The following is a 72,089-nucleotide window of genomic DNA, read 5'->3' on the forward strand; positions in this document are numbered from 1 at the left end:
TTCGTTGCCCCTGGATGAATGGAGAATCGGGATTTGTGCGCCTCCTCCATCAGAACCTGGGGCACGCCTCCGAGGTATGGAACCCACACCCTGCGGTGTAATGTCAATAATCCCCTGCTGTCATGGTCGAAGGAGGAAACCTGTCCCACAATCCGCTCACTCTTCCGATGTTCCTCCTTCATAGCCTCCTGCTGAGCCTCCCGGATCCGCTCCAGAAGCGAAGTCACCACCGTCATCCTCAAACAGATATCCCTGGTCGGTGCTGCCTTGCGGCTAAGCGCATCGGCCACGACATTAGCCTTCCCTGGGTGGTAGAGGATCTCACATTCGTAATCCTTTACTACATCAAGCCACCGACGCTGCCTCATATTCAGATTTGGCTGGTCCATGAGGTACCTCAAACTCTTGTGGTCCGTGTAAATCGTACAGCGAACCCCATAGAGGTAATGACGCCAAATCTTGAGGGCGAACACAATGGCCCCCAACTCCAAATCATGCGTCGGGTAGTTCGCCTCGTGAGGCTTCAGCTGCCTCGACGCGTAGGCGATGACATGCCCTCTCTGCATCAATACTGCGCCCAAACCTGAGGTGGACGCATCGCAGTATACAACAAAATCCTCCATGCCCTCTGGCAGGGCTAAGATTGGCGCCTCGCACAATCTCTGTCTCAGTGTCTCGAACGCTGCCTGCTGCTCAGGCCCCCAACGAAAGACCACGGCCTTCCTCGTTAACCTGGTCAGGGGTAATGCTATCTTGGAGAAATCCTGGATGAATCTCCGATAGTAGCCAGCCAATCCCAGGAAACTCCAAATCTCAGATGGGGATTCCGGAACCTCCCATCTCATTACGGCCTCCACCTTGGCTGGATCCACCGAAATCCCGTTCTGGTTGACAAGGTGCCCAAGAAACTGCACCTCGCGCAACCAGAACTCACACTTGGAGAACTTGGCATACAAGTTCTCCCTCCTCAAGGTCTCTAGAACCTCTCGCAAATGCTCCTCATGCTGCTCTCGCGTCTTGGAGTAAACCAGGATATCATCAATAAATACTATCACCGACCGGTCTAATATCGGTCTACACACGCGGTTCATGAGGTCCATGAACGCGGCAGGAGCATTGGTGAGCCCGAAAGGCATCACCACGAACTCATAGTGGCCATAACGTGTCCGAAATGCCGTCTTCTGCACATCCTCCTCTCTGACCCTCACCTGGTGATACCCTGAACGCAAATCTATCTTGGAGAACCAAGATGCTCCCTGAAGCTGGTCAAAGAGGTCGTCAATCCTCGGGAGTGGGTAGCGGTTCTTCACTGTTACCTTATTCAGCTCCCTATAATCGATACACATCCGATGCGACCCGTCCTTCTTCTTCACAAACAGAATCGGGGCTCCCCAGGGTGAACTGCTCGGTCGAATGAAACCCCTGTCTAACAGCTCCTGAAGCTGTGTAGACAACTCCTGCATCTCAGGAGGAGCCAACCGATACAGTGCCTTGGCTATCGGAGCCGCACCAGGGACTAGGTCGATCCTGAACTCCACCTGTCGCTCCGGAGGTATCCCAGGCAGCTCCTCGGGGAATACATCCGCGAACTCTCGTACTACGGGCACATCGCCCACCGTCGCCTTACCCGCCTCCCGGGTGTCCATGACATATGCGACATATCCTGCGCAACCCTGCTGAAGGTAACGCCTTGCCCTCGCTGCCGAACAGAAGGCTGGCCCTCGCTGTGATCTCTCACCCTGAATTACTAACTCTCCCCCACTTGGGGCTCTGACTTGTACTAACTGCTGCGCGCAATCTATCACTGCCCCATTGGGACTCAGCCAATCCATACCAATAATGACCTTGTTTCCTCGCAATGGAATGGGAACTAGGTCAACCAAATACCGCTCTTCGAACAACCTCAATACACAACCTCGGAAGACCTCTGATGCTCGCACCGACCGGTCGTCCGCAATCTCGACCTCTAAAGGGCAATCCAACATGCCCGAGGACTCAGGAAACTTCTTGCTAAGTGCAAGAGAAACAAAGGATCGGGTAGCCCCCGAATCAAACAACACCTGGACTGGAATACCGTTCACATGGAACGATCCTAAACGTATATACACAGAGCACATATCAATATCATAAATCTCATATAAACAGGTCAGAGGGAAAGAATCATACCCGTCACCACATCGGGTGCAGCGCGTGCCTCCTCGGCTGTCAGCTGAAATACCCGGCTCCTCACCACCGGAGCCTCTGCCTTGCCCTGCCGGCCATCCGTAATCCGCAGGGTCGTTGGAGCTGGCGCCCGTACTGGCGCTGTTGCTGTCAACTGAGGGCAATTGGCCCTCTTGTGGCCCCTCTGGTTGCAGTGGAAACACAGCAACTCGGACGTCTGAAATACCGGAGTAGGAGCAGTACAATCCCTGCTAAAGTGCCCCGTCTTGCCGCACTTGTAGCAGCCTGACGATCCTAACATGCATGGTCCCTCATGCGACTTGCCGCATTTCCTGCAGCGGCTACGACTCGGTGGGCCTCTTGGGCCCGGATCTGATCCCTTGGGCTTCTTCCCTAAAGCCCCCGTCATCTGTCCCTCCTCAGCCTTTCTCTTCAGAATGTGCCCCAGATCAATCTCCCTTTCCCTTGCCCTGGCAATCATGGACTCCAGGGTAGGGCAAGCTGAAAAACTGACATGCTCCCGGATGTCGGCTCGGAGCATGTCGTGGTAGCGGGTCCTTCTCATGTCCTCATCACCCGCGTACTGAGGTACCAGTAACGCCCTCTCCCGGAACTTGGCGGTGATCTCCGCCACTGTCTCTGTCGTCTGCCTCATATCCAAGAACTCCCGTGCCAACTGCTGGAGCTCCACCGCAGGCGCGAACTCCGTCCTGAATCGTGTCACAAAGTCCGGCCATGTCATAGCCTCAATGGCCGTGGCTCCCAAAGAGTCACAAACCGACTCCCACCAATCTCTAGCTCTGTCACGTAGACACCCTGCTGCAAATCGTACCTTCGACCCCTCGGGGCAGAAGCTGATCAGCTGTGCAGACTCAAGGTCTGCAATCCATCGTCTGGCAACAATGGGGTCCTTCGCCCCATGGAAATCTGATGCACCACTGCCCCTAAAGTCCTTAAAGGACAGTGTGCGTGGTCCTGACTGGCTAGCCGCCATATCACTCCTGAACGCCCTGAGTCGATCCTCCATCAACTCTACAATACCTTCCTTTATCGACCCGAAGATGATGGGAGTCGACTCAAGGATGCCCCTGGTAATCTCTGACGCGATGAACTCGAGTAGATCCTCATCAACTGGTTCGGACCCTGAACCCGAACTCGATCCTGATCCTGAGCCTCCCGCTCCCTGTCGTGTGGTCACCATACTGCAAAACATAGCATAACCACCATCATACTATATTCCACTAACGAGGCTCACATTCATATCACAAGTCCCCGGTCTCGTCTCGGCCCTTTTTGAATCGAGTACGGATCCTCCGCTTTCAGTAGTATGGGCCCATACTACCTCCCACGTCTATCCGTACTTTCCTCAAGAATTGCCTCAACTCAACCAAGTCCTTTCTACTAATACTGCGGTTCTCGTGCTACTCTCGCCCTAGGCTTGCCCTAGGGAAATATCTGACTCTACCCAAACCAGTCCTCAGCTGCTGAAGGCCTCCTTGTAATGCCAATTAGCCATCACCTGAATACCATCACATGTGACGAGGCTCAGATAATCCTTCGAGTAAGAGACTCGTCCCTATAACGGTTAGACTCAAACGAGAGCTGCGCAATAGGGCCAAATCCAACACTCTTAGATTATTCAACCCTGATCACATGTGACGTGACGTATTCACATAATGGCTAACTCCCATCACTCCGAGCCCTACTAAGCACGAAGCAAGCAGCATTCGGACATAGGAAACTACTCAAGCAATTCTATCCTCATAATGAGAAATTGTACTAGCATATAATGATAAGCTCCTACTATCAGGCATAACCTAAATAGGCTATCCTACTGCTGTCTACTGAATACTAGCATGCAGTTCTCAATAAGCTGAAACACATAAAGCAGGCACATAAGGCATCATTCCTAGATCCTTAGTCCTATTCTAGCATGCTGTTCTACTGAAGCTAAAACTGATAATCATAACATAAACTTGTACGGGTACTTTGGGGAAAACTTACTTGAGCTCGACCGGTCGCGCACATCACACACCTTTTTTTCTTTTTAGAAACCCCTTTTACTTAGTCTTTAGAAAATCATTTCTTATAAAAAAATTTTAATCCCTCGATTTGAGTCCAGACACCCCCGAAGGTGCGTCCGAATCCCTCAAACCAGGGCTCTGATACCAACTTATAACATCCCAAAAATACCAGCTAAAAATTTCATTTTTAAATTAGGTTAATTCATAAGAACATCGTTACAAAACATTCATAATATTAATTTATGTCTGAGAACCGGTAACATCATAGTAAAATATTCAGAGTACATCCCAGAAAATCCATAGTGCGGAAAACATGAGAGTGTGTGATATGCCGCTACCGTGCCGGCTCCTTTCCCCTAGCTGAAGAAGTACCTGAAAACAAAACTATAAAACGTAAGCACGAAGCTTAGTGAGTTCCCCCATCGTACCACATACCATACAATCACATAACATACAGATTCTGTCAGGCATATCTGGGTGCCCGACCTACCCCTTCGGTCCTTTCGACCGGATACTGCCCAGCATATCTGGGTGCTGGCCTCCCCTTCGGTCCTTTCGACCGGATACTGGGGACTATTTCACCCCTCTACTACTCCCACATAACATATATCACATAACCATAATCTGTCTAACATGACTGGGTATGACTACCCCTTTCGGCCCTATCGACCGGAAACCCTGGGGACTATCTCCCCTACTGCTACTAGCATATAACATCATATCATACTAGCACATAACATATCAGGTAGTAGCAACCTAGATGATATCACAAAGACAATCATCCAACATACAACTCCTACTTGTGGGCCGGCATTGTGGCCGTAGACCCACCGCTACTGGAAGGTAACTCACCTCGAGGGTAGCTGCTGAAAACCCGCTCAACCTACGCTTGGCTGCCGCACCGGTAACCCTCCGGCAATAAATCTGTAATCATGGATTAGGTACTCATAAATACCCCTTAGGTCAAATGACTGGTCAAAGTCAACTTCTTGGTCAAAGTCAACTCTCTGATTGACTGGACTCGCCGAGTCCATATAGCGACTCGCCGAGTCCTTCTACGTCTAGCCCGACTCTGACTCATCGGGTCCCTGTTCCCACTCACTGAGTCAGCCTGACTCGCTAAACGGGGACAACTAACAAACCCGCGATTGGACTCGCCGAGTCCAAGGGGGGACTCGCCGAGTCCGACGAACAGATCTCACAATTCGCTCCAATCTTCCATCAGAACATCAACCTTGGAGATTTGGAGATTCTGGGACTATAGCTACACGTTAAATTGCTAATTCCACGTGCGACTACGAAGGGTTGGACCTCCTACACTTAAACCCTTCTTATCCTAGTGACAGTTCATATGACTCGCCGAGTTTGAAGAACACTCGCCGAGTTCAAGGCTATATTCAAGGGACTCGTCGAGTTTGAAGAACGACTCGCCGAGTACCAGGCAATCTTCATAGGACTCGCCGAGTTGTTTATCCAACTCGCCGAGTCTAAGGCCATCTTCATGGAACTCGCCGAGTGCACTTTGGCACTCGCCGAGTACCCTTCGACTCTTCACCCATTCTGGCCAATTCTGAGACATGCAATGGTTCCAAACCATAAATCTAAGCTCCTAGGGCATAAACACATGGAGTTTGGGAGGTTTAAGGGCTTGCAATCCACATATAAGGGACAAAAAGGGAATCTATTATACTAAAGATCAAGAAGGAGCTTTCTTACCTGGTTAGGAGCTTCTCCCAGGGTAGATTTTGGATCTACCACACTTCCTTGCACCCTCCAACTTCCTCCTTCTTCTCTTAAGCTTCAAACTTCCTTCACCAAGCCAAAATCACTCCCAAGGATCAAAATGGGCTAGGGTTTCGCTCTACAGTTCTTCTGGAAGAGAATGGGACGAAATGGGTGTTTTAGAATGGGTAAAATAGGGTGCAATGTCTGAAATAGAGTTTCATTAGACAGGTGGACTCGCCGAGTCCATGCATCGACTCGCCGAGTTCACCGCTCAAATCCCGTGTCCACCCTGCTGCTACTCGGCGAGTCGGGACGCAGACTCGCCGAGTTCGTGGCAAAATTAGGATAAAAACTTAAATGAAATCATACCATGAACCCGATGTTACAGTTATGACTAAAATGATTAAGCAATTGTCGAGGACAATCTAAGGTTTACCAAAGATTGTTTGCTCAGAGACAGTTGGAAGTATAGTGCTAGTTTTGGAAGGACCATATTGACATATTCTGAAAAGAGGCATCTCTTGTTCAGAAGTGATAGTCAAAATGAGAATATGGAGTTGTCTCCATAGGTGGAAGTTATATGTGTAAGATTAGAAAACTTAATGCAAGAAGCATGTTCAAAGCAATGTACTTTGAATATGAGACTTAGTTTCCATGGAGTTGATCTCCATTGGAATACCTTATAATGACTGTTGACAAGTCTTTGTGACTTTGTACATATTCATTACAGGAGGGTCAGTGCATATAAGTTTAAAATCTAAACAGATTTCGATAAATGATAGGAATTTGAAATTCTCACATTTTTCGATAAGGATTTGGAAGTGTGAAATTAGAATCATTGAAATTATGTTCAATTGGTTTATTTCACAAAGTAAGGATCATAGACAAACATAGAGTGCATACTTGGTGTATGGCAAAGCTATTGTTTTGAAAAACATAGTGTACTTGCTTGGAGCATGGGACAACTAGTGTTTTTTAATTCAAGTATAAAGTTGATAAAACCGAAACAATGAATAATGAGTAATTAGTATGGTGATAAATAAAAGTGTCTTATTTATATTCATAGGTTTTGATACCATATTAGATTCAATTATTCTTGTGTTTCACTTTGCATGTTTTGACTTCCAGAATAAACTAGGTCATTCTTCCCGAATGACTAAGTTATTCAAACCATCCACAGTCGGTCATATGTTGGAAGTAGATATGAATCAAGACTGTCATGGGTTGGCTTGTAGAGGTCTAAGATGTTAGACAAAGTTGTGCTACAACACTCATGAGTGCTCATAGTTCTGAGTATTGGATTCAAACCGCGCTCATTTGAATCACTTCATGGATTTTATCACGAGTGATCATGAGATGATAATATCATATATTCTTCAAACCTAGAGATATGAGTTGTTACTATGAGTTGGTTATACATTGATTGCACGAAAACCCATTGGTAACTCGATGTTATAAAATGTGTCGTTGTGTATGATTCAACAAGTAGTAGAACAAGCCATATGAGTCGAAGTTTATCCGTTCCTTTTACCTTTGGGATAAAAGCGATATCTGTGGGCCCCTCGATGATTTAATGATGATACATGTGAGTGCTTGGCCAAGCCAGGACGGATTTAATTTGTTCAATCAGTCAGTCATCATGAATCAGAAATCGGGAAACAACAAATGGACAGAGAGAATGATTGATAATCCATGTCTCAGTCCATATGATATCTAGAATATGATCACTTATCTAATGGACAAGTCATTGACAAAGGTCAGAGATCATCAGCAAGGTCAGAGTTCGACGGAAGCTTTTGAGAGCTACGATTGCCAGTCGGTTCTTGAAGTCATACGCAATAATAGTTTTAGACTTATCCAAGTGGGAGACTATTGGATTAATGTCTAAGTCCATAACTATAATTGGTAATACTTGACCCGACCCGGCATGGTCCATTTGGGTTGCATGACATCATGCATTTGGATAGACTATAATGAGAGAAATAACACTTAAGGTTTGTTAATATATTATAAGTTATAATATATTAATAAGATTATTTAATTAGTATTGATCAACAATTAATCTAGAATTAATTAAGTGATCAAAAGAAGACTAATTAAATATATGGGTTGATTGTGTAAATCACCCATACTTGTATAGTGGGCTAATGCTCCATGGATTATCAAGTTGGGCTAAAACCCATAGGATGCTCCGTGGATGCTCCATGGTGTATTTGAACCCATGGTTCCAAGGAAATGAAAAGCCATGACAATTAGGGTTTACCCTAATTGTGACACTATATAAAGATCATATTCTTGGGGAAAAATCGGCCACTATGTGTGATAGAAAGGGCTAGCCGATTTGATGAAGTGTTCTAATTCTCTCAAGTCATTCCAAGTGTATTTGGTGTTGTGTGAACCATTTGAGGTGTCACACTTGGGGCACTAGGCACTCAAGCTTCATGAAGTCATTCTACATCAAAGAGGTATGTAATTCTAACTTGATATATTCACATGAATCAATGTTATTATGCTAGTTAGGATGAATACCTTGGAAAGTTCATATTTGCATGTATAATAGAGAAAACATAGATCCAAGGTATTTAGGGTTGCATGTACACTTAGGAGTGTTAGAATGCTCAAAACCCGACAAGCTTACCATCCACAGACTGATGGTCAGAGTGAGAGAACCATTCAGACTTTAGAAGATATGCTCCGAGCCTGTGTAATAGAATTTGGAAATGCGTGGGATACTTATTTACCATTAATTGAGTTTTCCTACAACAATAGTCATCACACCAGCATCAGGACTGCACCGTTTGAGGCTCTTTATGGACGGAAATGTTGTTCCCCAGTATGTTGGGCAGAAGTTGGAGATACGCAGATGGCCAGAGAACGTATGGGTGATACCTTACGTACTGGACCAGAAATAATCCACAAGACAACTGAAAAGATCGTGCAAATTAAGGATCGATTAAAGGCTGCACGTGATCGTCAAAAGAGCTATGCTGACGTGAGACGTAAGCCTTAAGAATTCCAAGTTGGAGATAAAGTAATGTTGAAAGTCTCTCCTTGGAAAGGCGTAATTCGATTTGGGAAACGAGGCAAACTAAACCCACGGTATATAGGACCTTTTGAAATTCTGGCAAGAATTGGTTCTGTCGCATACCAACTCAAGCTGCCTCAAGAACTAAGTAATGTGCACAATGTTTTTCTCGTATCAAACCTCAACAGATGTCAATCCGATGACACTCTTGTTATACCTCTCGAAGAGATACAAGTCAATACGAAACTCAACTTTGTAGAAGAACCTGTTGAGATCATGGATCGAGAAGTCAAACGATTAAAGCAAAGTCGTATTCCCATAGTGAAAGTTCGATGGAACTCTTTACGAGGACCTGAATTTACTTGGGAACGTGAAGATCAGATGAAAGAAAAATACCCCCAACTATTTGGCAAAACCCCATCCATAAGATAAATTTCGGGACTAAATTATTCTAACGGGGGGAGAATGTAACACTAGTCAAAATAAGTCAATAGACAATCATATGTGATTATGCCAATCACGTAATGTGATTTTGTTAAACTAGTAATGTGATAAGAGTGTTATGTAGTTCATGATAAATTCTAATACAAATATTAACTTTCTTTATGATACAACTCCAAGTATACGTCCATACGATTCCAAAAATATAGAGAATGTCTGAATCTGACTTCGCATAAAGAAGTTATGATAAACCGAACACTATAAATCTCTATAGTAAGAGGAATTTAAAATATACTTAGAATTATCTATTAAAGTCTAAAAGAGAGTTGTAGTACTTGTAAATACCTACGCGTGCATGTAAATAACGTCAAAAACGAAGTTCGTATGTGAAAGTTACGACCTTCCAAAGATTCAGCTGTCAGAAACCCTAATCTGACTGAGCTCACGACGTGAGCACAGAACTCACGACGTGAGAAGTCCTTTATCCATATCTCGGAATCTAGAAGGTTTGTGACGAGGCTGCGAGGGGATAAGATCCAAACTCACGACGTGAGCAAGGATATCTCACGACGTGAGGAGTCACATGGCCACCTTCCGAAGCTAGGGACGCAAATGGCAAGTCTACGGGATGAGCATGTAGGACTCACGACGTGAGCCTTATAAAAATCACGACGTGAGGTTCTAAAATCCTTACTATAAATAGCAGGTCCGACTTCAGCCATGCTTACACCTAAACTTCTTCCCTTTCTCTCCTTTGCTAGGCCCTCTTGCATCCCGAGCCCCGACGACCTTGTACGCTGACCGTTTCTGCTTAGATTATATAAAATCACGCTACTAGGGTGAGTTTCACGGCCCCACTTTCTAATATTTCGGGGGAAAACGCATGCTAAATATTATATATATACGTTATTATTATATCTATATGATAGTATATTAGCATCAACATAGATAGTTATAATAACCGGGATATAGTTATTTCGTATTTGAAAGTATACAACTATCGTAAAGTTTTTAGCATGTTATCGTTATAATAGTATATGTGACATCCCCTAATTTCTCGGCCAGAAAAGACCGATTTAATTTATGTTTTTTAAAATAAAATCAGAGAAATCTTTTTAAAAGATGTTGTGGAATTGGTCCCCAAAACTGTTGGATTAGTGTCTAAGTCCATAACTATTTTGGTATGTACTTGACCCAATTATGAGCATGGTCCTTTTGGGTTGCCTTCACCATAGTAATATGTATGATGAACTAAGGAGAGAAAGGTTTAATTATGATTTATTAATATATTATAAGAATAATATATTAAAGGAGAAATCATATTGTTTAATTAATATTAGTCAAGAATTAATTAAGAATTAATTTTGTGACTAAAAGAGATTAATTAAACTTAAGGGACTGGAATTGTAATTATAGGATAATTGCAATTGGGCTATGGATCACCTTGGAATAATAGGTTGGACGAATTCTATGGGGAAGCCCATTATAAATCGTCCAAGGCATGTTCCAGAAGGGGCCCATGGGCTGCTTAGGGCTTAAGCAGTCAAATTAGGGTTTCCTTGTTGGATAACCCTAATAGCCTAAGTATATAAGGAACCCTTGGGCACCAAAACGTGGCTAACACTTGGATTAGGGTTTCCAGCCGTTTTTGGTGCCTCCTCTCTCTTCTCTCCTTCATCCAATTGCTTAGTGGTGTTTGTGACTCCATTAGAGGTGCAACACTTGAGGCACTAAGCTTTCTGAAGCCAATCAAAGCAAGGAATTGATTGTTATTACTATATAACAATCAAAGGTAATTATTAAACACTTATTTCAGTTCTTATATGATAGATATAGGGTTTATAGCTTTGGATATTCGATTGCATGTTCATTAGACAAACTAGATCCAAAAGCTATTAGGGTTTGCATGTACACCATAGGAATGATGTATTGCTCGAGACCCGTCAAAAACAACATATGATAAAATTTTATCAAAACCCTTCTTTAAGAAGGTATATATTTTCCATATATATATATATATATATCAAAACCTCGGGATGTCATGTTCCGATACAGATCAAAAGCATAAACAAAACATTATAAGCCTTACTACAATTATTTACAACTACTGGCCTATAATCAAAAATCTCTCATCGTCCTCCGACTATGCTCGGGGTCCACTACCTGTAATCATAAAAAACTGAGTGGGTCAGGCTTGGGAGCCTGGTGAGCATATAGGGTTTTCAACCCACAATAATAATAACTTATTAAGTTCACAAATCAACAATAACCCTGATTACCCATTCCCGTTGTCCTCACTTTACGTCCCTAAACACCCCTCACAAGGGACCTAACCTAAGGAATATCATCGGGTTGGACATTACTGCTAAGGGGACTCCTCAGCCATACATGTCCTAAAGGCAACCATGAGGGGGATTGGAGTACACCAATGAACATTTAGTTCATCAACACCTACAAGTTGCGAACTTGCTAGTGTACCACTAGACTGTCTAGAAAGGTCCGTGATCGTCATCTATACTCCGCTAGACAACTACAACGACAACACCAACAACAACACCGAGGCCTCTCATCATTTTAACACCCACCGACTATTTTGTCTACCGATGTTCTACCCAACATATTTGTAGATAAAATACATATACAGTTTAAAACTTGTATAAAACATCTATTCAACAGTCACCTCAAATAAACAATTAACATATTTACACATAGCACGTATTTTAAGCTAAATACTTCATATCTATGTGTAAAGTGAAAGTAACTACACACTCACATGATTTGATGATAATCGGGCAGTAATTCGTTTCCTAAAACGATCGTTTCTAATAAAACCGGGAGTTTTATTGAGAAACCGGGCTCTGCAAAGGTCGGGCTTCGAAACCGAAAAGGTAAATTTTCCGGGCTTCTCGGGCACTTCGTGGCGTATTTCGGGGGTTATAATCGATATCGGGGCTTCGGGGGACGTTAAAATGAAAGAAATATGGAAAGAGGGGCTAAAAGTGACAATTTTCCAAAATATACCCGAGAGGTCTCGCACCCTCCTATTTATAGGGGCGAGCCTCCTGATCCAACGGCTGAGAAGGCTCCAGGTGGTGCAGATCCGAGGGCTCGCAGGACCTGCTCGCACGTGGGCTCGCACATGGCTGCGCATGCGAAGGCTTGCTGGCAGCTTCTTACTGGACCGAGGTCTAGGTCCGAAGTAGGGGGGTTCGTGGCTTCATGCGAGGGTTCGGACACGTGATAGAGGGCACGCGTCGCCTTCTCACTGGACCGCTTCGGATCAGCTCAGCAGCTCGGATGACTCAGCACATTTTTTGGACACGTGGCATGTTCTAAGGGAGGACACGTGGCCGAAGTCCACCTATGCGAAATTCCTCGGTTTTGGGGATTTTTCTCGATTTTCGCGCCAAAACTTCTAAAATCCATAACTTTTGCATACGAGCTCCGTTTTTGACGTTCTTTATATGCACACGTAGGTAAAATTACGCTCTACAACTTTCGTTTAGACTTCATCAGCTAATTTTGATTTTAATTTTGATATTATTATTTTTAACAGACCGGGACAGGAAATCCGTTAAAAATTCATAACTTCTTCATCCGATGTCCGTTTTCGTCAGACTTTTTACCATTGTGTTACTATTTACGAGACCTTCGATTCTCATTTAGGTCGTGTCGGCTAAAAATCACTCGATCTAAAATTCGAGTTTTTAGCTGTCTACTGCTAAGCTGAAACTTCGAAAAATCATAACTTCCTCATACGAAGTCAGATTTGGGTGTTCTTTTTATACCTACTCTCGGTTTAACGAACACTACGAGTTTCGTTTAGATCACTAAGGCTAAAAAATAGTTTATCAAAAACTCACTTTTTACGACATTCAGCACCGTGCCGGTTTTGTCGTGAAACTTCGACAGGTCATAACTTCTTCGTTATAACTCGGATTTCGGCATTCTTTATATATCCGTAATCCTTGTCACGACCACTTGTGACTGTTAGCTACAGTCAACCATAAGTAAGTGACGAACTATCCTTTTACCTATTATTGTTCCGGCGTCGATGAAGCGTACGGTGTTGTTCTCATGGAAATCATGGGTGTTGGTTCTCATGGAAATCATGAGTGTGTTATTTCTCATGGAAATCATGAGTGTATTTTATCAGAGGTATTATGTCATAGCAGCGGTTACAGGCTCATGGTAGCAAATTGTTAGAAACATTATACTTTGTCGTATACAAGTATTAATGTTAAGTATAAGTTTCCCCCTACTTATACCTTAGGCCCAATGAATGTTTAGGTATAACACTTAATTGATAAGTAAAGTATATTGTACCTAATATACATACTAAATGTTGGAGAGTCAAAACGATACTTTCAAAACTATACTTTTGAACGTAGAAAATGTATTATTTTATGGAGTCAAAACCTGTGGACTCACCAACTTTATGTTGACGTATTTTAAAATGCATGTGTTTTCAGGAACTTAAAAAGCTTGTATGTTTTTGAACAGGAGAAGTTTTACTATTACCTTTCTGTTCATTAAGAAGTATGTCATAGTCGGATATTATGTAATAGGTTCTAGAAAAACAGTTATGTAACTTTCAATTATCAATAAAGGTATGTATTTTCTTTAGTATTGTTCAATGTATGTTATATAACTATGATACGAACAATGACGTTACACCACCCGGTGTTTCCGCCGATGGCTGGGGGTGTGACATAAGTCCGGATAGTCGTCAGGGTTTTGGCACCAAGTCTGCATGATCGCCAAGGTTTAGGCACCAAGTCTGCATGATCGCCAGGGTTTAGAGTACACCGGGTGAACACATCGTTCACAACACCTACAGGTTGCGAGCCTGCTAGTGTTCCACTGGACTGTCTAGAATAGTCCGTGGTTGTCATCCATACTCTGCTAGATGACGGGGCCAGCTTTTGGGAACAAGGCTTCTCACATCGTCCACCTCTCACTCTTACCTCATGGTCTATATCACCTCTCAACTCACCATCCAACTCATATTTCATCTACCCATGTTTTACCCAACATATTATGTAGATATAAATACATATACATTTTAAATCATATAAAACTTGTATAAAATCGTTCATCCAGCATAGATAGCAAGTATACAGATAATATGCACACATAGCACGTATTTTATATAAAATACTTCATATCTATGTGTAAGATGAAAGTAACTATGCACTCACCTGATAAGGTGGTGACTCGGTACTCGGACAGCACTTCGTTTACTTAAAACAGCTTCTTTCGACAAAACCTAGTATCATTACCACTAGAGTTTAGTCTAATATTCACCGAGACTAATTAATAGTCTTGCTATTATTATTATATAAGCATGAAACAATATTTCTCAACCACTATATACAGACAGGGGCCAGACATAAAACATCGGAGGGCAGGACCATTTTGGCATATAGCACTTCTGAAATCCAACAACCCTATGCGGCCCTTTAAACCAGATTCCCCGTACCGGGAGTGATTAAAAGATATTATAACGAAACTTATATAACTCATAATAATACCCCAAATACTTATTATAAGGTCCTAATAACATTACTATACTAAAACATAAGATATACGAACGATAGGGTAGGCGTAGCTCACTTACAACGGGTTTTTCGCAAAACCGAGCTTCACTGGAGCAGCGTTCCCGAGCCGAAAGGCTCTTTTCTCGGGGCTTCCTTCGGGTGCTAGGGGGTTTACCTAGGCTTAGGGGGGGGGGTTTAGGGGCTTAGAGAGAGAAAGTAGAGAGAGAAAGTGAAGTTGGGAAGGTGTGAAGAATGAGAGAACCCGACACCTCTATTTATAGGCTGGAATCCTGCTCTACTCGTCGAGTAGGGGTACCTACTCGTCGAGTCCATGGCCAGGTGTCACCTTCTGGTGGCTTGCCTTGGAGAGAAAGCCTTGGCCCATATTCAGCCACGTCACCCGATTTCGCACAGCACCCTGCCGACTTCTAAACCCCGTAACTTTCGCATACGAGCTCCGTTTTCAATTTTCTTTATATCCACACGTAGGTAAAATCAAGATCTACAACTTTCATTTAGACTCCGTCGGCTAATTCTCGACCGATCTTAAATTTAACAGTAGGAGGAGATTAGACTGTTAAATGACCGCAAAGAATTCGTAACTCCTTCATATGAACTCCGTTTTCGTCTGTCTTTTTATCGTTGAGTTCTTATTAATGAGATATTAAATTCTCATTCAGGTCGCGTAGGCCAAAAAGCGCTCGAACTAAAATTCGAGTTTCGGGTCGTGCACTGCTATGCCAAATCTTAGAAAATTCATAACTTCCTCATACGAAGTCAGATTTGGGCGTTCTTTTTTTGTATGTTCTCGGTTTAACGTATACTACAACTTTTGTTGAGATTACTAAGGCTAAAAACTCCTCTATCATAAATTCGCTATTTACGTCTCCCGGTGCCGTGCCGGTTTTGCCGAAAAACTTCGACGGACCATAACTTCTTCGTTATAACTCAGATTTCGGTGTTATTTATATGTACGGAACCCTTGTAACATATACTAAAACTTGGTTAAGATTATTACTTCTAAATAATATTCCATCAAAAACTCATTTTTGATGCTTATTGTCTCTAAATTGACTAGCCCGGATCTACAGGCGTTACAGTTTCCAACTTTATGTCCATGCAAGCTAGAAATACACTCTAGAGCTTAAATAAGGACTTAATGAGGAAATTATTGCATGAATGGGGTTTGGGACTAATAAAGTTTGCAACTTTCAGCCATGAGATGTCATGAAGGGGTTAGATTTAGCATTATAGCCCCTGGAACCTTCAACACCTTGGCTAGCCCAATCAAAACCCCAAAATCATGCCAAATCTTCCATTAAAGAGATCTAGATGTTAACAAGGCAAGATCTTGACTTTATACCGCAAGGAGATTGATATTGTTAAGGAGATTCAAGATCTATACTTCTTCTTCCAAGCCAAAAGCTCCCAATCTCCAAGCTCCTTCCAAAGAATCACCAAAATCAACCTTCTAAGCTCACACACTCACTATTGCAAGGTAGCACATGAAACTAGGGTTTCTAGACAAGGATGGCTGGTAAGGAGGCCAGCCAAGAGGGTTAAGTCCTTTAAATAGGATGCAACACCCTAAAATTAGGGTTTCATATTCAGTCGCCAACTCGTTGAGTTGGGTCATTAAACCCGTGGCCACAAAATTCTCAACACAACGAGTTGGAGCTCCCCAACTCGTCGAGTTCCCACAAAATCTAAATAAGTTTGAGAATTGATTAACACCTGAACCAAGCGTTACAAATCTCCCCCGCTTGAACTAGACTTCGTCCTCGAAGTCTGCTGAAGCAAAAAGGTCTGGGTAATGCCTCCTCATCTCATCCTCCGACTCCCAGGTCCATTCAGAGCCTTTTCGGTGCTGCCATTGCACCTTTACTAACTTCACTTCCTTGTTCCGAAGAGCTTTCGTTTCCCTATCCATAATCGCAATGGGCTTCTCCACATAATTCAGGCTCTCATCAATCTGAATATCATCTAGTGATACAACCATCGACTCGTCAGCCACACACTTCCGCAGCTGCGAAACATGAAATGTACTGTGGATCTGCCCAAGCTCTTCAGGAAAATCCAACTAATACGCAACCTTGCCCACCCGGGCGATAATCCGCAACGGGCCAATATACCTGGGACCCAACTTGCCCCGCCTCCTGAATCGGATAACACCCTTCCAGGGTGACACCTTCAGGAGCACCATGTCCCTGACCTGGAACTCCAGGTCCGATCTGCGCCTGTCCGCATAGCTCTTCTGTCTGCTCTGCGCTGTCTGAAGCCGACCGCGAACCTGCTAGATCAACTAGGTAGTCTTAAGTACCACTTCGGTACTTCCCATAACTCGATGCCCAACCTCCCCCCAGCAGACTGGAGTCCTACACCTTCGACCATAAAGCGCCTCAAACGGGGGTCGGTCAATACTAGCATGATAAGTATTATTGTATGAGAACTCAGCTAGCGGAAGGTAAGTATCCCAAGTCCCTCTGAAATCCAATACACATGCTCGAAGCATATCCTCGAGCGTCTGAATCGTCCGTTCACTCTGACCGTCGGTATGGGGGTGATAAGCAGTGCTGAAATGTAACTGAGTTCCCAACTCCTTATGGAACGTCCTCCAAAACCTGGGGGTGAAACGAACATCACGGTGCGAGACCACAGACACAGGCATACCGTGTCTAACCACCACTTCCCGTACATAAATATCTGATAAATTCTCGTCGGAGATACTCTCAGAGATCGGAATAAAATGAGCACTCTTGGTCAACCTGTCCACAATAACCCAAATGGAATCCACACCCCGTGCCGTCCTTGGTAGCTTCATGATAAAGTCCATAACAATCTCTTCCCATTTACACATGGGGATAGGGAGCGGCTTCATCTTGCCATGAGGCCTCTGATGTTCGGTCTTGACCTTCCTACAGGTCAAACACCGCTCGACAAACCACACAACCTCCTGTTTCATACAGGGCCACCAATAACTCAATATCAGGTCGCGATACATCTTTGTAGCCCCCGGATGGATAGAAAATTTGGACTTGTGTGCCTCCTCCAAGATTCTTTGCCTCATACCCCCGAACGCTGGAACCCAAACTCTGCCACACTGAGTCAATAACCCCCGACCATCTCTAACAAACAACAGAATCTGCCCCCCGAATCCTCTCGACCTTCTAGATTTCCCTTTTTAAACCTTCCACTTGTGCCTCCCTAATCATATCCAATAAAGGTGAAATCATTGTCATCCTCAAGCAAATATCTTGAATCGGGGCACTTGCCGTCTTACAGCTCAAAGCATCGGCTACCACATTGGCTTTCCCGGGATGGTACAAGATCTCACAGTTATAATCTTTCACTACATCGAGCCATTGCCTCTGCCGCATATTCAGATTCTGCTGATCCATCAAATACTTCAAACTCTTGTGATCAGTGAAAATGGTACATCGGACCTCATACAAATAATGTCTCCAAATTTTGAAGGAAAACACCACCGCCCCCATGTAACATCCCAAATTTTAAGACCAAAAATTTTATTTTAAATAAGTGAATGTAAGGACCATTAGTTCCAAAAGTATCAATAGTGTCATCCAAATCATAAGTGAAACCAGTATGTCAATAACCAAAACATGTCATATGAAAGTATCATCAGAGTACAACTCCCAAAATCTCATATACGGAAAAATCATGGTGTGATGAGCTGCGATCATGCTGACTCCTTTCCTCTCGAAGAAGAAGTACCAGAAACCAAAACTGAAAACTGTAAGCACAAAGCTTAGTGAGTTCCCCCATCATACCACATAACCACATACTGTCAGGCATATCTGGGTGCCCGACCTACCCCTTCGGTCTAGTCCGACCGGATACTGCCGAGCATATCTAGGTGCTGGCCTCCCCTTCGGTCTTACCGACTAGATACTGTCGAGCATATCTAGGTGCTGGCCTCCCCTTCGGTCTATCTGACCGGATATTGTCGAGCATATCTGGGTGCTAGCCTCCCATTCGGTCTATCTGACCGGATACTGCCGAGCATATCTGGGTATTGGCCTCCCTTTCGGTCTATCTGACCGGATACGAGGTCTATTTCACCCTCCTACCACTACCACACAATATCATAGCATACTAGCACATAAATCATAACAGACAGTGGCATACCAGACAATTATCACACAGACAATCATCTAACTATAAACAACTACTAGTGGGCCGACCTTGGTGCCTTAGACCCACTGCTACCGGGAAGGTAACTCACCTGAACGTTGAATCTCGCGGTAAGAAATCTCTAGTGGCTGCTCTGACGACTCCCGAGTTATCAAATACAAAATAACACCCAGTCAAAGCCCCTTAATCTATCCTTGGGATAACAATCTATTGGGCTACCGACCTAACTAGTCCATGACTAAGATCCAAACCCTCACACAAAGGTCCAATCACTAGTTGGCCTTTCCAAGCCCACTAATGGCCTAATTTTCCAAATTGGGCCCAACTCCTCAAATGGGCCTTCCCTTAAGCCTCACATATTCTTAGCCTAAAATAACCGATTTCTGATGGCCCACTATGGCCCAAAATAGCAAAGTCCAAGGAATGGCCCAAACCGAGGCCCAAATGACGCAAAGCCCAAATCCAATGAGTATGCGGGGCGTACTCCTCTGTACGCTAAGTGTACATGCTACATGGCTTGTATGTTGTGCGTACGGGCTTGTACGCTCAGCGTACTCCCCTATTAAGCCATAATCTCAAAAAGAGCTTAACCCCTTAAGACCTAAAGCTCCAAACATAGATCTGAGTCCAATAAAGTGTCTTAACCCATAAAGTCGATTACTTGGTGACTTGCAAACCCCCAAAAGGACCCAAAATTGAAATATGACAACCTACTTCCATAGGAATGACTAATACTCATGCATGACCACATCAAGACCTTCAAGATGGCAGCTTTTCTGCTTTTGGGACTCAAATAGCACTAAGGGTGGCAACCCTAAACCTAGAAACGGATTTGGAACCATAAAGCTCCATTCTTGGGACCAAAAGGTCCAAAAACTCAACATAAGAGATCTAAGTACTCATGGATCAAGTTCAAGGCTGTATACCTTGAAAAGGCCTGGAATGAAGCAACAATCTCAGATCTGCAACTTCTCCTTTGCACCACCACCTTTCTTTGCCTTTACTTCTTTGGAGAATGGATCCAAAACACCAAAAACACTCTCACGAGGCCTTGAAGAATTACCGAGAGTTACACCTCAATTCCAAATCATGAGTGGGGTAATTCGCCTCATGGGGCTTCAACTGTCTCGAAGCATAAGCAATAATGTGCCCCCTCTGCATCAGAACTGCTCCTAATCCCAATATAGAAGCGTCACAATACACTACAAAGTCCTCCAATCCCTCGGGCAGTGCTAGAATCGGGGCCTCACATAATTTCTTCCTCAAGGTCTCGAATGCCGACTGCTGATCTGGGCCCCACCGAAAGGTCACACTTTTCTTGGTCAATTGGGTCAAAGGTACGACGATCTTGGAGAAATCATGGATAAATCTCCGATAGTACCCTGCAAGACCCAAGAAACTCTTGATCTCGGATGCGTTTTTCGGAACCTCCCAACGCATCACTGCCTCAATTTTGGCGGGATCAACCAATATACCCTCCTGATTGATGTTGTGCCCCAAAAATTGCACCTCACGCAACCAAAAATCACATTTGGAGAATTTGGCGTATAACCAATTCTCCCCCACTTGGGGTTCGAACTCTCACCAGCTGATGCTCGCAGTCTATCATGGCCCCATTGGGCCCCAACCAATTCATCCCGATGATCACCTTCAATCCCCGCAAAGGAATTGGAACCAAATCGATAGAAAACCTCTCCCCGAACACATTTAGAACGCTCCTCCGAAATACCCTTGTAGCACTCACGGTGCGGTCATCTGCAGTCTCTACCTCGAGTGGGGAATCCAAGGTCCCCGGAGCATCCCGAAACTTCTTGACGAGCGCAAGGGACACGAATGATCGGGTAGCCCCCGAATAAAAAAGAACATCGGCCGACAAATCATTGACCAAGAAGGTCTCTATACAAGATTATAATACCATGATCATTACAATATAATAAACAAAATAGAAATAGATCACATACCAATATCGACGTCTTGCACTGATAATCCTCACCGTGGCGGGCCTCGACCCATGATGACAACCATGAGGTATGAAAGAACAACCCAAATTTACATCATAGTTTGAGAAGTTATAAGATACATACACAATATGAATAAAGTGTTTTATTAAAACGAGCATCTCACACAAATACAAATACAACTTTCTAACATTAATGTAATACATTGATCATACATGGAAGAAAATGAACAATTATGTCAACATAACATAAGTTTAGGTGAAAAGGTATAATCTTCAAATTTTTTACACCATTCTAATTATCATACACATACATCCATTATATTTATTTATTTTTAACGTTCATGTGTAAGACAATGATCACATATACTTTTACAAGAAGGAAAATACACATGCAAACACCAAATACACATACACTACACATACAAACACCATATACAAATACAAATACAAATACACTGATACAGATTTACATAAATCATATACATAAACATAAATATACCAAATATACATACATTTAGACACATATACCAAATACACACACATATACCAAATTTCACATAGATTGATACATATACATGTATAAATATTCATTTCATCAAACAAAATTAAGAAAAAACAAACCTATTGTCACTGAAAATAAGAGTGGTGGTGGTAGTCTCTAGAGAACATAGAAAGATGTAGAAGGTTAAGGCAGTGGTGGTATACACTTAAATCAAAACATTATTGCAATTAAGCTCAAAATTTTAGTCAGAAGAGAAGGAGAAAGAGAAAGGAGGGAGGAGAAGCACCAAAGTTGTCGGTGATTCTTGAATTCGTCGCCACTAAAGTCGAGTCGTTATCGGCAGTTCATCTCCGGTGGTTCTTGGTGGCGTGGTGGTGAAAGTGACGAGGTTTAAAAGCCGAGCTTTAGCAGCACGGTGGTTCATTGGTCCAAATCGCCTAAGAGCGAAATAGTGATTTTGGGTAGCTTAATTTGGAAATGATGGGGAAAATATCCCGATGTAGAAGATGAGCTTTAGCGGCAACAGTTTTAAGGACGGTTATCAGGATTAGCGGCGACACATTGTGGTAATTGGAGGGAATTATTTTGCGGTTATATTTTTATGGCATTAGCAGCGACAACACCTCTTCTATTATCGTCGCCGCAATTGCATATGCATGACAATCAAAACCCATCTGTTGGATTGAGCTAAGTGATCAAACGGATCGTGTTTACCACTATTACTGTCGACATCATTTGCGGCGATACCTCCAATAGCGACGACATGAGAACATGGAATTCAGATGTCACCGGTATTAGTGGTGTACCCGGTAATAGTAAGATTTCTTGTAGCGGACCTTATATCTAAAATGGAAATTAACCGGAACTTTGATGATATTAGTGAGTTCAAGATTAGGAGAACAAAATAAGCACGTTGTAAATGAAGTAGAGTAAGGTTCCGTACGAAAGAACAAAAGAATCTCATTCTTGTGATGGATTGAACAACATAGGTGAGATTTTACAAAGGAGGGTTCAGATAAAAGAACATTCCATGGTGCTTAATCAAAATCATGTCCATGATGAACAACTTCAAACCGTTAGCCCCAAGATTTGTGTTCACTAGGGATGCAAACCCAGACCGGTAGATCCAGGCTCAGAAAACCCAGGAACCGGTTAACGAGATATTGTAGGACTAGAAACCGGACTGGTATAAAGGAACCGGTTTCGGTTCGGTTCCGAGTAAGGTACCGGGTAAAGTGGGTCTAAAACCGGAAAACCCGGAAATATCAAAGTGGGTCGGATGGAACCGGGTAAAGTTGGTTTAAAACTGGAAAAGCCGGAAAAATCAGAATTTTTTGGTAATTACTTAGTGGTTGAACTTTGAAAATTTTCAACTTTGATATCCCAACTTCGGGGGACTGTAAGTCATTGAATATTAAACCAAAAATGACAAAAATATAGTTTAAAATTATGTACAAACTCTCAACTACACGTTGCAAAAAAGCTCATGATAATTTAACTTCAAAGGAATTAGATATGCATGTTTTAAAATTTCACATAATACAAAAATAAAGTTGAAAAAAAAAATCGCAGCTTGGATATTCCAAGTTTGAGAGACTATAAATCAATGAATATGAAACCAAAAATGACAAAATTATAGTCTAAAATCATGTAGAAACTCTATACTACACTTTGAAAAAAAACGCATGCTATTCTTACTTCAAACGAATTAGATATGCATGTTTTAAAACTATTACAGAATACAAAGAAAGCTGAAAAATATAAAATTTCTAGGTTTGATATCTTGACTTTGAGAGACTAAACATCAATGAATATAAACCCAAAAATGACAAAATTATAGTCTAAAATAATGTACAAACTATCAACTATATACTCTGTAAAAAACCTCATGCCAATTCGACTTCAAACGAATGAAATATGCATGTTTTAAAACTATCACAAAATACAAAAAAAGCTGAAAACATAAAATTTTCAGCTTTGATATCCCGACTTTGAGAGACTGTAAGTCAATAAATATAAACCCAAATGTAACACCCATAAAATTTGAGCCAAATTAAAACATTTTAATTCATTCAAAAACCATTAAGTTCATACACCTTGTTTTCAAAATAGTTTAAACATCAGAGTATCTCCCAGAACCATATCATATAAATCATAAAACATGAGGAGCGGTACGATCACGCCTTGACCTTGCCACGATATCCTGAAGTACCTGAAACAATACACTGAAACTGTAAGCCCGAAAGCTTAGTGAGTTACCCCCAAAATACCAACCACACATAAACATACTCATAACATATCACAAATAGAACAGCCACGCACATCGGGTCTACTATGTGACTGGTCCGCCCGCACCGGGCCTTCAGTCCACCTGGTCCACCCTCCGAGTCTAGCCATGTACATTAAGTCTACAGTGTGATTGGTCCGCCCGCACCGGGCCTTCAATCCACCTGGTCCACTCTCTGAGTCTACAGTATGACTGGTCCGCCCACACCGGGCCTTCAGTCGGCCTGGTCCACTCTCCGAGCCTCGGCACGTCTGGTCCGCCCTCTTGGGGCCTTCAGCCTATCCGGACCGCTCGCTGGGCCTTCAGAATATCCGGTCCGCCCTGGGTATGTTGGCCTACAGCACAAAGCAGGACCCGCCTCAACCCAACCCCCGTCAAACAACCATGTGCACATAAAACAATTAATCACATAACAATCCTCAACCAGACAAACAGTCTAACAGATCACATAGCATATCAACATCCTAACCAGGATTCCGACCTAACCGGTCACTAGCATAACATTACCCTATATCCCGGGTACCGACCTTAACCAGGTCACTAACATAACACTATCCTAATTACCAGGATGCAGATCTAGCAAAACAATAACATAACAAACAATACCCGGATTTCCATCCGATAAAGGGCCGGCCTTGGTGCCGTAGACCCTGTCGATATAGTGAGGATAACTCACCTGAAATTGCCGACTGAAAGGATAAGATCAGCTGCTCCGACCACCGACACGAACTCCACCACTGAACACTACCAAAGAACCAATTCCATAAATACCAAAATCACCAAAATACCCTTGGTAGACAAACTGGTCAACTCTTGGTCAAAGTCAAAGTCCTCCGTCAAAGTCAACCTCCCTGACTGACTCTACTCGCCGAGTCGACCCGTCGACTCGTCGAGTCCCTATACTCAGAAACTCCCATAACACGACTCTACTCGCCGAGTCACCCCAAGACTCGTCGAGTCCAATGATCTCCGAGTCCCATCCTGATCAACTCACCGAGTCACCTCCCGACTCACTGCTTCAAGGTTTAACCAGAAAAGATTGGGGTTCTACGACCAGACTCGTCGAGTCCAAGAACAGACTCGCCGAGTCCAAGACAATCTTCAACAGACTCGCCGAGTCCATGCATATGTTCATACGACTCGTCGAGTACACCCATGTGACTCGCCGAGTCCCTTCAGTTCTCAATCCATACATAGGCTTTTCGAGCCATGTAGAGGCTCCAATCCATAGATCCACTCTTCTACAGCCTAACCCTCACATAAAGTTGCAAACTTTACGTGAAATCAAGGATATATAAGTCCAAAACACTCTAGGGCTAGGATTTATGACAAAGGGGCTTCACCAACAACTCAAGACTGATGCTTTATGACTTTCTGGACCACACAAGTCTAGATCTGAAGTAGCAACCTCAAATCTAAGCTTCTAACTCGAAATAGCTCACAAACAAGCTATGGAACTCCACATCAACCACCAAGGATGAACCAAAAAGGAAATCAACATAAGATTATGGCTTTTTACCTCTGAAATGTGCCCAAACAGATGTAGATCCCAGATCCACACAAGCCCCTTGATGTTAGCCTTTAATTCCTCAAGCTCTTTTCACCAATTTCCTCTTCCAAGCTCCAATCTCCTCAATAATGAAGCCTCACACGAAAATTAGGGTTTCTGGAACTCTCAGGGGGATTAGGAGACTGGGAGAAGGACATAAAGTCCTTTAAATAGGGTGCAACCCTCGGGATTAGGGTTTTCTTCCTACAGCACCAACTCGGAGAGTCCAAGTCTCCGACTCAGCGAGTTGGCCACTTAAACCCTGATAGAATCCCGCTCCGACTCGGCGAGTAGACAGACCTACTCGTCGAGTCCCTTTCCTAAATTTACACTTTGCACCCTCCAACTTCTTGCTTCCGAACTTGGGATGTTACACCAAAAATGACAAAATTATAGTGTAAAATCATGTACAAACTATAAACTACACTTTAGAAAAAACTTCCTGCCAATCCGACTTCAAACGAATGAGATATGCATGTTTTAAACTTTTCACAGAAACCAATTTCGACTCCTAAAACCGGTTCTGGTTCCTAACACGGTTCCGGTTCTTAAACCTGGTTTAACCAGACCCGAAGGACCCGAAACCCGGATTACCCAGAACCTGGATAGAGCCATTCTTTAAACCCGGGACCCGGATCGGTTTTACATATTCTGCTTCTAACGGTTCCAGTTCCGGTCCGATTCCGGTTCTCATCCGGTTTTCCGGTTCTAAATCTCATCCCTACAGTGTTCACTCCCTATGTTGCAAGTAAAAATAGTTTCAAACAAATAACCATTCCAAATATTCCTGATTACACAATCAATTTAGATAGTTTCTACTGCAGCAAATAGCCAAATACATGAAGCCTTTGAATCCCCTTTTAAATGCAAATACATGAATTGTTACAATTACAAGAAGGCAAAAGCACCTCAACATTGGCGGAGCTAGTAGGGGGCAGTCGGGTGCTGCGCCCCTACCAACTCTTTTAATTATTTAATTATAGTACTATATGTAATACAACTTTGAATAATTACATGGCCCATATCAGTAAATTAAACTCAAAGGCCCCTCTATCTATTTTAATTTCCCAAAGTGGGTATCTCTTTTATTTCATTACGGGGACTCGATTTTCATTAAGAAGGTATTGTCATTGCTTTGATCATTCTCTAATCAATAATATGTAATCTTTAATTCTTATAACATATTTAATTTTTGTAATTTATAATTTGTAATTTTATCATGATTAGTAATATGGGTTTTTACAATCATATTGTAAATTATGAGCAAGAGCCATCAATTTTTTTTAAACGAAAAGAAAGATGTTCATGAACCACAATTGCATAATGTTAGAGATAATATTAGGGGAAGATATTTATAATACATGTCTACAACTTAAAAAAATAGTAATGTGGTAATATCGACGAGCCAATTAGTGTTGAACCCGAAGAAATGATATTCCATTTTAAAATAGTAACCAATATTTTTATTATCTTTTTATGACATAAACCCCTGTTATTCTCAAATCCTAGCTCCGCTAGTCAAGAGTAGAAATAGTTTAAAACAGACGAATTAATCCCCTTTTCAACACTTAGCTTATATTAGAAAACGTTAATCAGTTAATCGTGGCAACGCCACAAAGGTGAAACATGGAAGACAGTAAAAGAGGGGAGGTTGGAGGATGGTAATCGACAGCGGTTAAGTAAGGGGAAAAGATATCGCCGGTAGTGAAGTAGGGTTTTGCACCTTAGATAAGAAAACCAAAACCAAAGTAGAGTAAGTTACAGAAATGGTCCCTACACTTTTATTAGAACCGCAAGTTTTATTCAACCTTTCAAAAGTTGATAAATTGTGTGTCCTGGTGATTTAAAAAAATTGCAACTTCCCCATCTCCAAGTCCGTATAAAAAGATTACATTACCCTTCTATAATTTCTTTTTCATTGTTAAAAGAAAACTGCAATGCCCGTCCCCATCCCGTCCCCAGTCCACTTAAATTTACAAGAGGACGGAAACATTTTGGAGTAATAAAGTCTCAAACAATCACCATTCAGCTACCTTTATGGTGAGGAATGAAACACACGAACAATATTGTATATAATAAGTGGTTGATACAGATCATACAAAAAGTATAAAAGAATCTAATATATTTATAAAAATATGAGTTATGTAGATATGCATGTTTATGAGTTACTCCGGTGATGTTGTGAGGTCGACAAATAGCCTTTGTCAGACGTTAATAGGTCTCTCTCACTGTAATATCTTGATATCGGAAGAGGAAAGCAGTTACTCGGCTAATAGCCAAAGCATGTGGGTTGTTAAACACCATCTAATAAAAGAAATTTAATACCTGTAGATCGGTAACTTAAAAATATCAACCGTCTTCAAATAGAGTGTTTTATAATTTATTTTGGAATGCCATACACGAAACAAATTTTCCTTTTTCCATGTAGGGCCATGTAGATAGATAATAAAAAAATCTCCAACACAATTGGGATAGAAAAGAGAAATTAAATATCCTCCTACCTTTTGTTCCTAGCCACTTTTGTTCCTACCTATTTAAGATGATGACAAGTGTATAAATTTGACATCCTAATCAAATTTAAATTTAATTTAATGACACTTATAACCATCTAAAATAGATAGGAGGATAGTAGCAACAAAAAATAGGAGGATATTTAATTTATCTTTAATTAATCAAAAGCTAAAAATACAAATAACTCAAAATGAATCATTTATAAACAAATATCTAAATATTATTAAAAGAAAACCTTTAATTCACCAATGAAGCAATCAGGACCCTTGATTGCATTTCAATCCTATGTTTTCCACCATTAGATTACATTGCTGACATCATCTTCTTCAAATAAAATTCAAACACGATTACATTTAGTTATAGAATCTTTAATATATATATATATATAGAATTTTTAAATTCAATAATTACATTATCAATTACAGCATATCATTCTATTTATATACGAGATATCAGTTTCTCTAATTAATATTATTCCTAATTTAACTCTCTTATTTATAGCTTCTGGCTTCAAAATTCAAACCCATTTAGTTATTATTATTTTTTTTTTGAAAAAACTCATTAAATAAGCATATCAATAATTTGGTCATTAATCTATAAAATCTAATCTAATCCTATTAAATTAGCAAAATATTTAAGAGTCAAAAATAAAGTCAATATTATTTATAATTTATCTCCCGGTATATCCCACGTAAAATAAATCAATTTGAGATAATGGTTTTGAATTTAAAACTCATTAATTAAGCAAGTCAATTAATTTGAAATTTTGATTCAATATAAATGATATTATTTTTTGCAGATGAATAACCGAAAATCTCCAAGATAATATTTTAGGATCCCATTTTTTTGGAAGATAATGATTTCCTTATTGAAAAACAACCTATATATACGATTACATTGAAGTTGTTCTTCTTACGATTTTGGATTGAATCCTATGATTTACAGTGTTCTTCTTCAACGGTCTTATTCTATAATTCTTTTATCTAGGTTCTTTCTTTACCATGTTCTCCTTCTTCTTCTACAATTTCTTGTATTTACTTTGTTCTTATTACTTGTTATTATTGTATTCCTGTTGAGAGGTCATGAAAAAAATTAATCAATCTACTTTAAGTATATTAGTTTCATTCATTTAGTTATAGAAACAAAATTATATCCTTTATATTAATTTTTTTAATATGCTGACCTATGTTTGTCAAGAGAAAGCCATAAAAGTCGTTTTAACGTATGATGGCAAAACTCGTGGAACGGACCAAAAGCAAGATGAAGAAGTTTTTTATTGTTACACTTCAACTTGCATGAACAAATACATATATCTTGTTCTAAGTTTTTCAATAATTCTTTTATACATATTATTATACTCTTTAGTTAAATTTTCTAATTTTATATTATTGTATTTGTTTATATCAATGGATTTAGTTTCAAAATCGACATTTGAGTACAAGACTTTACCGGTGTGGTGTCACTTACGTTATTTGATTGTGACACAAAGAAACTTCTGGAAAAAACCGCACAAGAGTTGCTTCAAAAGTTTAATGAGGTTATCTATATTAACTTCATTTATATAAAACTAATTTTTTACCTTTTATCTATCTATTTTTATAACCATTTTTTTTAATTTTTAGGAGGGTAATATGGAGATTTATCCATTTACTTTGAATGTATTTTTCGATAAAAAGTTGGTGTTCAAATTCAAATTTCATATTATAATTTGAAGAACAAAGTTGATGGTTATGCAATCTCAAACTTCACTGTTGATAATACAATCATTGTTGAATTGGAAAAAAATTTAACATCAAACAGGAAACATTCTTTTACGAAGAATACTACAAACATCTCTAAATATTATTAAAAGAGAATCCTCTAAATATTATTAAAAGATAAGCCTTAATTCACCAATAAAGCAATCAGGACCCTTAATTGCATTTCAATCCTATGTTTTCCATCATTAGATTAGATTGCTGACATAATCTTCTTCAAATAAAATTCAAACACAATTACATTTAATTATAGAATCTTTAATATATATATATATATATATATATATATATATATATATATAGAATTTTTAAATTCAATAATTACATTATCAATTACAACATATCATTCTATTTATATACGAGAGATAAGTTTCTCTAATTAATATTGTTCCTAATTTAACTCTCTTATTTATAGCTTCTGACTTTAAAATTCAAACGCGTTTAGTTTTTTTTTTTTTTTTTTAAAAACTCATTAAAGAAACATATCAATAATTTGGTCATTAATCTATAAAATCTAATCTAATCCTATTAAATTAGCAAAATATTTAAGAGTCAAAAATAAAGTCAATATTATTTATAATTTATCTCCCGGTATATCACACGTAAAATAAATCAATTTGAGATAATGGTTTTGAATTTAAAACTCATTAATTAAGCAAGTCAATTAATTTGAAATTTTGATTCAATATAAATGATATCATTTATTGCAGATGAATAACCGAAAATCTCCAAAATAATATTTTAGGATCCCATTTTTTTGGAAGATAATGATTTCCTTATTGAAAAACAACCTATATATACGATTACATTGAAGTTGTTCTTCTTACGATTTTGGATTGAGTCCTATGATTTACAGTGTTCTTCTTCAACGGTCTTATTCTATAATTCTTTTATCTAGGTTCTTTCTTTACCTTGTTCTCCTTCTTCTTCTACAATTTCTTGTATTTACTTTGTTCTTATTACTTGTTATTACCGTATTCCTGTTGAGAGGTCATGAAAAAAATTAATCAATCTACTTTAAGTATATTAGTTTCATTCATTTAGTTATAGAAACAAAATTATATCCTTTATATTAATTTTTTTAATATGCTGACCTATGTTTGTCAAGAGAAAGCCATAAAAGTCGTTTTAACGTATGATGGCAAAACTCGTGGAACGGACCAAAAGCAAGATGAAGAAGTTTTTTATTGTTACACTTCAACTTGCATGAACAAATACATATATCTTGTTCTAAGTTTTTCAATAATTCTTTTATACATATTATTATACTCTTTAGTTAAATTTTCTAATTTTATATTATTGTATTTGTTTATATCAATGGATTTAGTTTCAAAATCGACATTCGAGTACAAGACTTTACCGGTGTGGTGTCACTTACGTTATTTGATCGTGACACAAAGAAACTTCTGGAAAAAACCGTACAAGAGTTGCTTCAAAAGTTTAATGAGGTTATCTATATTAACTTCATTTATATAAAACTAATTTTTTTACCTTTTATCTATCTATTTTTATAACCATTTTTTTTAATTTTTAGGAGGGTAATATGGAAATTTATCCATTTGCTTTGAATGTACTTATCGATAAAAAGTTGGTGTTCAAATTCAAATTTCATATTATAATTTGAAGAACAAAGTTGATGATTATGCAATCTCAAACTTCACTGTTGATAATACAATCATTGTTGAATTGGAAAAAAAAAATTAACATCAAACAGGAAACATTCTTTTACGAAGAATACTACAAACATCTCTAAATATTATTAAAAGAGAATCCTCTAAATATTATTAAAAGATAAACCTTAATTCACCAATGAAGCAATCAGGACCCTTGATTGCATTTCAATCCTATGTTTTCCATCATTAGATTAGATTGCTGACATAATCTTCTTCAAATAAAATTCAAACACAATTACATTTAATTATAGAATCTTTAATATATATATATATATATATATATATATATATATATATATATATATATATATATAGAATTTTTAAATTCAATAATTACATTATCAATTACAGCATATCATTCTATTTATATACGAGAGATAAGTTTCTCTAATTAATATTGTTCCTAATTTAACTCTCTTATTTATAGCTTCTGGCTTTAAAATTCAAACGCGTTTAGTTTTTTTTTTTTTTAAAAAAAACTCATTAAATAAACATATCAATAATTTGGTCATTAATCTATAAAATCTAATCTAATCCTATTAAATTAGCAAAATATTTAAGAGTCAAAAATAAAGTCAATATTATTTATAATTTATCTCCCGGTATATCCCACGTAAAATAAATCAATTTGAGATAATGATTTTGAATTTAAAACTCATTAATTAAGCAAGTCAATTAATTTGAAATTTTGATTCAATATAAATGATATCATTTTTTGTAGATGAATAACCGAAAATCTCCAAGATAATATTTTAGGATCCCATTTTTTTGGAAGATAATGATTTCCTTATTGAGAAACAACATATATATACGATTACATTGAAGTTGTTCTTCTTACGATTTTGGATTGAGTCCTATGATTTACAGTGTTCTTCTTTAACGGTCTTATTCTATAATTCTTTTATCTAGGTTCTTTCTTTACCCTGTTCTCCTTCTTCTTCTACAATTTCTTGTATTTACTTTGTTCTTATTACTTGTTATTACCGTATTCCTGTTGAGAGGTCATGAAAAAAATTAATCAATCTACTTTAAGTATATTAGTTTCATTCATTTAGTTATAGAAACAAAATTATATCCTTTATATTAATTTTTTTAATATGCTGACCTATGTTTGTCAAGAGAAAGCCATAAAAGTCGTTTTAACGTATGATGGCAAAACTCGTGGAACGGACCAAAAGCAAGATGAAGAAGTTTTTTATTGTTACACTTCAACTTGCATGAACAAATACATATATCTTATTCTAAGTTTTTCAATAATTCTTTTATACATATTATTATACTCTTTAGTTAAATTTTCTAACTTTATATTACTGTATTTGTTTATATCAATGGATTTAGTTTCAAAATCGACATTCGAGTACAAGACTTTACCGGTGTGGTGTCACTTACGTTATTTGATCGTGACACAAAGAAACTTCTGGAAAAAACCGCACAAGAGTTGCATCCAAAGTTTAATGAGGTTATCGATATTAACTTCATTTATATAAAACTAATTTTTTACCTTTTGTCTATCTATTTTTATAACCATTTTTTTTTTAATTTTTAGGAGGGTAATATGGAGATTTATCCATTTGCTTTGAATGTAATTTTCAATAAAAAGTTGGTGTTCAAATTTAAATTTCATATTATAATTTGAAGAACAAAGTTGATGGTTATGCAATCTCAAACTTCACTGTTGATAATACAATCATTGTTGAATTGGAAAAAAATTTAACATCGAACAGGAAACATTCTTTTACGAAGAATACTACAAACACTACACTTATTAAATTTCGTTTTTTATATTTCAGTTGACCAACTAACATATTTATATGTACTACAAATGTAGGCGCCATAATTCGATTCGTTTAATGTTTTATTGGCAAAAGTCGGATCTCAAGACACATTAACTTAGAAGGTTTTAAATATAATATAAATAAATCTAATATTTTAAAAACTTCAAAATATTATTAACTTTTAGATTGACATATGAATTTATTTTCTACATTTAGGATGTTGTTTCGTTTACTGGTGATAACGCCACACCCGCTTCGAATCTTGATAAAAACACTGCAACAAGTCCACTAACTAAGTGGACATCCTTTAAAAAAATGTATGAACATGAAGAATTAAAACGCAACTTGTAAGATGTTTACGATGTTGATACACTGACAACCATGTCCTCAAACAAACGACCATCAACATCAACGACAAATCGTACTTCTAGAGACGGCAAACCAAAACTGTTAATTCCAAAGCAAGATAAATAATATATGATTTTTATGATTTTGTTTGAGTAGTTGAGTGATTTGAATATTATTGATTTCATATTTTGTTTACATACTATTTGGTTTTGGGGTTTGATTTTTGATGACTTTATTTCAAACTATTCGTTTTTGGGTTAGAATTTTAATCATTTGAATACATTTTGGGTTTTATGAAATTTTGAATTATTCATCTATTTTCCTTTTAGGTTTAAACTCATATGAATTTAGAAATTTAATCATATTTTACTCTATTATTTCGTTTGAATGTGAATATTTCAACATTGTTACAATGTTATTCATTACAACCTCAATATAAATATTAGAAAACTACCACTTTTTAGGAAATTGTAAACTTTTATAAATCTTTTAACCGTTATAAAACAATTATTTATATTTCTTGTGAAATTATTTATAAATTTATTAGTAATATTTACCATTGAAATATTATTATTTTTAGATATTAATGATATCATACAATTTTATAGATTTAAATAATAAAACTCATTACAATGATGCTAGAGAGAGACGAAGACTAAGCCGTTTACATTTACATAACAGAAGATTGATATCTATGTCTAAAAGAGAAACTTTATTCCATCATCTAAAGCAATAAAGACTTTTGATTGTGTTTCACTTATACATTTTCCACCCTTAAATCAAATTGCTTATGTCATATTGACCAATGTTTGGTCAAACACGTTGTCCATTAATGTTTCCTCTCAAACCTTCACCAATTTCCTCTATCCCTAAAATAAAATTCAAAATTCAAAATTCAAATCCTCTCCAAATTTAAAGTCGTAATTTATGCACTGACCACCCTATATGTTTGCAAATCAACATGATATATCTTCATAATTATTCTATTTCTTTCTCAGTGTAGATCGATGGTACCAAAATTCATAAAAGGGAAAAACAGTCATTTTGAATTTAAATCTTATTAATATAGTAAATACCTCAAGTTTTAAAAGTAATAGTCGGTTTGATACATGTTAAATTACAATTGCTCGATTTCCAACTATTTAACTCAATAATGTATTTATTCTTAAACTTACCCTTTTTTATAATGTTATTGATTATATTTACTATATTTAAGTTTAAAATGCAAAGAATTTTACTTGAAAGTGATGAGCATTAGTTGATGTTTGTATTGAAGCTTGAGGATGATGCAAAACTCTAAATACCTTAGTGGTAATATCCTACATACTTAATAATTGAGTATTTCGAAAGAAAATATTTTCCATTAACTTTGATAACAAATTTGTTGAATTAAGCATATTTTTATGCTTATAAATTTGTTTTCTCTACTCACTTGTACTTATCATCTTGAAGATGAGAAAACATTAACCATGACTATATTGAAAAGTGCCAAAAAGATCATATTGGTCATACCTTTCTGACATGATCTTCAAATGTTCTTTGCTCAATTCTTTGTTTTTTATTTATATCGTTTTTGTGTATTTGATTTGTTTCTTCAAGAAACTCGGTTTTCTACTAATTTTGATAAAAAATTGTTGAATTAAGCATACTTTTTATGACTATAAATTTGTCAATTTTCTATTAATAAATCAAGTATAAATGAATTTGAACAATTGTTAAATTTCATATTCTATAATGTACTTAATGCACTAATTAATCAAATAATAATACATGTCCAAATGGTTGGGTACCTCCAGGACAATAAGCAAACATGCAAATTATAAGCAATTTCACAATATTGTATTTTTTTACTAGCTTTAAATTAACAATTATTTCTTTCACTTGCTTAAGATTATTGATTACTCATATAGGTTTGTAATAAAATAAAATTTTGATAAATTGAAAAAATTGTTCAACAAAACCTAATTGGTTATATATCAATTTAGGCTTCTTTTTGTGTTGTCATGTTTATTGATTTGGTTATGTAGGATTCATTTGAAGTTCTATTTCTCTACAAGAATATTAATGTTCACATTCAAGTAGAAACAATCACAATTGGTAAGTATTCCAAATGATTTTTCACTTACATTAATCAAAACTGTTACTTTAAATGGTGCGTTCTCATAGAAGTCACACCGGTTGTCACTATAGAGATCTTCTAGCGGTCTATAGAAGAATCCTAGCGGCTCTATGAATAATTTTGCTGCGTTTTCAATGAAGGATCACTCTATCAACATTCGTTCTCTAAAGTTCTTTCTCTTATTTTTAATATACACGCGTGTCACAACAATAAGGCAGAAAGAGGTGTTAGTAACCATTAAAGATGAAAAGGTAAGATATAATTTAAGAATATTATATAAAGTATAAATTGTGGATTTGTTATATTTATTTCTATGAAAAATATGTTGTTTGATTGCTAGGTTATATATCTGGGTTTTTTTTTGTAATTTGATTTTGACAAGTTTGATCTAAATTTAATAATTGAAGCAGACAGGAAAGATATGTGCTAAGGATTTTTGAATTTTTATTGCCCTCCAGAAACCAGCTGTAGCCTCATAGACCGTTCCTTCATATCTTGGTAGGTCTTAGCATTTCCCCAAATTTGGCTACAAGAAGTCATGGATGCACTTCTTGAATCAATCCTCTAAACTGAATTTCATTTGTTAGTTAGATGCAATGACCAAAATGCAAGATTTGTGAAAATTCATTATTATTTATTAGTTAACCTTTGGCAAATTATGAAACTAATATTATATTTTTGTTCATAACACGTTTTTTTTCTTGTAATAATTTCTTTGATCAGAAGATATGTATATGTGATTGAGTGTAGCCTGAAAAATCATATTTTAATTATTATAAGGAAAAATACTTTATAAATTTACCAAATTAAAATATCTGAATTTGATGTTTATGGTTATGACAATGCACTTAAACTGTAATGTTTATCGAATTTCTTTGCAGAATTTAATGTTGTTGGTACATATAACAATTTATTGTTGCTTTTGGTTTTACAGGGCCAATATGAAAAGAGTCATGTGAGCCTCCATGGAGGTTGGTACACGGGACAAAGTCAATTCATAAAGCTACTACACAACATGTTTTAATCAAGAAGTCGCATCATGTTGTGATAAAACAAAGATCACGTGGATCATTTATGTTAAAAATTACTGTATTAAAAAACCAAATTGCTCTAATATAAATATTAAATATTTTTATTTAATAAGTTTGGTTCAAAAAGTCTAAAAATAAATCTAACTAACATTTTTTATTAAAATTTCACCTAAAACAATGTCACCTATTAATGTAATATGTATTTAATTTTTGTTCCTCGCGTTTAACGCGGGTCATAATCTAGTTCGTATAAATAGGATAATTTACATAGTATCTTGACTTCTTGATGTAGTGTCCTTATTTAATATTAGAGTTATAGAATGATTTCAAATATACTCCATAAATACTCAAAATATCTTTCTATCGATTATGGTATGGAAATTACCAAAACTTAAATAATATTTTAAAATCTATCTAAATAATTAGAGAAATTAAATATCCTTCTACTTTTCTTCTTAAGTATATATCTACCATATGAAATAATGACTAAATGTCTTAAATTAATATTAATTTTATTAAAATATAATACTTGTGATCGTTGAAATAGAAAAAAAATATAGGAGGATATTTAATTTCTCTTAGTTAAATGGGTAAAAGATCAAAATAATTTAAGGATGATTGACATTAAGCTTGGTTTAAATAGCGTGCTGAGGCCGGCGCAAGAAAAAATGCATCAGGGTCTGCGATATTATGTCCGTAATGCAACGTGATGTCCGTTCATCGAGGGCGCATCTGGCGGAACACATTGTGTATTGGCCCAATCAACGTAAAAAAACATCAAATTTAAAAAGCCCATGTCATTTGTTAAATACAAAATAATATATACAGGCCCTAGACTAGGAGAAAACATGTACGCCTTTCATTTTTTTTTTTCTTCATGTCATTACTGATTAGTGATTATACAAGACTAAAAAATAGCCTTTCTAGTCTTTTTGTTGGCTGTTTTTCACCGGAAAGAACTCAAGAAGTAATACAGTTTGCTTGTTTCATACTTGATTACAGTAAAGTGCTCCTTTTTGCTTATTCTCTTTCTCTAAAAACGATTCTAATTATTAGATCTTAAGGGGTCAAATAATCAGTTACGAAGTTGTATAATAAAATGAAGTATTGAATCCCATTATGAAAAAAGTACCAAAATACCCGTTGTGAAAAGTATTGAATCCAAATGAAAAATCACCAAATTAAAATACTCCTTGTGATTATCAGTTGCTATGCTTTCCTATTATCCTACCTATTCAAATCCATAACTGTCATGTCTGTCATCTTTTAAAAACAGAACTTTCCTACAAGATCATCACCACCCTCACTCTCATTGTTCCTAATAAACACTACCCACCTAAATTAACCTTAATTATCACTAACTAGATATATATCCAATTAACAAAACAAACAATTATGTTTTAAATTTAAATATTTTAATGATATATAAGAACGTTATCATAACATAATAGCATCTGGTAGTCACCTAGAATCGATTTGCTCAAAATAGACTTGAGCCAACAACAGTTAGGTCGAGGAAAAGGAAACAATTTCCTTGAATAACAATAAGGCTAGACATCTATTAGTTAATAGCTTATGGGAAAGAAAATTGAAACAAATCATACATAACACCAACATAATTTTTAAAAAGAACCAACACGTTCAGATGTTATAAGCATATCATGCTTACAAGAGAGCATGTGGACGTAAATATGTAATGCACTAAAAATTGATAGTTGATGGGAAAGTAATCAAGAAACATATATAGCATCATGCAGAATATTTATAGATTACGAAACTGAACTAGAAAGATAAAGCAGCATCTCATCATATCTAACGCTTGGCAGGTGCAACCCAAACAAGACTGTCAACATACCCCACAACTTTAATTATACCAAGTTGTCCACCCATAATCTTGAAGGTTTTACACTTCTCTGCAATTGGATCATACAAAGCAAAACAATCATTGGGAGCATGGAAAAGGAACTCACCATGTGATGTAAATCCATATGGATATATATCAAAAAAAACCTGTGAAAATGCATATGATGTTTAACCCATGATTCAGCCACCCCATACTCATCCATCACCCACACCTCACATTCAAGATATGCCTTTGACATTACACAAAGTTTTCCGGGTAAAACTCCTACAACATTCATAATATTCATGCAGAAACTATAGTAATCTACTACAGAATCTGGAAGAGGTATCATTCGGAATGTCTCCAAATCCAAATCAAATGCCACTATCGTTTCTTTCTTCCACCCGACATCAGTATAACCAAGCCAATGACAATGGCCATCATGGCCATCTGTGCAAACTTCATCTCGAGTGGAAATTATTGTAACGTGTGATGGAAATCTTTGAGATATTAACTCCCATGTACCTTTTCTCATACTATAAACCTCAGCTTGAGGTACCATTTTGGATTCTCGAGGATAGCTTGTAAGCTTCACAAGTTTGTAATCATCAGTTTTGGGATCAAACCCAAACCGGAAATGGACTTCGCTTGATTTATTAAAGGGCACAAGACATGGTGGGAGAGTTAGCATGGCGGAGAGAGAAGGATTGCATACGTGAACGACATAATCATCATCATATGATTTGTAATAGTAGCATATTAAGCCATTCACAGATCCAATGATACCACCCCTACTATCTTTAGATTGAGGATTAAATGGAGGTTTAATGAAATTGGTCAGTTCGAGATCGGGTGAATGAGAGGGTCGTGCTGTGAATGAACTAAAGTCAAAAGAAAGTCCCTCACGGAAGAACAAGAGAATCTCATCATTGTGATGGATAGAACGCTGGAGGTGGGATTTTACAAAGGAGGAATCAGATAACAGAGCATTCCAATCTTTACAAACGCACCTCATTTGAGCAAGCTGTTTGGCAATTAACTGGATGAATATGTCTGATAAAACTTCGCTTGGGAGGTTCTCTATAGTGGCTAGGTTTAGTCTTGAAGCCATTTTCAGGTGTCAAAGTAAAATTTCTTTTCAGCTGCAAGGTAACACACAGACCCGTTAGAAAAAAAAAAAAAAAAAAAAGACCAGTTATAATAAGAAGACCATCCAGTTAACAAGATATAGATTTGTCAAGCTCTTGTATGGCAATTGGTGATTATGTTTTTAATCCTACCCTATTAGGTTTGTAATCACCATTTTGAATTACATCATTCATTTAGTCAATTAATTTTATTCAAATTTTGGTTGCTATTTAAGGTTTCTTTGAATGATTGATGCTTTCTTAACGGTTTTTGACATCAATTTTTCAGTTTTTTTTTATAGGGTTTCCCCAAATCAAAATATTACCTTCCTTTTTCTTTGGTGACATTGATCATTTATACGTTAATTACTTGGATTTTCAGAAATAAAGTTGAAAATTAAGGCCAGCATTAAGTTGTTTTTGGTGGTACTGTTAAGAATTCTGTAAATGTCCTTTTGGGGTGAAAAGTAACTCTAACGATATGAAGTTAGGAGAAATTCAGAGACAGCAAGAAATAGACCCAATTAGACTGTAAGAGAATCAGAGAAACATACAAGAAGCGAGAGGCGGTTACACCAAGAGTCCCGGAGATGAAAGGGGCAGACTGTCGGCCAGTTGCGAGATTCCGTGAGACCGATGCCGAAAAGGCAAGAGTGCGGGAAAGTTTTTCTTTAGAGATGGATCTGTTCACTAACATCAGCTCTCATCATAAATTTTCAAATCCATATTCATCGGGCCCAATAAACCTAAAGCCCATCCTCTCGGAACCTAACGGACCTATCCTAACTAACTCTACATCCATCCCCTAGTTTTATAACAACTAAAAAACGAGTTTGTTGTTGTTGGTATTAGGCCCGTTGAAAATACCCAATACCCGATTACCTGACCCGATCCGTTATGAATTCGGGTAGATTAGGTCGGGCAAATCGGGTTTCGAGTTTGAATATTCGGGTAATCGGGTAACCTGGTATTTAAATAGGTCGGGTATTGGGTAGGTTTAAAAAAATTCGGGTATACCCGATTTAGAAAAAAAAAAAAACTGATTAATACACTAGTTATAATAACTATTAAAGTTGTATCATTATTTTACATAATTAGTGTTCCTTATAGTTTAAACCAAATGTTATATGACTTCGTTATTTGAACGGTATATAATAAATACAAAAGAAATTGTTAAAAATGAAATGAAGTTTTGAACAAAATGTTACAACAAATATAATGAAAATGAATAAGATGTTAGATTCCCCTTCATTTTCTTTGTGCATTAGGGATCTCTTTCTTTTTTTCAACTATGCACATGTTTGTTTTTTGTCATTTCTTATTTGTGAATTGAAATATAGCTATATAATTGGTCCCTGCAATTAGATAACATGTTAAATTTTTTTATTTATAACTTTTATGTACTCACCTTTTGCATTAAATCATGTAACATGTTTGGTTAATCCAAATTTGATCAAACATTGATCATGTACTCTATAAACTGTTTTTTTTTATCAAAATTTGAAATGGAATGCAAAAATCACATAACATATTATAATGATTTGTATTGTTATCGTATATGTACTTGTTAATTGTATGAAATATTTTGTTACCCAATTTTTTATTAAAGCAACCGAAATGCAAAAAAGAATTAAAAAAAATCAATAAGTGACACTTAAGTAATTTTCGGGTATACTCGAAAATACCCAACCCGACCTAAAACCCGAATACCCGAGAACCCGAATTACAATATAGGTCCGGTATCGGGTGTTATTATTTTAAGAAAATAGCCGAACTACCCGACCCATTCTACCCGAAACCCGAAAAATTTACCTGATCAACGTTCCTAGTTGGTATATGTTTGTAGATGATCCCATAATATATATACCACACTATTTTATTGTAAGCTTCTAACATGTTATTCTTTTTTATGAATTTGGTAAACCTTTACATTATTTTAGTGAGATGGTGAGATTAATTACCTAACTGGGCCAAATCCAATAGAACCTAACTCGAGATCCAATTTATGAAATAAAATGTTTTTTTTAACGACAAATCTAATCTATTCCTAAACTACTCCTTAATTCCACTTATGTCTATGACGAGACTTGAACCCTCAATCTCAAGGAGGAGTGGAACACTGGATACCGTTGGGTTAGAAGCCCTTAATAAAATGTTATATGTTAAGTTTTAATACTTTAAAAATGCATATGAATGCCATTTATATATCATTTTACTTATTAAGTTATAAAACTGGTTCTACCGTTAAACAAATACTATAAAATTGGTTATCTAATTAATATCAAAAGATCTAAACACTATTACTATAAATCTATAACACGTTTATTATAACACTTTTCCAAGCCACTCCGGCCTCCGTTAAATAAAAAACAGATGATGGTTAGTTTAAAATATAGACTTACTAAAAAAAATAGATTATTATTCTAATAGTGTATACTTTATTACCAAACTTAACTCACAAAATATTTATAAAGAATAACAAAAAAAAAAACTTTAAACATGTTTTGAGTCATCCAACCCTCAATGTTTTTTGTTTTCTACAAAACGATCCGGTTTGAGTTTTCCCGACTCGCTATCCTCACATACCTAAGGCCATCTGCAATATACACACTAAATATTTACTATGTTTTAGTGTAAAACCTGCACATCCTCTGAATATGTTTACCCTTATAAATTTATCATCTCTAATGTATGCATTCAATATTCTACTAATTTAAACATTTCAGAGTGTTATAATGATATATTGGATGTGTGTTACTTTACTTTTAATTACAATGTTTAGATATGATCCAATATATAAATTGTAATTCTATTCTAATAAATGAATATGTTTATTCTCCTATTGACAAAAGTAATATTATTAGAATTCCTCATTAATATTATATGTCACATATCAAGCCACTTGTCAACCTATTAATTATCAATTTCAAATTTTAAATTTCTCACTCTAATTACATTAAATTAATAATTGATTCTCCATTTTAAATTTCAAAATTTAAAATTCTTCATTCTAATTATATTAAATTAATAATATTAGATTAAAAATAAAATAAAATTAATACAGATTATAAGGTAATATAACTTCACATATTTATTTAAATCAATTATTATAATTTTATATAACTAAAAAGATATCTCTTAAATAATAATTATTTAAAATAATTGATTAATAATTTTGATTTTTTATTATAAAATTTTAATTAATTTTATAACCGTGGTTCTCACGGGTTATAAACTAGTAACTAATTGTGGAAAAGTTGCCTCCAAAATTAGCAAGTGGCAAATAGTTCAGAGGTTATTTCAGTAACTTATCATTTACTATTCATAGTTTGACTATGAATAGTAATATATATGGTAATTGAATATTGATGGACAGCATATATATTGATATGTCAAAAATGGCAGCTCCATTTGAATTGAATTCTTTGACTACGCAACAGTCGGCCAAATAATTGTTTTGCTAAACAATTGTTTATTATTGTCAATGGACGGCAAATTTGGACGGTAAGAAAGTTGTCAAACATTACGGCAATTTGGTGTTAATTGGAAGAAACTTTACGGCTACTCTCCCTATAAATATCTGTGTTGCAGCAGAACAATAGGTAGAACACAACCAAAAATTATTCAAGTATATATAGAAAAGTATTACATATATATACTGATACACCACCGTGTATTTTAGCTCTCCCACTCTATTTTGTAATCTCTTTCATAATCCCTGTAAACACTGCAAATTATAGTGAATTGTTTCTCGGCTTCCTCCGCCCGTGGTTTTTTTCCCGATTTGGGTTTCCACGTAAATTCCTGTGTCTCTATTCTATTTATTTTATTCGTATTACGTTGTGATTATTACGCTTTGATAATTTTTGATCCCATTCCGCATTGAGCTAATATTATTTAAGTCAATTTGAATCCGTCGTATTTTACAACAATTGGTATCAGAGCATCCGGGTTGTGATATTAGCTCGTTGGGATCATTTTATCAAGTAATTAATCATGTCTTCGGTAAAATACGATATTCCACTACTGGATCGTAACACCCGATTTCCGTTGTGGCAAGTAAAGATGAGAGACATTCTCATTCAGATGGATTTACACAAGGCGCTCTTGGGTTTCAATAAGATGCCCGATACATGGACCGAAGAAGAAAAGGAGATGAAAGATCTGAAGGCTTTATCCCAGATTCGTTTGCACTTGTCAAACGATGTTTTGCAAGATGTTCTAAAAGAAACGTCAGCGGCTTCTTTATGGATAAAGTTGGAACAACTGTTGATGACCAAGAGCTTACCAAACAAGTTGCATTTGAAGCAACGGTTGTTCAATCTCAAGATGATTGAAGGAGGCTCTTTAGCTGAACATATATCCACATTTAAAGAGTTAGTAAATAACTTAGAGAATATGGATGTTCAGTATGAAGATGAAGACTTGGCTCTATTCTTACTATCGTCGTTGCCAGAATCCTATAGCCATTTTCGTGATACTATTATCTATAGCCGTGACACTCTAGTTTTAGATGAAGTCTATACAGCTTTGGATTCAAAAGAGAAGATGAAGCATATTACTGGTGGTGGTTCAAGTGATGCTAAAGCCGAAGGTTTGAATGCCAGAGGAAGAACAACAGAAAGAAGTAGAACTTCTCAATCTTCCAACAGAACCAGATCCAAGTCAAAAGGCAAACGAAAGTTTTGCAACTATTGTCACAAGAAGGGACATGTGCTTGAAGAATGCTTCAAGTTGAAGAACAAAGAAAAAGAGAAGACGGCAGCAAATGGTAAACAATCTAGCACTTCGGGTGAAGCCGATCTAGCTGAGGTCGAAGGTATTGGAGAACTTTTGACAGTTTATTCAGATAAACTGGATTCCACTGGTGATTGGATACTCGACTCTGGTTGTACTTTTCATATGTGTCACAACAAAAGTTGGTTTTACACATTTGAAAAGGTTAACCAGGGCTATGTGTTGATGGGTAACAATACTACATGTCCAGTTCTTGGACATGGTTCAGTCAGGATCCGTATGTTTGACGGAGTTATTCGAACCATGGGGGATGTTAGATATGTTCCTGACCTCAGAAAAAACTTGTTATCTCTCAGTTCCATTTGACAAAAAGGGATACGAGTTTGCTGGTAAAGGTGGAGTTCTCAGGGTATTCAAAGACGGTTCCGACAAACTGAGAGCCGAACGAAAAACCTCAGATCTTTACTTTCTTGACGGGCAAACAATTTCGAGTGATGCTGCTGTTGTGTCAAAGTTTTTTTCTGATCCAGATCAGTCCCGTCTTTGGCACCTTCGACTCGGCCATATGAGTTTTCAAGGCATGTCAGAATTGAGTCGAAGAGGTTTACTTGGTCAACAAAAGATTGTTGATTTGGATTTCTGTGAAGACTGTGTATATGGCAAGGCAAAACGAGTGAGGTTTGCAAGTGGTATCCATACAACGAAAGGACCACTTGATTATGTTCACTCGGATTTGTGGGGACCGGCTCGAGTTGCTTCAAAAGGTGGAGCTATTTATATGCTCACTATTATTGATGATTTCTCCAGGAAGGTGTGGTCTTTCTTCTTAAAAAATAAAGGAGACGTTTTCTCTACCTTCAGAAATTGGAAAGTTCAGGTTGAAAAGCAATCAGGTCTGGTGGTAAAGTATCTTCGTACGGATAATGGACTTGAGTTTTGCTCAGAAGAGTTTAATGTCTATTGTCAAAAGGAAGGCATTACTCGACATCGCACAGTAGTCCATTCACCTCAACAAAATGGTGTAGCTGAAAGGATGAATCGCACCATTATGGAGAAGGTCCGGTGTATGCTTTCTAATTCCAAATTGCCAAAGTCTTTTTGGGCGGAGGCTGCTTCGACTGCTTGCTATGTTATCAACCGATCACCGTCACGAGCAATCGAGAAGAAAACTCCGTTTGAATTATGGTCCGGTAAACCTGCAAATTATTCAGATTTAAAACCATTCGGATGTCCAGCATATGCACGGGTTGACAATGGGAAGCTAGAACCAAGAGCAATCAAATGCGTTTTTCTTGGGTACAATCAAGGTGTAAAGGGTTACAAGTTATGGAGCTTTGATTTGAAGAAAATTATCATCACAAGAGATGTTACTTTTGATGAGTCTGCTATATTTCAACCAGTTGCTGACTCTTCTAAAAGAACAGATGCATCAGATGTATCATCCGAAGCAAATAAAGAGAATGCTCAAATGGAGGTGGAGCTTCCTACTTCACCTACCACTAATCAGAGTACAAATCAGCATCAAGATTCTTCTTCGTCGGATGAGCATGTTGTTGGTGAAGATTCAACACCTTCACAACCACAAGCTACTACTCCAAGCATTGCAAGAGATAGACCGAGAAGACAGATTATTCCTCCGAAGAGGTATGCTGAATCTGATTTGGTTGCCTATGCTTTTATTGTTGCTGATAATATTGAGTCCGCAACGGAGCCTGCGAATTATGACGAGGCTATCAAATCTGAAGACTCAAATGATTGGATGCTCGCTATGCAAAATGAGATGGAATCCTTGCAGCGAAACAGTACTTGGAATTTAGTTCCTATTCCGAAAGGGAAGAGACCAGTTAAATGCAAGTGGGTCTACAAGCTCAAGGAACCTGTCAACCCAAATGATAAACCAAGATACAAAGCTCGGTTAGTAGCTAAAGGCTACAGTCAGATTCCTGGTATTGATTACACTGACATTTATTCCCCAGTTGTCAAACATACTTCCATTCGTGTATTGTTGGGGTTGGTTGCTTCTAACGATTTTGAGTTAGAACAACTTGATGTCACTACAGCTTTCCTAAATGGTGAGCTTGAGGAAGAGATTTTTATGCAACAACCTGAAGGTTTTGCAGTTCCTGGAAAGGAGAACTACGTATGCAAAATGAACAAATCTCTTTATGGCCTCAAGCAGTCTCCTAGACAATGGTACAAGAGGTTCGATTCTTTCATGACTAGTCACAAATTCAGCAGGTGCACCTATGATAGCTGCGTTTATTTCAAGAAAGGTGACAATGGTTCAAAGATCTACTTACTCTTGTACGTGGATGACATGTTGATTGCAGCGAAAGATATGAAGGAGATTCAGAAGTTAAAAGACCAGTTGAAAGCTGAATTTGAAATGAAGGACTTAGGAGCTGCCAAAAAGATTTTAGGTATGGAAATTATTCGTGACAGGAAGTCTAGGATCTTGCATCTTTCTCAGAAAAGTTATATTGAGAAAGTCCTAAGACGCTTCAGTATGCACGAAGCAAAGTCTGTCAACACACCTTTTGCAGCTCATTTCAAGCTATCATCCGCTTTGAGTCCTACTAATGAGACTGATATGGCTTACATGACACGTGTTCCATACTCTAGTGCTGTTGGATCTTTGATGTATGCTATGATCTGCACGCGCCCTGATTTGGCTTATGCTGTTAGCATGGTTAGTAGATAAATGGCGAACCCGGGGAAAGAACACTGGAAAGCAGTACAGTGGATTTTTCGTTATTTACGCGGTACGTCTTTTATGTGTTTACGTTTTGGTAAATCTAACACTGGGGTGTTCGGATATGTTGATTCAGATTATGGCAAAGATTTGGATAAACGAAGATCAATTACAGGGTATGTGTTTACTCTAAATGGTTGTGATGTTAGTTGGAAAGCCCAGTTACAGTCTACAGTTGCCCTGTCTTCTACCGAGGCAGAGTACATGGCGATTACAGAAGCAGTTAAGGAAGATATCTGGTTGGAGGGGTTATTTGGAGAACTCGATGATAGAATAAAGGTGACCACAGTTTTCTGTGACAACCAGAGTGCTATCTTCTTGAGTAAAGATCAAATGTTTCATGACCGAACAAAGCATATTGATATTCGTTATCATTTTGTGCGGGATATCATTGAAAAAGGTGATTGTGTTGTGGACAAGATTCATACAGATTATAATCTCGCTGATATGTTCACTAAAAGTCTTCCTATAGCCAAGTTCAAATTATGTTTGGACATGGTGGGTGTTTCTGATCGCAGTTGAGCCTGAAGGCTCATGGTGGAGGAAGTATTATTTATTTTTCGGAAACAATTTTTTTCTCTATATAAAATTTGCAGGTTCTTATGGACGTTTTAGAGTTTGGTGAGCTATAGGTTTTGACTAATCGTAAAGCATGACTTGCTTAATTTTGATGTCAAGGTGGAGATTGTGGAAAAGTTGCCTCCAAAATTAGCAAGTGGCAAATAGTTCAGGGGTTATTTCAGTAACTTATCATTTACTATTCATAGTTTGACTATGAATACTAATATATATGGTAATTGAATATTGATGGACGGCATATATATTGATATGTCAAAAATGGCGGCTCCATTTGAATTGAATTTTTTGACTACGCAACAGTCGGCCAAATAATTGTTTTGCTAAACAATTGTTTATTATTGTCAATGGACGGCAAATTTGGACGGTAAGAAAGTTGTCAAACATTACGGTAATTTGGTGTTAATTGGAAGAAACTTTACGGCTACTCTCCCTATAAATATCTGTGTTGCAGCAGAACAATAGGTAGACCACAACCAAAAATTATTCAAGTATATATAGAAAAGTATTACATATATATACTGATACACCACCGTATATTTTAGCTCTCCCACTCTATTTTGTAATCTCTTTCATAATCCCTGTAAACACTGCAAATTATAGTGAATTGTTTCTCGGCTTCCTCCGCCCGTGGTATTTTTCCCGATTTGGGTTTCCACGTAAATTCCTGTGTCTCTATTCTATTTATTTTATTCGTATTACGTTGTGATTATTACGCTTTGATAATTTTTGATCCCATTCCGCATTGAGCTAATATTATTTAAGTCAATTTGAATCCGTCGTATTTTACAACACTAATAAAGATACTAAAAAATCATTAATAAAAGAATAAAGTGAAGCATTATAAATTTTAGTGCAATGAACAAATTTTAAATGAAGTTTAATATAACCGGACAAATTGCCACACTGTCTTTATGTAAACTTTTAATATGTTCCTTGGAGATGTATTTGTTAAACCTTTACAATTTACGGGCCAAATGGCTTAGAACAATACTAAATGCTTTATGAGCCTTCAAATGCACATTCAATCCACCCCAAACATAACGAGAAGACCACATACAAGAATCCCACCTAAAGACTTTACATCCACTGCTAAAATCAGAAAAATTTCAGCAGCTAGCTCCTTCCTTTTCCTTAATACAATTCAATTAAAATCCAAAACATGAAACCAATGCAAAGAACTGAAAAAAAGATGCAAAAGCCTGAAAAATCAAACGCAACTCCTAAAATCTGCAATTCTTTGTGTTTTCACAAGATACGAGTTTAAACATACTCCTTGGATAGCAATATATAAGGCTAGAAAGTAAAGTTTATTACTTGACATAAAACAAAATTAAGAAAAATAGCATCATGAAAGCACTTACAGAAAAAGATAACATAAGTAGATAGAATGTCTTGGCTATTTTTGACCCTTTTTTCAAATTCACATAGTGAGAGATGCTGCAACGGCTGATCTCACGTTCAGCAGGTACTATCCAAACAAAACTGTCCACGTACTGGAGAATTTTACTATTGCCAGATATTTTATTGATTGGTATACGTTTAGCCTTGTCTGCAATTGGATCGTACAGAGCTATACAAGTCAAAAACCCATTAAAGATAAACTCATTGTGTAATGTGAATCCATATGGATGTATAATATCACCACCAAACGCATGAGTTTGACCCATGATTCCACCACCCCATACTCATCCATCACCCACACCTCACATCCTCCATCTCTAACACCCGACATCACACAAAGCTTTCCACCCAAAACTCCTAACACATTCCTGTGGTGCACATTGTAATCATGCATTGAATTAGGTAAAAGTATCTCACAGAACGTCTCCACTCCCAAATCAAATGCCACTATAGTTTGTTTCATCACATTCTCCTGAATATTAGCAAGCCAATGAAGATGGCCATCATGGCCATCTACACAAACTTCATCTTGTAAGGCAATGCTTATAACATGCGATGGAAACTTTTGACTGATTAACTCCCAGGTTCCTTTTCTCATACTATAAACCTCAACTTGCAGCCAATCTTTAATGAGTGGTCCGTTAAATGGGCTAATATTTCTGTGTTCTCGGACAACACCTGTAAGCTTAATAACCTTGTAATCATCACTTCTGGGATCAAACCCAAACCGGAAAAGGATTTTGATTGAATCATTATAATAAGGCGGGCGAAGTTTTAGTAGGTCGATTTCTTTTGAAACAGAGCTGGCCATTGTTCAAATTTCAGGGTAGCACGATAAATTTTTATCTTTTTGGCATCTTCAATTTGTTATGCAAAAAATGGGGTGATGATGGCCCAATAATTCCCAAATTGTTTTTTTTTTGTCTGGGTCCATCTCCAATACTGAAGAAACTTCCAAAGTTGGTTCCTGATTGAAATTATGACACTTGTCAGTTCCAAGTCATGTAAAATCCAATACGTAAAGAATTCAGGGTAGTAAAAATACGTTACGCAAGATCAAACAACTCACAGCATTAAATCCCACGCGTTTATATTAATTGCAATTTCATTCAACATGAAAAAAAAATGGATATGGCAAACCTTTAATTTCTGAAGATACTCGAATCCTATTGACAATGGCAAACTACAATGCTTACACAAATTTCTAGTGATTTTAAGTGACTGGAATATTTGTGTCTTTAGATCCATTTAATAGTGAGTGCAATGTCATGTGTGACTAAACATGTGGTCTACAAGGATGTCAAGTGACTGGAATATTTAAGTATCAACAACATTAAGAACTAACAAGTAGCATAAGAGATTGCATCACAAACCGATCTAAACCTGTCCTAGACATTTTTTTACAATATACTAAAAAATCCCCCTTATATTATTTGAAATTAAAAGGTGTTGTACAAAAGATAACATTTTATATTATTGTTAAAATTTCGTCTATATCATTGTTAACTTTCATAATTCATAATTAGGTATATATATTTAAAAGACTTTAAATTATGTACCACAATACTTGATTTAATGATAATTAATCTATTTAAAACATAAAAATATTATTAGATTGTAACTAAATTACTAAAATTCATATATACAATCATCAAGGGAATCTTTTTTCTTATTCACGATATGGTTATTGGTGGATTCTATTGTGGGTTTGATTTTTTTTTTTTTTTTGTACAAGTGTATATTGAGTTCTCATCGTTGTACTAATCCCTTGAATCTCAGTCAAACTTTGTTCAATCTGTCAATATTATTGGTCGGGTTCATTTTACGAGATATCAACCCTAACTTTGTTATCGTTCGGTTACATCTAGATTTCTATTGATATGTTTGAGATTTGTGGATGATGGGTAATATTGTAATGTTACAAGTTAATTAGTTTTTTAATTATAAAAAATCAATTTAAAGATAATGTTTTTACGTTTTAAATAGATTAATTATAATTAAATTAAGTATTTGGTTATATATGTGAGTTTATAGGTTTTATAAGGATATACATCTAATTTGAAGTCTTTACAACCTCCGATGATTGTTGGGAGTTGTAGGCAATTCTTTGAAGGAAAAAACATTTGGTATATGTAGAAGGGGCAATTTTTTAGGGTTTAAGAAATAAACTCACTCTCTCGACTCAAAAGAACCAAGAATGGTGTTTTAACCTGTCCGGGGTTGAAGTTGTATCTTCCATAGGCCATGAGATTGAGTTCAAGACGCCCAGATACACCATTGTTGCCCATGATGCCTCCTAGTTGTTTTGATTTGGCCTCAAAAGAATTACTTCAAGTCGTCTCACGTTTGACAAAACTGTTTGGACCATCATGTCTGAGTCTTGAGGTCAATTTTCAACAATACCCAGATTGGGTGGGTTTTGTGTGGTGTGTTCCTCACTTCATTCCTTTTCATTGTACGTGTTTTAATGTGAGTTTTTGGTGATCGACATACCCCTTTTGCTTAATATACTACAGGTGCATTTTTTATGTGTGTTTTTTTTTCTCACGGGTAGCTTCTAGGACTACATAAGAGTGTATTCTTATTCTTCACACACCGGTCGTGTGTTTTGATGTTGGGTTCTTTTCCTATGGGTGGGTATTCTAAATTGTTGAGCTAACTTGCTCATAGCTTACTTTTATACCAATCTAAAGGCTTAATTACCTCCATTGTAAAAATCAGACGATTTCATCAATGAATTTTTAATTGAAATCCAGAACATATGCCCATACCAACTACAAAAATTTAAGATCAAAACCCTGGAAAAATGAAAAACAAACTCCAAGACATATAGTCTACAAATCCTTAGCGTTTTAACAAATACAAATTTTATCATCTAAATTAGCATTTAACCAAAATTGATAGTCTTGCATTAATATCCTTGAAAACTGTAAGTTAACTTTTTTATTAAACAGGTAGGAAAAAATGATACAAATCAGTTCCTTGACTAGCAATAAGGCTAGACGTACCTGTATGAGTAAGTGGTAAACGAGGTATAACTACACAACAACAACAAAAAAAAATTGAAAAAACAATGTCAAATACATCATGTTGACAATGGATAATGTAGACGTAATTAATGGACGAGAAATTGAAACTTAATAAGAAACAGAGCATCTTGCAAAGCAGTTATATACCAAGAGATAGAATAAACGGAAAATCTAAAGGCTTTACCTCCCCATTCACCATCCTGCTGATGCCTCTTCAAATTTGCAATCGCCTGGCAGGTTCTTAGGGCTGACAATTCTCGACACGACCCGCGACACGACACGAAATAAATGGGTTTGGGTTGAGTTTTTCAACCCGCCAACCCGCCAACCCGTTTATTAAACGGATCATATATGAGTTTCTCAAAAAATAAATGGGTTGACCCGCCAACCCGTTTATATTTTTAATAAAAAAAAATTATTTTATTTTTAAATGTATTTATGGATCAAGTATTAATATTTAATAAGTATTATATAATAAATGACTTTAGCACTTGAATTATCTATGTTTGTATTAATATTTAGTTTGAACATGTTTCTATGAATGTTTTAAATCTTCATTTGGATGTTTAAGACTTAAGTGTCTAAAATTCGAATATGTTTGTATCAACCATCAAGAATTTATTCATGTTTAATTGTCAATTTTATTTATGGAATCTGACCCACGAACCCAAATCTGACCCACGAACCCGCCAACCTGTGAACCCGTATAAATAAATGGGTTGGCGGGTCATATATGGGTTTATGTTCCAAACCCGCCAACCCGTGACCTGTATATTTAAATGGGTCGTGTTTGAGTTGACATATTTTAACACGCCAACCCGCCAACCCGCGACACGCCAACCCGAACACGACACGATTGTCAGGCCTACAGGTTCTATCCAAACAAGACTGTCAACATACCCAACAATTTTACTTACATATGATTTTCTTAACTTAATATTGAAGGTTTTATATTTTTGGCTGAAACTGGATCATACAAAGCAAAACGACGATCATCAGATCTAAAAAGAAACTCACTGCATGATGTGAACCCATATGGAGTTATATCACCACTAAACTGTGAAAAGACATGATGTTTGACCCATGAATTAGCCACCCCATACTCAACCATCACCCACACCTCACATTCACCATTTTCAACGCATAACAACACAGAAAGCTTTCCAGCCAAAATTCCTAAGTAAGGAAAGCGACTGCCATGGCAGTATACAGAATCTGGAAGAGGTATTTCACTGGATGTCTGCGCACCCAAATCAAACGCCACTATCGTTTCTATCATCCACCCGGAATCAATATAACCAAGCCAATGAATATGGCCGTCATGGCTGTGAGTGTAAACCTACTTGGGTGTGAACCTGCCATGAGTAGCTGCACCACCCTCTTTAGTTGACAAATGAATGCCTCCTTTGTTGACAATAACAACTAGAAATGGCAGCCTCTTTATTTCATACGATGAACACAATAAATTGCCACGGTACTTATAGTGGCTAGCTTTAGTATAAATAGAAGTTGTAATCTCAGTTGTAAGGTACCACAAAACAGAGAGTGTAGTGTGTAATACTTAGAGTGAGTATTAGAGGGTTGTTTCTTTTTCTTGTAATATTGAGCGTGTAAGCTCTTCTCTTTTGTTCTAGTTCTGAATAGAAGTGTGTTTCAACCCCAACAAGTGGTATCAGAGCTTGGCTAAGCTCCGGGGAAGCATTCTTTGTTTTTCGGTCAAAATGTTTTTGTCTCGAAAACAATTTCGGTGTACACCGTTGGAAAGGTCTTGTTCTGAGGATTTCGAAAATATATTTTTTTGAATTTTTTGACCACCGGAAGGATTCCAAATCGCCGGTCAAAGTTGGTCAAAAGTCGCCGGAAACTCGCCGGAAAAACCAGGTTCACCGGAGAAGAAGGGTGACATCATCTGTTACTGTAGCGGCACTGTAGCAGTGACGTCAGCAGCTGACCAAAGTTCTGGAAATTGCAGTTTAGCCCCTGTTCTTCCGGAAAGTGTAATTTAGCCCCTGTTTTTCAGAAAAATTGCAATTTTGGTCCCTTTTTTCAGAAAAATTTCAATTTAGCCCCTGTTTTACTTCTGTAAAAGTTCTGTTTGCCCCCTGAACTTCTGAAAAGTTCATATTGGTCCCCGTACTTCAAAAAAAAAGAAAACAAAAAGAATTCTTACTCGTGTATGCCCAAGTATATGCCAAAAATGACTACACCAACCTCGTCATCTTCTCAAGCAGAAGTTGAAAGTTTTCAAAGGACCGGGAAAGACGGTAGCGTTACGTTACACTATCCAATGCTCACGAAGATGAACTACGCAGTGTGGGCCATAAAAATGCGAGTGAATTTACAAACACAAGGAGTATGGGATGTAATTAAAAATGCAGAAACGGACGAACGTAAAGATCGGATGGCTCTGGCGGCTATTTATCAAGCAATTCCAGAGGACGTACTTCTGATGTTAGCTGAGAAGGACACAGCTAAAGAAGCATGGGAAACGCTCAAGATGATGCACATGGGAGCCGATCGGGTCAAGGAGGCTAAAGCTCAAACCTTGAGAAATGACTTCGAGGTGATCCGGATGAAAGACAGTGAATCGGTAGATGATTTTTCCATGAGATTGAATACTATCGTAACCGGTATTCGATCTCTAGGTGAAAAGATTGAAGAAATTACGGTTGTGAAGAAGTTTTTGCGAGCCGTGCCGATACGATTTATACAAAGCGTAACATCTATCGAGCAATTCGGAGATTTGAAGAATATGACGGTGGAAGAAGTTGTGGGTCGTCTAAACACCCATGAAGAGAGACTTCGAAGCTATGGAGAAAAAGAAGGAGGGCCTTCTTTATTGCTTACACATGCCGAGTGGGAATCTCGTTCGAAGCAAACTGGCGAGAGAAACTCGTCAAACACTTCAAGAGGACGAGGAAGACATGGTAACCTAGGTCGGGGACGAGGCCGAGGTCGTGGATGTGGCAAAGGAGGTGGTCGCGAGTACAATACAAATCGGAATGACCATAATCCTTCTTGAAAGGATAAAAGTAAAATCAAATGTTTTACTTGTGAACAATTTGGTCATTATGCTTCGGAGTGTCCAAACAAGAATCGAGGTGAGGAGGCGAACCTCACTCAAGCCAACGAAGAAGAGCCTATTTTGATGATGGCAGCCTCACAAGAATGTGCACACAAAAAGCTGTCTCTAAGAGAGAAGATTTGTGTTAATCTTCTTGCATCGGGAGAAAGTCGAGTCGAGTCTGAGGTATGGTATCTCGACAATGGTGCTAGCAATCATATGACCGGGGACCGCTCAAAGTTTCGCGAACTAGATGAGCACGTTACGGGCCATGTGAAATTTGGGGATGGTTCGACCGTCTCTATTTTGGGAAAAGGGTCGATTTTATTCGATATCAAAAATGGCGACCAAAGACTCCTTAATGAGGTATATTTCAATCCAAGTCTAAAAAACAATATTATTAGTCTTGGACAAATGACGGAGGAAGGGAGTCGGGTCATAATGGATGGGTCGGATCTGACATTGTTTGACAGAAACAAAACTCTACTTTTGAGAGTTAAACGATCCCCAAACCGGTTATATAAAACTCTTCTAACGATCAGTAGACCGACTTGTCTTTAGCAACAAAAGACGAACCAACTTGGATATGACATTCTAGACTCGGTCATGTTAACTTTCTCTCCTTAAAGAAATTGTATGAAAAGAATATGGCAACCAGAGTCCCAAAGATTGAGCACCCAAACCAAGTATGTGAAGGGTGCGTTCTTTCCAAATAAACCCGAATTCCTTTCCCGGATCACGCAGTTTTTCGGGCTCAAAAACATCTACAACTTGTTCATGCGGACTTATGTGGTCCGATCACACCTACATCTGTTGGAGGGAGTAAATATTTTCTCCTTTTAGTATACGATTTTAGCCGGTGGATGTGGGTTTACATGCTATCGGAGAAGTCTCAAGCCTTGAGCGCTTTTAAACGGTTCAAGTTGATGGTTGAAAAGAATTCGGGTTATCAAATGAAGACACTTCGAACGGATCGAGGGGGAGAGTTCACTTCAAAAGAATTCTCATTATTTTGTGAAGAAAATGGTATTCAAAGGCATCTTACGACACCATATTCGCCTCAACAGAACGGAGTTGTAGAAAGGCGAAATCGGACCGTTATGGACATGTGTGACAACCCGAAATTTCTATCTTGTACACTTATTCAAATCAATCAAAGTTAGACTTGTTTTTCTATCTTCTAGCATTGTTTAGAGTCAATTTGAGTGTTCTAAGCCTAGTATAATCAAGGTATGAGTCTAGGGATGAGTGTATTTGAGTTCAACACCTTTCAATTGAGCCAAACACCCCTTTATGAGGTGTGTGCGACCGCACACATGGGTGTACAGCCGTACACCCATCCCAACCATACACTCTCATCTATAAATGAGAGTCTTAGCCTTCATTTACCTCTTTTCACACTCCTAAGCCAAGAAATCAACTTCTCTCTCAAGTATCATCCGATTTTCCTTCTAGATCTTCAAGTTGTAAGTGTTTCTTCCTATGATTTGTTGATTCCTTTCACTATCTAGTAAGGATCTATGATTTCATCCATGAAATTACTCCTTTTGTTTAGATCTTCAAGTGTTCACCAAGAACACCTACTAAGTTTTTGGACCTCAAACACCCCTAAAGGCTTCTATATCGTAAGTACCACTCCTTATGCTTGTTACTTACTAGTTATACTCCTTAGAAATCATCCAAACCATGATCATCAAGGAGTGTACGGCCGTACACACCCCATGTGGCCGTACACCCCTTTGTTTAGTGCTATTTGGCTTCATACTCAAGTTCTAAGCTAGCACATGATCAAGAACACTTATGGGATGCAAGATAGAGACTTAGAATACACTTTTGACCATATTTACATGATCATCAAGGGTGTACGACCGTACACTCCTTGTGTGGCCGTACACACCCTTTTTAAGGTCCAAAATGGCATTAAACTTCCATTAAGGCTAGGCATTGGTCAAAACACACTTCCTAGATGCTTAATAGGACTTTAAATCACTCAATGGCATGTTTCACCATGAGTGTACGACCACACACCCACTTGGGCCGTACACTCTGGCTGTACACACACATGAAACACACCATTTTGGCCGTACACTCTGGCTGTACACACACATGAAACACACCATTTTGGCCGTACACTCCAAGGTGTGGCCATACACCCATTATATGCAACCCTTGGTACTTCTAGCACTTGAATCTAAGTGTTTCCTATGTCCTAGGGTGTCTTTCCTTGCATAATTAGTTGTTTAAACACTAATTATATACATATATGTGTCATTATATGCTTATTAGGATCTGTTGTGCTCAAGTCTTCACTTGACACTTAGCATCCTACAAACCGATCTTTCATTCGTATCACTCACTGCAGGTGAGTTCATACCCCTTAACTTATCTTTTAAATGATTTTAAATGCTTTTATGGGGGGGAATACAAGTAGAAACATTATAGTTATTATATCAATCACATGTGATTAATAACTATCAAACAAACAGATTTACTATACTTCAAACTGTGTTATCAAACAAACTGTTTCAAATCGTTTTACAAACTCTTTTATATGCAAAACTCATTATTAAACTCTTTCAAACTTATATGTTGTCAAAATCTTATCTATATAAATATAGTTATATAAGTAGTATTGAAAGGACTTAGGACTGATAACTCGCCTTACTTCTTGTTCCTTGTTTGGTTGTGGACTTAGGGTATTCGGTTGTTTGTCCGACGGTCGTTTGAATCTTAGTTATATATTATGTGTATGTATATGGATATTAACGTTCTACATTCAGTTCAATACATTTGGGTAGCAAAGGTGTACAAACATGTTCATTCATACAAACAACTTTACTAGTAAACTATAATAGGTATAGTTTAGGAAGTCACTACTCACTATTTCTAGTACAATGAAACATACAAGAGTCAGCTCATTCATGAGTCAATACGAACATACTATGATGAGAAACTAAAAGAACATACAATACACTACACTATACTAAACAAGTTAATTTTTATGGCAACTTTATGGCTTTAGTTGAAATGATCACAGAGTGGGATTCAGTATTGGCTGAGCATATTCGAAGTATACAAAATAATGAGATTCATTATCATTATTTGAGTCACAAGATACAAAACGAGTTAATTTTTTTGCTCGCTTCTGAAATTAAAGATACAATTGTGAAAAGAGTTAAGGAAGCTAAGTACTATGCAGTAATAAGTACTCCAGATATTAGCAAACAAGAACAAATGACACTGATATTGAGGTGTGTTGATGTATCTTCCACTCCTATAAAGGTTGAAGAATATTTTTTGCAAATTTTTAATTGTTTGTGACACCACAGGGCAGGGGCTATTTGACTCATTGCAAAGCTTACTACAAGATCTTGACATCGATAATATCAGAGGGAAAAGTTATGACAATGGATCCAACATGAAGGGAAAACATAAAGGTGTACAAAGAAAACTTTTGGATATTAATCCTAGAGCATTTTACACCCCGTGTGCTTCACATTCTCTTAACTTGACATTGTCAGATATGGCAAACTCTTGTGAAAAAGCAATAAAGTTTTTTTGAGTTGTTCAACATATTTATACATTGTTTGCTAATTCGACAAAAAGGTGGAAAATTTTAAAATACACATTACTGAAACAAAGTCTCATTTTAAAATCATTATCAACTACAAGGTGGGAAAGTAGGATCGAAAGTGTGAAAGAAATAGTTACTCAAGCTCCTGAAATAGTAAAAGCTCTACATAAACTTGTTGAAGAAAAGACAGAAATAAAGATCATAAGTGAAGCTACTTGTCTAGCAGAGTATGAACTTGGCAGATTTGACTTTATAATAGCTATGGTTATATGGTATCATATATTGGCTAAAGTAAATAACCTGAGCAAACAACTTCAGTCTGAGACTATGCGTATTGATGAGGCAATTGATCCGGTGTTTGTTGAGAAAAATAATAAAAGAAGAGTTGTTAAAAAAAGACATTTTGATGAGAATGACGTTGGGTCATCAGAGCGGGTACAGGAACTTTCACCTCAAGAGTCATTTAGGATTCAATATTTTGTGTACATAGTTGATTAAGCTATTGGTTCATTGGAGCGAAGGTTCGAACAATACAAACAATATGAATACATTTTTGGTTTCTTATTCACAGCAGAAAAGTTGAAGTTAATGAATACTAGCGAGTTAAAGTCATGTTGCAAAAATCTAGAAAAGAGGCTGCAAAATGGTCATATCTCAGACATTGATGCTGATGATTTATTCAACGAACTGGAGTTGTTACAAAAACATTTACCGGTTAAACACAATACAGCTAACGGAATACTAAATTTCTTAAAAATGATGAATACTTATCCAGTTTCTTGTCTAGCATACAAAATATTGTTGACTGTTCCTATTACAGTTGCGTCAGCGGAAAAAAGCTTTTCAAAACTAAAGCTTTTAAAATCTTATTTGCGCTCGACAATGTCACAAGAGAGATTAAACGCTTTGGCATTGATTTCGATTGAGAACGAGTTTCTTGAGAATATTGATTATGAAAGTCTCATAGATGAATTTTCTTCTAAAAATGCTAGAAGGTCGATGTTTAGAAAATAGTAATGCGTTGTTGTTTTTTTTTTTTTTGAAAAATTGTTTATAACAGTTTTACAGTTTTATTTGATTACTAATGAGTGAAGACATTATTTTGTGATAGTGGATTTATGAGATGTTTTTAGCAACTTTATGTTTTGAATTAGTGGTAGCAAATATAGTTAATAATATTTACAAGAAATTTTTACGGGGCCTCACTTTAGTTTTTGCACAAGGCCTCCGAAATGTCAGGGTCGGGCCTACCCATGACTTGGTTTCCTTATAAAGCCACAAAAATAGTTTAGGGACTAAAATGACCTATCCAAAAAAGTTCGTAGGGCATTTGTGTCATTTCTTCAATTATTTATGTAATTAATTATCATCGTACAACGAGTGAGATGGCAAACGGGCAACAAGTTGCGCTGCTAAGCCTTTTTGTATGGTAAAGCTAATGCTTTTAAAGACTACATCCACAGATCTAGGGGATATAACATTGCTATGCATGATCCGTTGTACTCTATTAAGAAGCTCTGCAACATTCGGCGTGAGGAAACCAAACATATCAAATGCAAATAGTATGAACACGTGTTGATTTTCCATGCACGATTTCTCATGTTTGGTGACTTTGCCTGTAGCAACTTTTAAAGCAGCATGTCCTGCCGTGAAACCCCCAGCCCTCAATCCCACGAGAGGAGATACCCATGTAAGGTCCACACATGCGTGTTTCCCCTCCGACCCATCCAAAAATCAAAATGTCAGCCGGTCTGAGGGTTGACCTTCCTTCTGCCGGGTCGGTCAAGAAATTCACAGGTGTCTATTTCTTAGCGGAAACTCCGACACGCTTAAGTATGTCAAACAAAACATCCCTAACCATATTGTGTCTGCATTTGAACCCCAGTAGTTCTTTACAGTGAACTGTGTGCTATCAAAAAGAGTCCAAACATGCCTTGCGATACACCGGACATACCTCGTCAGCTGGGAATATTGGAATCATGAGTCGATATTTGAGGATAGTATGATACTCCACATGAGACATATGTTGGCCAAGCCCATCTATAGGGATAGCTAGAAGAAAATCTTGAGCATGTGGTGCACATAAGCACTAGAAAACCGCTTTCTGTCGAGCCGTCATGTCGAGATGCACTTCCATATCATGGACAATTTTACGAAAAAGGGCAATCGCCAGTGTATTCTGGGATTTAGGAGGGGGGGTGTCTTTATGTAACTAGTAATTAATACGCATGAGAATTGTTTTTCATACAGAAAAAGTATAAAGATCCATCTAATAGTCGCAGAAAGAGCCCATATGAAGCTTTATATAATTATATGTGAAGGCAATAAGAACTACTTCCCATTTGATGAATGGGTTAAACAAGTCCAAAACAGGGATCCTGATTAGGGAAAGTTATTGCTGGTGTTGGGTTAAACAAGTTCAAAATAGCACACATAAGATGATTGAGGTTGACCGGTCAAACAAAGAAGATGTGGCATGTTAATTAAAAGCCCAACACTTTGAACCTGGAAACGATCAATTACAGACCCAAACTAGTCCAGGCTAAATAAGTTTGAACGACTTTAAACACTTTTTATCATATTTGTTTTGAAACGGCAGACAATATTATACCTAAGCATTAATTAGTCTTGTTAAAATCATTAAAAGATATTCTTATAACAGGGCTTCAAAATAGGGTAAATAAAACCAATCAAAACAGCCACTTGTTAAACCTAATCCTCAAAAGAGTTGGCCAATAATGATCGAAATGAATATATGGGAATGATAAATTTGTATGCTATGTTCTTTGTTCTTGAAATATATATCATTTGGTTTCATCGTTCATAATTAATACCTAAAACATTTAAAACATCTTGGAAGTAGGGATGAGCAATTTGTCCCAAATCCCGATCTCGTACCGGTACCGTACAGGAACCGGTACTGAACCGTACCGAATTTAAAAATATGGGACGGTACTTGGTACTCCAAATACATGAAATTCGGGAATCGGTACCGCCGGTAACGGTACTAGTACCGAAAACCGGTACCATTCCCGGTACCGGTACCCGTGATGTTAATTCGGTTCGGTACTCGGGATTGACTTTCGACCAAATTCGGTATTCGGGAAATCGGGAACGGGACGGGTCGGTACCTGTTCCGTCCCACACTCATCCCTACTTGGAAGTGGTCTCACATTCTAACCGTTCTTTAAGCAAGTCCTACTCTAGAACTCAATGGTACAACTTTCATGTAATGCTTTCTACGTTTTTGGTGTAATCCTCTTTAATAAATGAATGTTTTTTTTTGTCACTTGTCACACTCACATTCAATTTTGTCAAATATCATTTTGTGGTTATTTTGAATTAATTTTTTTCCACATGTCTTTTTATGAGTTTTTCTATTTTATTAAATTCTACATAATATTTTAATATAATAATTGCAATAAATGTAGTAATAAATGGATATCAATTTCATTAATGAACTTACCTTTTAATTTCAAATTTCTCAAATTTAAAGTTTATTAATTTCTTTTATTTATTTGAATTATTTGTTTAAATTTAAAAGATAAAAAACATTTATATTATAATAATTCATTATTTTTCTTATTTTCTTATAAATTCAAAGTAGTTAAATATTGACATTTATATTTAATTTTTTTTTAAATTAACTCATGTAATACATGAGTCTCACGACTAGTAACTATTGTATGAGCTTCACAAAATTACATGATTTCTGAAGGAAACTTATCAGATTGGCTTAGACCATCTGGTGTGCTTGTCACGAAATGGTTCGTCATCTACGTGACCACTAACCACAAATGTAAACACAATCTTATGTGTTTGTGGCGGTTAGTGGTGAAGCATTTTCGTGGTAAATTGTGGTGGGGACCACAGACCACCACACCCAATCAATTTGTTATCTCTCTCTACGTTTTAATTAATTAAAATATATGTATATATATTTTATTTTAATAATAAAAAAATAAGAGGGATATAGTGATGAGTATCCCAACCTTTTAGTGATTGAATGTGGTGATAAGTTTGCACCCACCACTATAATATTTAGTGGTGCGTATAACGGATGACCTTATTATTAAACATTTTCAGGTTGACATTCCATACTATGGAAGATATAGTATTAGATTCACTGATTTGAGAAAAAGATGTATGCTTGGTGGAAATCTAAATTTTTATACAAATACTAGGGATAGCCACTAGTGAGTTAACATAGAACTCACAAATTATTGAAAAGATAATAACGGGAGTTGACATGTTAACGTTTCACTCTGATAGTGTTATTGACATTATCTCGTCAACAAGTGGCCCAATCAGACTCGATAGGTCACACCCATTTCAATATCTTTGGAAGATATATGAGTACCAAGCCCTAAACTGTAAGTCTAGTTACTCGGTTAATAGGCAGAGTCTGCGGATTGTTATAATTTATAATAAACATATAAACTAAAGTACGTTGCTATTTCTTGCATTTACCCTTTTTAGCTTATTTACGAATTATTGAAACAAATTATTGAGCAAGCTGTTTAGCCAATAATTTGATGAATATCTATGATAGAACATCGCCTGGGAGGTTCTCTATATTCATTCGGTGTTGTGATGAAGCCATTTTTGAATGTCAAAGTAAACTTCCTATTCGGATGAAACTTTATGAGCTTCCGCTTGGAGAAATGAGGTGGTTAGAAAAAGAACTGGTCCTCTTAACAAGTTACAAACACAAAAGGATTAAAACATTTTAACTTAAATATGTAAATTTTCAACAAAGTGACAGACCCATAGTAAAGTTGACATACCATTAACTTAAACATATGAATCTTTAACAGACTCTAAATTAAACCCAAACAATTAGCTCTGTACGCAAAAATAAACTTGGTAATTGAATATTGTGATTGTATTGCATTAGATAACGAGTATATATATATATATATATATATATATATATATATATATATATATATATATATATATATATATATATATATAACATATTTCCACTCTACACCCTCAACATATATTTACGTCTAATATTCCCCCTCAAGCTAATGTTAAGTATGAATCCACAGAAATGTTGAGTGTGAATCCACAGAAAAGCTGGTCAAAAATGGCAGGAACAATGTGAAGTTGTGAAGCCACAATTGTTGAATGAAGACCCAGTTGTGTTTTTTGACTACTTCTGATTTCCATCTCTATATAAGAGATTATTCTGTATTTGTAAAACTTGTATCTAGTGTAACACAGAAAGAGTGCAGATTAGCACCAAGAAATGTAAATTCCTAGTTACCGGTGGACGTAGGTCAGAGAAGGACCGAACCACGTTAAATCCCTCATGTTCATCCTTGTGTTCTTGTTTTTCGTGAGCTGTGTGTGTGTTTAAAGTCGTGTGTTAAGTGTCTCGATCCTAACAAGTGGTATCAGAGCAAGGTTGTAGCTCCAGAAGGTGATTTTAAGTTTTTGGTCGAAATTTTTTTTCGTCAAAAACGATTTTGGTGTATACCGTTGGAAAGGTCTCGTTCCGAAGATTCCGAAAATATTTTTTTCTGAATTTTTTGACCACCGGAAGACGTCCAAATCGCCGGTCAAATCGCCGGAGAAGACGTCCAAATCGCCGGAGAAGACGACACTGTAGCACCAGACACTGTAGCAGTCCGCCGGAGAAGACGTCACTGTAGTAGGGCTGTAGCACGATGTCAGCAGTGATGTCAGCAGACACTGTAGCAGACACTGTAGCAGATTTGAAAAATTGCAGTTTAGCCCCTGAACTTTCAGAAAATTGCAGTTTAGCCCCTGAACTTTCAGAAAATTGCAGTTTAGCCCCTAATCTTTCAGAAAATGGCAGAAAGCAGTAAGCTTCAGATTGAGAAGTTTGATGGGAAAGATTTTGGTTGGTGGAAGATGCAAATTGAAGATTTGCTCGTACAGAAAGACTTGGACGCAGTTTTAGGTGAAAAACCGGAGGCGATCACACAAGCAAACTGGGAGACTTTGGATAAGAAGGCCGAGGCATTTATTAGACTGACTTTGTCAAAGGATGTTGCCTTCAACATTTTGAAGGAGACCTCGGCAAAGGGAATCATGGAGGCATTGTCTAATATGTACGAGAAGCCGTCGGCAGCAAATAAAGTCTTCCTGATTCGGGAACTAGTCAACACGAGGATGAGGGAAGGAAGTTCAGTTACAATACACATCAACAATTTGAACTCGATTTTATCCAGACTTGGGTCAGTGGGAATAAAATTTGAGGACGAAGTTCAAGCTTTACTACTGTTATCATCATTACCTGACAGTTGGTCCGGAACAGTTACAGCCGTTACTAGTTCCGCAGGATCGAAAGAGCTCACTTTTGAGGGAATTCAGGATTTAATTCTAGGCGAAGACGTCAGACGAAGAAATTCCGGGGAATCATCAAGTGAACAATTAAATGCGGTCAGAGGTAGAAGAAATAACAGAGGTAGTGGAAGCGGGAACAGGAGAAAGAGTCAGTCGAGGACTCGAAATGATGTGACTTGTTAGAACTGTAAAGAGGTTGGACATTTCAGGAATCAATGTCCAAAAGACAAGAAAGAAGTTAACGTTGCAGTAGACCATTCAGATGATGATGTTTTGATCTGTAGTGTGGAGAGCAATGTGGATTCCTGGGTTATGGATTCGGGTGCTTCATTTCACGCTACCCACAGCCGTGAAGCACTACAGAATCTGAAAGAAGGAGATTTTGGTAAGGTAAGACTGGCGAATGATGAGGTTCTTGATGTGACGAGCATAGGTGACTTAGATTTGAAGACTCCAGTTGGTCCATGGACTTTGAAGGATGTCCGGGTAATTCCAAGTCTGAAGAAACAGTTGATTTCTGTTGGGCAGTTGGATGAACAGGGACACGAGGTTAAGTTCAGGAATGGGCAGTGGAAGGTTGTCAAAGGAAATCTTGTGATTGCTCGTGGACATAAGAGGGGTTCATTATATATGGTCAGTTTACCGTCTGAGGGAGTAACCGTCCCAGTTCAGAAGAAAAACAAAATCCGGTTCATAGAGTCTCGTGGACAGAAGAAGGTTTGCTTTGCAGATGGCAAACCCAGAGTCACAGGTCAGATTCAGGTTGAACGTGTTTGGAACGGTTCAGAAAAACCAGTCAAGGGCATTCATAGCAGTGGGAGCATGGGCTTTGTTTCAGCTAGAATACCCAGAACACAGTGGGTTAAGAGAACCAGTATTCCATCTGTAAAAGTCTCTCCAAATTATCTGCTTCACATGGAGAGTGTCGTTTGTTCTCAGGATGTTCCAGGATCGGGCAGTTCATTTCAGTGGGAGCCGGTGGAGATAGAGAACATTTCAGTGGCAGACTTAGCCATGACTGATGTGTTGGAGCTAACGGAAGCTTCAACTAGCCTTCAGGTAAATTGAAGAGAAGGCCAGGGTAACTAGGAAGGAGTTAAGATCAAATACAGATGCACAGTTGAAGCACATGTGAAGATTGTTCCGTGGCTTCAAGTGGGAGATTGTTAAGTATGAATCCACAGAAATGTTGAGTGTGAATCCACAGAAAAGCTGGTCAAAAATGGCAGGAACAATGTGAAGTTGTGAAGCCACAATTGTTGAATGAAGACCCAGTTGTGTTTTTTGACTACTTCTGATTTCCATCTCTATATAAGAGATTATTCTGTATTTGTAAAACTTGTATCTAGTGTAACACAGAAAGAGTGCAGATTAGCACCAAGCAATGTAAATTCCTAGTTACCGGTGGACGTAGGTCAGAGAAGGACCGAACCACGTTAAATCCCTCATGTTCATCCTTGTGTTCTTGTTTTTCGTGAGCTGTGTGTGTGTTTAGAGTCGTGTGTTAAGTGTCTCGATCCTAACAGCTAAGGCCGAGTAGCGACCTGTAGCTTGTCATGTAAGGAAAGAAATCGCTGTGAGGATAGAGGTTTTGTAAATCTAAGAGAAAGAAAGTCAAAGAAAACAACTTTTCTAAATAGTAAAGAGCGTTTTTGTTTCAGCCAAGGACGTTTGACACTATTTGATTTTAGTTAACTTGTTTGAGGTATTAATTCCTAAATTTAGTATATTTAGGACTCATTATGCAACATGTCAAGGAATTCTTTTTCATTGCTAGCTCTTCATTTTTACATGATAAGCATCATCGGCTAGCTCTTCTAATTACATTGTGTGCATAGTCATCCACCATGATATGATCATTACATGCCGTGCATCTGTTTAGCCCACAAAGAAAATAAGTATGCTATTGCTAGGTATGTTTCTGTACCACTACCATCCAAGGTATGCTATAGGCTAAGGCATGACCATTCAAACATATTTTGAGTGGGCCACTGCCCAAAACAAATGAAACGGAAACAAGATTCCTTGAATAGCAATAAGGCTAGACATTTATTCAATGCTTATACAAAAAAATAACACAAACAAACCATATATACCACTAACATAAATTAAAAACGAACCAACATGTCCAAAAGTTAAACACAGCATGCTCACAAGCGAGAGTGTTAGATATAATGCTCTTAAAAAAATATAGTTGACAGAAAACTAATCAAGAAACATGACATCATGCAGACTAGTAATACCAAAATACAGAAGAAGTGGGAGCTGACGTATTGCCTTTTGTAGCCCTTTTAAGAGCTGATGCGTCTTTGAAATAGAAATTGAGAGATGCCCTTTGTTGCCTTTTGAAGCTCTTTTAACAGCCAATGACTATTCAAAAAAGAAATCAAGAGATGCCATCTTGACAGCTCATGCTTAGCAGGTGCTACCCAAACAAGACTGTCAACATACTCCACAATCTTGGTTATGAATTGTCCATCACCCTTAATCTTGAAGATTTTACTCCGGGCTGCAACTGGATCATACAAACAGAAACAACCACCACCATAAAAAATAAACTCATTCTGTGATGTGAATCCATATGGACGTGTATCACCACTAAACTGTGAAAACTCATGATGTTTGACCCATGATTCAGCAACCCCATACTCATTCATCACCCACACCTCACATTTACCATCTCTAACCATTGACATCAAACAAAATTTTCCAGCCAAAACTCCCAACACACTGAAGCGGTGTCCATGGTGATGTAGTAAAGAATCTGAAGGAGGAGGTATCTCACTGAATGTCTCTGCACCCAAATCAAATGCCAATATCATTTCTGGCTTCCACTCCAAACCAGTAGAACCAAACCAATGAAGATGGCCATCATGACCATCTACACAAACATCATCATGATCCATAATTATTGTGATATGCGATGGAAAGCTTTGAGATATCAACTCCCAGGAACCCTTTCTCATGCTATAAACCTCAACTTGCGGTTCTATTCTGAATGGGTTAGAAAGGCATGTAATCTTAACAACTTTGTAATCATCAGTTTTGGGATCATGCCCAAATCGGAAAAGGATAGTTCCTGAATTACGGGAGCGCGATGAACATGGCGGGAGAGTTAACACAGCCGAGAAAGAAGGGTTCCACACGTGAACAACATAACCACCATCATACAAGTTGTAACTAAAGCATATTAATGTTAGGATCGAGACACTTAACACACGACTCTAAACACACACACAGCTCACGAAAAACAAGAACACAAGGATGAACATGAGGGATTTAACGTGGTTCGGTCCTTCTCTGACCTACGTCCACCGGTAACTAGGAATTTACATTTCTTGGTGCTAATCTGCACTCTTTCTTTGTTACACTAGATACAAGTTTTACAAATACAGAATAATCTCTTATATAGAGATGGAAATCAGAAGTAGTCAAAAAACACAACTGGGTCTTCATTCAACAATTGTGGCTTCACAACTTCACATTGTTCCTGCCATTTTTGACCAGCTTTTCTGTGGATTCACACTCAACATTTCTGTGGATTCACACTCAACATTTCTGTGGATTCATACTCAACAATTAATCCGTTCACAGATCCAATGACATTGCGGTATTTAAAACTATTTTTAGATTGGAAATTGACCGGAAATTTGATGAAATTAGTTGGTTTGATAGCGAGAGAATGAACGGGGCGTGCTATGAATGGATTACAATCTAAAAAATGTCCCCATTTGAATAGTAAGAAAATATCATCGTTGCTTTGGATTGAATGATGGAGGTGGGATTTTACAAAGGAGGATTTAGATAAGAGAGCATTCCAATCTTTACAAATGCACCTCATTTGAGCAAGTTGTTTTGCCAATAACCTGATGAATATGTTTGATAGAACATCATCTGGTAGGTTCTCCATATAGCCGTTGTCTTAAAGGTATATATTGGGGGTTTAAAACTAAGGAGCTGCAAGGTAAGACATGAATCGGTAAGAAAAAGACAAGTTAGAAGACGACTGGTCTCACTTAACGAGATTAAAACACAAAAAAGTTAACACATCATAACTTAGAATATACCGATTTTCAACAAACCAACAAAAATATAACAATTGAACTTAAACATATCGGATTTCATCATTGACTGTAACTTAAACTCTAGCAAACATAATATCTACTAACATAACATTTTAGCTTAAATACACCTTCAAAGAAACCCTAACAACAAAATATATAGCAAGAATTCTGCTTGTGTTAGCTATTGTTATGGGGCTTTGTATGGTCATTAGTGATGATGTTCCTAATTCTGTTCTTTCAGGCTCGTCATCACTAATTTAGATTACATCATTCATTTGGTTTATTTTATTTTATTTTTGTTGCTGGTATAAACACTGATGCTTGTCAATCCCCAAATTATGTGCTTTTGACATCAATTTGCCAGTTCCTTTTATAGGGCTCCCTAGGTCAATATATAAGTTTTCTTTTTTATGATAATTTCTTCGATTGGCATTGGTTCATGAGTTAGAATTTTGGATTTTCACAACGAAAGTTGGATTTTAAGGACAATATTAGGATGTTTTTGGTAAAATTGTGGAAAAAAGGGGTGTCTGCATAAATGTATTTGCTTTTGTTTTCTTTATTATTTGATTGTTGAAAAGGAAACCAAACAAAATAAAACACGGAAAGACCAGAGACAATGAGACATGGAAAGAGTAAGACTGAGAGATTCAGAAACACTTACAGTGACAAGCGGTGACAGAAATACTCTATCAGAAATAAAATGAGTAATAGAAATAAAATAAAAAAGGAATTGCATAAGGGCAAGTTAGTAATTTCAGTTTTATGATGGACCAAAACTACAACGAAAATTTGCTCAAAAGGACTGCTAATCCAAAATTTTAAGGGTTTGGACATTTTTCTTGAAAAAATACATACTATAGGGACCATTTTTGCAGTTTTGTCTTGTGATTATAACTAACTTTCTATCTTAAGAAAACCTTGTCTTTTTGGAAGAAAATATTAAACATTGTAAACCCATTTCTTAGCTTACTGAATATTGTGGTTACCATCCTGATGTAAATAAGTAAGTTCAACTGTTCAGTTGTTGCTTTCAGCTTTACCGTCTGTGTGTATAATCTGAGTAACTTCAATCAATTTCTTACCATTGGCGGAAAAATGTCTGTATTTTTAAAGAGGGGCTGTGGATATCCACAAATATGTGAACTTAGTGAATGACCTATAAATAGATTTTTTTTTTCTTTTTTCCCAAAAATTTATTGCAAAAATAAAGGTTTTCTTCTTAACAGAGAAAAATTCCATGCTTGGCAGGTGCTACCCAAACAAGACTGTCGGTATACTCCACAATCTTAGTTACCATTAGTCCACTCGTAATCTTGACGGTTTTACTCTGGGCTGCAATTGGATCATACAAACAAAAACGACCATCACTATAAAAAAATAAACTCATTGTGTGATGTGAATCCATATGGACGTATATCACCACTAAACTGTGAAAACTCATGATGTTTGACGGGTTTACGATCAAAAATAAATCCCATGTCGAAGAACAAGAGAATTTCATCGTTGTTATGGATAGAATAATGGAGGTGGGATTTTACAAATGAAGATTCAGATAAGATAGCATTCCAAGATTTAGAGACACACCTCAGTTGAGCAAGTTGTTTGGCCAATAACCGGATGAATATGTTTGATAAAACATTGTTTGGGAGGTTCTCCATAGTCGTTGGCTTAAAGGTATATATTGGGGGTTTAAAACTAACGAGCTGCAAGGTAAGAAAAGGACAAGTTAGAAGAGAACTGATCCCAATTAACGAGATAAAAACACAAAAAGATTAACACATCATAACTTAAATACACCGATTTACAACAAACCAACAAAAAAAAATATCACTATCGAACTTAAACATATCGAATTTCAACAATGACTACAACTTAAACCCTAGCAAAAATAATAGCTACTAACATAACATTATAGTTTAAACACACCTTGAAAAAAACCCTACCAACAAAATATATAGCAAGAATTATGCTTGTGTTGGCTAGTCATTAGTGATGATATACTCCTAATTCTGTTCTTTCAGGTTTTTCATCACTAATTTAGATTACATCATTCATTTGGTTTATTTTATTTTATTTTTGTGCTGGGTTTTTTTTTTCTGTAAACATTGATGCTTGTCAATTCCCAATTTAAGTGGTTTGACATCAATTTGCCAGTTCCTCACTATTCCTCCCCACTAAAAAAAGCGATTGAGAATCTCGAGAACCTAAACAAAAATGAAGAAGTGAGCGTACCCCAAGGCTCTCCTCTCTCCCACTTTTTTAGCCAACACCATCAACCCCATTTTTCACCGGTCAAAGCCAAAAATCTGATTAATAGAAGGAAAGGAGATCAGAAAAATAGACGGACGACTTATAGTATAGGTCGGATGTTTCCGTGAGCAGTAAGCAGTAGATCCCCCCTTATTTTGGGAAAGCTGGTGGCCGCGTGTTAATTCTTTCAAGGCAAGGGGCAGCCTGATTCGACATTGTTGTTTACTCTGATCCGGTCGAGGTGGTTTTCACCAGCGCGTAGGTGGTCTAAGTTCCTATGATCGTGTTGTGAAATACGAAGGATCCGAATAGACTTAAATAATATTAGCTCAATGCGGAATGGGATCAAAAATTATCAAAGCGTAATAATCACAACGAAATACGAATAAAATAAATAGAATATAGACACAGGAATTTACGTGGAAACCCAAATCGGGAAAAAAACCACGGGCGGAGGAAGCCGAGAAACAACTCACTATAATTTGCAGTGTTTACAGGGATTATGAAAGAGATTACAAATAGAGTGAGAGGGCTAAAATATATGGTGGTGTATCAATATATATATATATATATATATATATATATATATATATATATATATATATATATGTAATGTTTTACTATATATATATATATTTGATTGTTGGGTTATATGTGGGTTAAGTCTCTCTGGCTATTTATAGCCAAAGAGGAGAATACAGAAGAAAAGAAGAAAACAAATAATGTCGTCCAAAAAATTGTTGCGCCTCCATTCCGTCCAATT

General features: G+C 37.2%; 2 protein-coding genes across 3 annotated transcripts; both read right to left on the bottom strand.

The window, feature by feature from the left end:
* Positions 1 to 38,170: 38,170 nt before the first annotated feature.
* Positions 38,171 to 40,223, bottom strand: LOC145129045 (F-box/kelch-repeat protein At3g06240-like). Of its 2 annotated transcripts, XM_079063806.1 has the most exons (3): positions 40,107 to 40,223; positions 38,593 to 39,567; positions 38,171 to 38,495 (listed from the first exon to the last, which is right to left on the bottom strand). In XM_079063806.1, the coding sequence occupies exons 2-3, from the start codon at positions 39,534 to 39,536 to the stop codon at positions 38,486 to 38,488; spliced, it is 954 nt and encodes a 317-aa protein (XP_078919932.1). In that variant the 5' UTR covers positions 39,537 to 39,567; positions 40,107 to 40,223; the 3' UTR covers positions 38,171 to 38,485. The 2 variants fall into 2 exon arrangements, with proteins under 2 accessions (XP_078919932.1, XP_078919931.1); XM_079063805.1 differs by having other exon boundaries at positions 38,171 to 39,567.
* An 8,976-nt stretch (positions 40,224 to 49,199) lies between these two features.
* Positions 49,200 to 49,832, bottom strand: LOC145130258 (F-box/kelch-repeat protein At3g06240-like). Its single transcript, XM_079065091.1, has one exon. It carries the CDS (start codon positions 49,830 to 49,832, stop codon positions 49,200 to 49,202), a length of 633 nt encoding a protein of 210 aa, XP_078921217.1.
* Positions 49,833 to 72,089: the final 22,257 nt, after the last annotated feature.

Source organism: Lactuca virosa, chromosome 8, assembly GCF_052849685.1.
Source record: "Lactuca virosa cultivar CGN04683 chromosome 8, Lactuca_virosa_CGN04683_v6, whole genome shotgun sequence".
NCBI lineage: Eukaryota > Viridiplantae > Streptophyta > Magnoliopsida > Asterales > Asteraceae > Lactuca > Lactuca virosa.

What these genes read in the sequence shown, in the direction of transcription:
- LOC145129045 (XM_079063805.1), bottom strand. Translation starts at nt 39,536, where the DNA reads ATGGCTTCAAGACTAAACCTAGCCACTATAGAGAACCTCCCAAGCGAA.
- LOC145130258 (XM_079065091.1), bottom strand. Translation starts at nt 49,832, where the DNA reads ATGGCCAGCTCTGTTTCAAAAGAAATCGACCTACTAAAACTTCGCCCG.